The 70,319-nt window shown below is 49.3% G+C and overlaps 1 protein-coding gene and 1 long non-coding RNA gene across 2 annotated transcripts; both read left to right on the top strand.

Moving 5' to 3' along the window:
- Positions 1-20,512: 20,512 nt before the first annotated feature.
- Positions 20,513-44,624, top strand: TRIM29 (tripartite motif containing 29). The gene is made up of 9 exons (XM_039722189.1): positions 20,513-21,400; positions 28,498-28,593; positions 29,778-30,011; positions 31,121-31,319; positions 34,241-34,324; positions 37,912-37,971; positions 38,953-39,054; positions 40,050-40,129; positions 42,495-44,624. Exons 1-9 carry the CDS (start codon positions 20,546-20,548, stop codon positions 42,555-42,557), a joined length of 1,773 nt encoding a protein of 590 aa, XP_039578123.1. The 5' UTR covers positions 20,513-20,545; the 3' UTR covers positions 42,558-44,624.
- A 4,132-nt stretch (positions 44,625-48,756) lies between these two features.
- Positions 48,757-51,389, top strand: LOC120508303. The gene is made up of 3 exons (XR_005628965.1): positions 48,757-48,811; positions 50,888-51,006; positions 51,292-51,389. It is a non-coding gene; the product is annotated as an uncharacterized LOC120508303 (long non-coding RNA).
- Positions 51,390-70,319: the final 18,930 nt, after the last annotated feature.

The raw sequence follows: 70,319 nt of genomic DNA, 5'->3' as shown, positions 1-70,319 counted from the left end.
AAAGGGAATTGCTGCAGCTAAAGCTGACGAGGCTGGCAGGGGAGCCCTGCTGGCAGCTGAGAGGGGCCAGCTCCTGTCACAGGGGGAGAGGAGGGCTCGGAAAGGGGGGCCCGGCTCAAAGAGCAGCTCCAGAGAGCCCTGGAGTGTTCCCCTGGAGCAGAGCATGGCAGGCAGCATTCCCAGATCACTGCTGCAGAGCTGCAGGGCAGGGCAGGACAGAGAGAAGGGCAGGACAGAGAACGGGGGAGCAGTGAAGATGGATGGATGACAGAGGTGTGGAAATGTACGGATGAAAGCCCCGCTCCCATTGCCATGGAGATGCTCATTCAAGCCGAGTTCAAAGGGAATTGCTGCAGCTAAAGCTGACGAGGCTGGCAGGGGAGCCCTGCTGGCAGCTGAGAGGGGCCAGCTCCTGTCAAAGGGGGAGAGGAGGGCTCGGAAAGGGGGGCCCGGCTCAAAGAGCAGCTCCAGAGAGCCCTGGAGTGTTCCCCTGGAGCAGAGCATGGCAGGCAGCATTCCCAGATCACTGCTGCAGAGCTGCAGGGCAGGGCAGGACAGAGAGAAGGGCAGGACAGAGAATGCAGGATGGAGAATGCAGGATGGAGACTGCAGGACAGAGAATGCAGGATGGAGAATGCAGGATGGAGAATGCAGGACAGAGAGAAGGGCAGGACAGGGAAAAGGGCAGGACAAGAATGCAGGACACAGAATGCAGGACAGAGAGCAGAACAGAGAATGCAGGCACGGAATGCAGGACAAAGAGCAGGACAGGGAGAAGGGCAGGACAAAGAATGCAGGATGGAGAATGCAGGACAGAACAGGGCAGGACAGGGAATGCAGGACAGAGAATGCAGGACAGAGGATGCAGGACAAAGAGCAGGACTGGGCGAAGGGCAGGACAGAGAATGCAGGACAGAACAGGGCAGGACAGAGAAGGCAGCACAGGGAAAAGGGCAGCACAGGGAAAAGGGCAGCACAGCCCTCCCTTGGCACTGCAGCCACCCGGGGCTCCATGGAAGTGTTGTGCTTGGTGTAATGATTAATCCTGGCAGGGCAGGCTGCTCTCAAAGGTTGGGTTTTGTCTGCCCTGCTGTTTCAGGGCTGCTTTGTCTCTCGGACAGTGCCAGCCCCTCAGAGGATGGTGGCAAGGTCCCTGTGGAGCCCCTGGAGGGAAGGCAGGGGTGCTGTGCCCACAGAGCCCCCAGGAGCTGCAGGGAGGGCAGAGCTGCCAGGGCAGAGAGCAGCTCTGAAAGGACCATGAAGCAGCAGCTGCCAACCCCTTCCCCTGCCCTGCAGGAGCGCTTTGAACACCTCCCCTGAGCCAGAGCAGGAGCAGACCTGCTCAGTGCAGGATCTGGGGAGCTGTGAGCAGCACGGCTCAGTGCTGGAGACGGGAACTGGGGCTGTAAATAAAGAACAAAAACCCCAGAGTTGGGACAGGCTCTTCCAGCTGAGACAGGAGATCTTCCATCTGCTGCTGCAGTGCCAGGAGAACTGGGCTGGGGTGGAACGGGGCAGTGAGAGGAGCTTTCATCTGCAGCAGGCAGGGCTGGAGGCAGCCCTGGCTGGCAAAGAGTGACCCCGAGGGAGTCCTGGTGTCACAGACATTTTATGAAAAATCCTTTTGCCAGGCTCTTTTCTCCTGAGAAGCTGGGAAGCTTCAGCTTCTCCATGTTTTGCTGCTTTGGGATGTGATTTGGAGAATTGTTTACCCAACATGTGAAATTGTTTTTACTTGATGACCAATGACAGCCACCTGTGTCGAGGCTGTGAGCAGTCACAAGATTTTGTAATTTCCTTTCCTTTCCTTTCCTTTCCTTTCCTTTCCTTTCCTTTCCTTTCCTTTCCTTTCCTTTCCTTTCCTTTCCTTTCCTTTCCTTTCCTTTCCTTTCCTTTCCTTTCCTTTCCTTTCCTTTCCTTTCCTTTCCTTTCCTTTCCTTTCCTTTCCTTTCCTTTCCTTTCCTTTCCTTTCCTTTCCTTTCCTTTCCTTTCCTTTCCTTTCCTTTCCTTTCCTTTCCTTTCCTTTCCTTTCCTTTCCTTTCCTTTCCTTTCCTTTCCTTTCCTTTCCTTTCCTTTCCATGGATCCTTTGTTTCTATTCTTTTTAGTATAGTTTTAGCATAGCAATATAATATAATATAATATAATATAATATAATATAATATAATATAATATCATAATATAATAAATCAGCCTGCTGAAGCATGGAATCAAGATTCTCATCTCTTCCCTGGTCCCGGGACCCTGGAACACAGCCACACCTGGGCAGTGTGTGCCCACTGAGGTGCCCGTGGGCAGCACAGCTCCCTGTTTTCCTGCCTCCCATCCCATCCCTGCCTCCCTGCAGCCCTCCCGGCTGTGCAGGCTCGGATGAGCTGCCAGGGCAGCGCTGGGAGCAGCAGAAGGTGCTGACAGCCCGGGCACTCTGCAGCTCCCCCATCCCACATCCCTGCCTGAGCAGGGCCTGGGCCCTCTCCCACCTCTTCCTTGGCTTTCATCCTCCCCAGCTTCCAGGCTGTAGCTCGAGGCTGCAGGAAAAGAAAAAAAAAAAAGAAAAAAAAAAAAAAAGGGGATTTTTGCTACTGCACAACCCACAAATTGGAGGAAAAAAAGTTTTTTCTCTGTCCTTAACTTTTTCCTCCCCTTCTTCCCCCTTTTCCTGCTGCCTCTCCCAGAGTCACCCCCTTGCCAGCTGGCTCCTCTCCCCCTGAAGTTCAGGGGCTCCCTCCTGCAGCAGCCCCGACTTTTGGCCTCCTCAGCGACGTGCCCGAGCAGGAGCAGAGGAAAGTAAGGAAAAGGGGAAGGGCAGGCTCGGGTTTCTCCTCTCTGCTGTGTGCAGGGAAGCAGAGCAGACCTGGATTTGCTGCTTGGGAACAACAGCAGGGATCTCTCTGTAATCTCAGAGCTCACTCACGGCCACGTGGAAGGAGGACACAGCAGCAGGGCTGGGATCTGCTGGAGTCATCTCAGGATAAATCATATCACAGCTGCTTTCCTCAAAACAGAGATGTTTTTCCTTCCCCCTCCAAGGCTCTATCTACAAGTGAAATTATTTCAGAAAACAACCTAGGCAGCCACAATTAAATTTGTTTTCCATTTATCTGTAATCCCAGCTCTTCTCCCCTGAAATATTTGCTCACAGAGCAGCTGGGGCTGGCCCTGGATCCCTGGAAGTGTCCAAGGCCAGGGTCGATCACCCTGGGGTAGTGGAAGGTGTTCCTGCCATGGCAGGGGGTGGAGTGAGATGGTTTTTAAGGTTCCTTCCACCCCAAACCACTCCAGGATTCTGTGACACCCTGCTGGGGAGTGAAGCAGCAGTTCTGTATACATCTACAGTCATTTCTCCCAGCTTCATCCCCTTTCTTAGCTGCAGGTCCTGAATCAGGTGCTGACCCTGTGACGTGCTGAGATGCTGAAAACCCTGCAGGAGGCCCCGCGGTTCCCCTACTCTTCAGCACCACAGGGAAGGATTTTCCCCCAAATCCTCCTCCCCAGAGAGCGAGCTCTGAGCTTTGCCTCCACCAGGAACTTGGCAATTTCCCTCTGGGACCTCTGCCTGCACTTGCCCCACACTCAGCCCTTTCCCAGTGATGGCTGAACATTTCTGAGGCAATGCTGAACCCATCCCTACCCTTCCTGATTGCAAAACCTCCCATTCTCCCCTCCTGTTGCCCTTTCTGTTCTGCACCAGAGGAGCTCTGGGTTAATTTAACACCTCTCTGGAGGTTCCTCAGCCTGGCTTTTGACAGCTGATCCCTCCACACCCCAACCTCTGCTCTCCCTGCTGCTCTGGCCTGGCTTTCCATCCCTTGCAGGCATCCTGGTGACTCTCAGCATCCTTTTGAGGTGGTTATTCATCCGGCTGGAACTGGAAAACTCCTTTGGAAGGTGTCCTCTCAAACGGTTTGAACTCTGCTTGCTTTTTTCTTCTCTTTTTTTTGGTTTTTTTAAAAGAAAAATTGCAGTTGCTCCTCTGAGCTCCTGAGCCCAATATTAATTCCTGTGGATTTCTCTCCACCAACGAGGACTGGCCTGTTTGAAATCGAGGATCTCGTTTGCAGGCTTTGTTTGCTTTTCCATTTCGTTTTCATTGAATCAGCAGTTAATCTCTGAATCCCAGGCTGCTTTCTTAGCACGGTGCCCTCATTGCTGATCAAAGCCCAGGACAGGGCAATGCCTTTCCTCCCTGGTTCAGTGAACACTGCTGAGGAAATTCATCTCTATCCCGTGCCAGAATCCATTCCCTGCTGTTATTAATGCCATTGATTTCCAGGATAAGTAAGAGCCTCTCTTCCTGAGAGCACATTTTCTGTTTCAGGTGAATAATTCTGCAGAATTCTCTTTCCACGTCCCAGTTTGACCCTGGGAATGCACAGAACCCCCCTGACAGTGCCAGGACCAGCTCATCTTTCTTTCCCCACTGATCTTAAGCCTTGTAGATTATTTTTACAGCATGCCAGGACTTGGAGGATTCTCACTCTAAAGCTCTGCATTGCCCCTTTTATTGTACATCCCTTGGGGGAATTGTAATTATTTCAGATCTGGCCTGAGTGCTCCTGCACCTCATCAGAGAGGTGTAACCATCCTCAGGGAGCAGGGCAGGCTGCAGATGGAGAGGAGATGCAGTTCCCTGAAGCAGGGAGCTGCTGAAGCCAGGATTCAGCCCAGAATGGACAAGGCTTTACCTTTTCTCTCACTTCGAATCTCTCCAGCTTCAAAAAAAAAAAAAAAAAAAAAAAAACAACAAAAAAAAACCCCACAAAAAACCCCCCAGAAAAAACAAAAAAAACAAAAAAAAACAAAAAAACAAAAAAAAACAAAAAAACAAAAAAAAACAAAAAAACAAAAAAAAACAAAAAAACAAAAAAAAACAAAAAAACAAAAAAAAAAAAACCAGAGTTAAACCCCAAGAGTGCAGTTAAATATTCCTCTCAGTCACCATTCAGCAGCTGCTGGATAAATGCAAAGAGCTGGTGTGTGCTAAGTAAGAATGTGGTATGGACTCTAAGAAGGTTTGTTTTTATAGTTGTTCTTTTAATAGGAAGGAATTTTTTTATAGATAGTTTTGATATATTTTACTTGATTGGTTCATTAATAAAAATATTTTTTTTCATAAACGATCTTGTGAAAATTCTCTTGAGTTTAGTGAAGGATTTATATGGGATGTTTTTGCATCTTTTTAGGGTTGAGCCCCCAGGAGTGGGGGTGCTAGTTTAGGTTTTGTTGTTGTGGTTTGGTGAGGTAGGAACAGCAATGTTGAGAGCTTTTTTTGCTCTGCTAAAGGTGTGGACACAGGACAAGAGTGCAGAGCATCCTGAGCCCCAGCACCTCGTTTTAATGTGTGCCAGGGCTTGTGGAGTGCTACAAAAATTATCTCCAGCACCGTCACATCCCTGCAAGAAACCAAAGCAAGCGATGCACGACACCCAGGGGGATTTTCTCCCACCTTACATTTGAGTTCCCGTCTAAAACTCTTCCCTTTCTCCTGCTGATGCTTCTCCCTGAGCTGGAAGGGTTTTCCCCAGGCTGCTGGGGGTGCTGCCAGGATGGTTTGGGGCCAAATGCGGTGTTATTTACAAGGAGAAAGAAAGGGAAAATGTATTTCTGTGAAATAGGAACTGAGCAGATTCCCCAGGAGGAGTCAGCAGAGCTGGGGCAGGAGGGGAGGGCTGCAGCACAGCCTGGTGCTGGAGCAGGGCTTGGACAGGCTCCTGGAATCGCTGCCACCAGCTGGGAGACTAATTTAGTTTCTGTTCTCTGCCCCTTTCTCCCCATCCTCGCTCTCTCTGTGTCTCAGGACGGGAGGAAGGCGGCCAAGGGCTCTGCTCCAGCCGGGCTGGGTCGTCCAGAGGAGGAGGAAGCAGCAGGGAAAGCTGGAAGGGCTTCCCCAGGCTGAGCTGAGGATGAAGAGCACTTGGAATCCCTGCCAGGATGGCTCCAGCATTACCTGGGGTGGGCTGGAGCAGCCCAGGGACTGCTCCAAATCCCACAGCAGGACAGGGGATGGAGGAAAGAAGAAAGAAGCAGGGGCTAAGGACACTGAGTGCTCTGTCACCTCCTCGTCTGCTCTGTCACTGCTGAGCAAGAAGTGGCACAGACTCAGCAGCAGGCTGCTTCGCACAGCAGCAGCTTTGATAGGAAAGTTCTCTTCTTTTATAGCTGGGTTCGACACATTCTGCTTGATTGGCTCATTAACAGCAACATCTTTCTCACGAACAGTCCTTGAGAAGAGCAGGAACACAGGGTAGGAAAACACCACCTGCAGATCGTTTATGATAGCAAGTTATCATCGTTTCTCTACAATTCCCTAAAAAGCCTCACAAGTCCATTGTGAGAAAAAGAATCCCGTTTTCTCGCTTTCTGACCAGGCTGTCACATCCACTCAGCTCCACAATTTTGTGATCCCAGCGTTAAAAAGGAGAGCAGGCTCCTGGTGCTGAAGTGATTTCAGCATTTATTGTAATAAAACAAAGGCCTAAAGCATGAGGGCCTGCAGGCCGGGCAGGAGCGATCCCGCTGCCATGTCCCCATGGCCCAGATGGAGCAGCACAGACTCAGTGGGTCAGAAACCCCTTTTTATCCTGGTTTTTGTCCCTCTGGATTGGTTTCTTTGTGGATCCTTCATTTGCATGAGGGTTTAAGGTGCTCACTCGGCCCATGGCAGCTCTGTCCAGGCTGGCTCGTGGTGCACTTTCCTGAGGTGTGTCCTGGTACATTGAGTACCTTATTTCTTATAACTACCCTTTTAACCCCTTTTACAATATAATAACCAAACTAACAGTACATGCTTAACGATTTATCAACTATTTTACAGCAGTTTTTAACCTATTTTGAACAGCAGCACAAGCAACCCCTTTCCCACTCTGCCCTGGCACTCCTGGTGGGAGCTGCTGTGCCACTGGAGGTGCCATCCTCTGGAACAAGACATCAGCCTGACAGCCTGGAGTGTAAAAAAACCCTCCCTTGGCAGCTCCTGCCCGCCTTATCTCCCTCCCTCAGCCAAATTCCAGGTGAGGAGCTGCACAAAGCAGCCCTGATGAGCTGCCAGGATTTTAATGAGCTTTTCCCACAGACACCTTCCTGGGATGGAACAGGTGCGCGGAGAGCTCCCAGAAAAAGGAGCTCTGTTTGCTCCTGCCTTGTTCAAACAGCAGCAGGTACAGAGATCCTCCCTCTCAAGCATCACTCGAGCCTGGAAGTGGCTTTGTTGGGTGAGGAAATTGTCGTGGAGAGCGGTTTGCTGCGGGATGTTTACACGGTGCTCCTGAGGGGATAAGGGGTGTGCTGATAAGATAAGGCAGCAGCCGGGGATTTCAGCCGGGAGCTGCCGGGTTGTGGCTGATTTCTCCTGGGGAAAGCAGTGAGAAAGAGAAAAAAACCCATTTTTATCTCTATTTACTACTATTTACAACTACTACCTATTGTTTAGCACACCTAGAATGTGTTATAGAGATTGTTTACCGAAAGGGATTTCTTAATTAGACACTGGTAATGGTTCTTTTAGATTTTTTGACCTCCCAATTAGGTCAAAGCTGTGTCATGACTGTTTAAAAGGGTCATGGGTTTTTCTTTAGTATAATATAGTTTAGTATGTAGTGTAATATAATATAGCTTAATAAAACAATTGTTCAGCCTCTAAATCATAAAGTCAATACACACTAATCCCCAACTAGAAATTACCTCAATGCAATGTGGGCTGTTTGGGAAATACCCTCCTGCACCCTGCAGAGGCAGCGCCACTCCCTCCCGACCCTTCCCCCGGGCTGTTTAGGGACAGAAAAACAGAACTGGGAGAGCTGGGATTCCCAGGGATGGGATCAGGGGGTTCACCTACTGTATTTGCTGGGAGTGTCCTGAAGAAGGCAGGAATGATGCATCTGACTCCATGCTCTCAGAAGGTTAATTTATTACTTTATAATACTATATTATATTAAAGAATACTATACTAAAGAATACAGAAAGGATACTTAATTAATGCTAAAAAGATAATAATGAAAACTTGTGGCTCTTTTTAGAGTCTAGACACAGCTTGGCCCTGATTGGCCAGAGAGTCAAAACAACTCACACCAGAACCCAATGAAATGATCACCTTTGGGTTAAACAATCTTCAAATTGTTTCACTTGTAAACCCAATTTTTTCAATTGTAAACCGAATTGTTTCAATTGTAAACAATGCTCCACGTGTGAGCACAACACAGGAGAAGCCAATGAGATAAGAATTGTTTTCCTTTTCTCTGAGGTTTCTCAGCTTCCCAGGAGAAAAACCCTGGGCCAAGGGATTTTTCCAGAGAATGTGAATGCCACATTCACCCTGCTGTAAACCCAAGGGATCCTTCCCAGCTTGCAGCGGGGAGAGAGGAAAGGGAATGATCAGAGGAGCCCTGCATGGGCAGGGAGCAGCACTCGGAGAGCCTGGTCCAGCCCAGGCTCCCCAGGGCAGGCTGCACCACGATCCCAGCGGATTTCCCCCTTTCCCAAAGCAAGGAAAAGCCTGGAGGATTACACCCAGTGTAACACAGCAGGGATGGAGCCATCCCTGCAGGTCTGGGCATCCACCTTCCCCCCAAAGCCGTGGAATTGTGGTCACACCCCCTGCCCTGCTCGGCTCCAGGGCGCAGGGGGACTGACCTGCCGGGCTCTGCAGGCATTTCCAGCACGCCCAGATGTTTGGGGCCCCTGACACCCGTGTGTGGGCCACCGAGGACACCTAGTGGCTGGCACCCGAGCGGGGTGTCCTGCCCCACAGCACCTCCTCTGCTGGCACAGCTCCCCAGCCTCTCCCCTCGGCATCCTCGTCTCCTCCCTCCATGTCTTTTTCTGTTCTCCATCTCCCCTTTCCATCCTCATCTTCCCTCTCTGTGCCTTTCCTCCATCTCCATTTCCTCTCTCCATCCTCACCTCCCCTCTCCATCTCCATTTCTCCATCTCTTCCTTCATCCTCATCTCTCCTCTCTCCATCCCACCACCTCCATTTCCCCTTTCCATCCTCATCTCCCCTCTCCATGTCCTTGCTCCATCTCCCCTCTCCGTGCCCTTCCTCCTCCTCCATCTCCCCTCTTCCATCTCATCTCCACCTCCGTCATTGCTCCATCTCCATTTCCCCTCTCCATCCTCATCTGGCATCTCCATCTCCCCTCCCCTTTCTCCATTTCCATCTCCTCCTCCATCTCCCCTCTCCATGTCCATCTCCATCATTTCTCCCTCTCCATCCCCATGCTCACACAGACCCCAGATCCCAGGATATCCCCCAGGCAGGGATGAAGGCTGTTCTGTTCCACAGCTGACCAGCCCCCGTGGCACCCTCCCAGGCAAGGCCTGGCCCCAGCAGGACGTGTGGGGGACCCCTGGAACGCTCTGTGGGGTGGGAACAGGGATGCAGACAGTCAGCAAGGAGGAGTGAGCACCTCCTGTGCTCCCAAGCACAGGGATGGGCAGCATGAGGGCAGCTGGGATGGGCCTGCAGAGGTGGTGGAGGGATTTGGGAGGTCAGCAAGGCTGCACAACCAGCCTGGGGGGCCTGGGTGGATGCTCAGAGGGTCCTGCTCCAGAAAAAAAAAAAAAAACAAAAACATTAAAAGTGCTCTGGGAGGGACATCTCCACTTGTGGTTCATTTTCCCTCGCTGCACGGGCAGGATTGAGCACTGAGGGCAGGAGAATCCAAGCACCAAAGCCTCAGGAGAGAAAAGTGGGACCCAGCATGTCCCCAGTGGGACCCAGCATGTCCCCAGTGGGTCCCCAACAAACATTAAAAGTGCTCTGGGAGGGACATCTCCACTTGTGGTTCATTTTCCCTCGCTGCACGGGCAGGATTGAGCACTGAGGGCAGGAGAATCCGAGCCCCAAAGCCTCAGGAGAGAAAAATGAGACTCAGCATGTCCCCAGTGTGTCCCCAGTGTGTCCCCAATGTGTCCCCCTGCCAGGGGACTGCCCCAGGCAGCCCTGGAATGCGGGGCCAGGCCATTCCCTGCTCCAAGAGGGAGCTGCAGCTTCCTCTCCCAACCTTCCTCCAGCCCTTGGCTCCCCTCCCTGGGCGCCAGCCAGCCCCAGGACGCCACAGCAGGCTGAGCTGGGACTTGATGGAGCCTCCAAGCTGAGTGCAATTAATGTAATGAAGGCTGGGCAGCAGAGCAGGCCGGGCTCCCTGCCTTGCCCAAGCTCCAGGTGCTCCCTGCCCCTGCACAACAAGCAGCATCCGTCCCTTCATCCCTGCCTGCTGGAACCCAGGGAATGTTTCTGTGCCTGTCCCGAGATGTCCTGACCCCCAGGAGAACGCTGCTTTTAACCTCTGTCCATGGAGACTTCCAAGACTTTGGGATGAATTGGAACCTGCGAGTGTGTGAAATAGAATAGTAGAGTTTATCACAGGGTGAAAAAATGAGTTTTGGGATTTTAGGATGGAGGTGGAGAGGCGACAAGATGGAGGATTTTGGGTGTTGTCTGAGCTCCTTCTTGTTCTTCATCTGCTCCATTTTTGCACTGTTGGTGGCACAGGGTGATTGGTTCAAAAGGGCCACAATACAGATATTGTGTGGACAGAAAAATAATTATTGGTAGAAAGGTAGAAATAAAATTAATTCTAATAATTAATTGGACAAAATAGCTTTAAAAGACCTTGAACCTGTGTGTCTGGTGACTTTTGGTGCCTTCTCTTTATACGCTAAGTCTGAGATGTAGAAGGCGTGCAGAACTTCTGATAAGAGAAAAATAAACAACCTAAAGACCAAAAAAACAAGAGTCCTGTCCATATCTCATCATAACACAAAACTTTTTAGGGGTGTCCCCATCAGGGGGAGCCACAAGGGAGATTTCTACACCTGCCCTGCTCCCTGGCCCGTGATTTTCCCCTTCCACACCCACGAGGAGCTGGGATCCTGCTGGAGGAGCAGGCTCTGCACGCTGAGAGGCAGCAATGCAGCAGTTCCTGCGCCCTCTGGGCACCTCCCATGCAGCTTCACGGGAGTTCTGCAGCCTCGGTGGCCACCCTGGTGACAGGGTGACAGTGGTGACAGGTCTTGGGCTGTGCCCTCGCTGCTGCTGGGCACGTTATTTTGGGCTCTTCACTCCCCACACAGAGCTGCTGCAGTGACAGAGCCCAGAGAGAGCTGGAACACAGCAAGTCCTGCCCTGGAGGGCTTGGGGAGGGATGGACAGCAGGGACAGACAGGGATGGACAGGGATGGACAGCAGGGATGGACAGGGATGGACAGACAGGGAGGGACAGGGATGGACAGGAGGGATGGACAGGGATGGACAGACAGGGATGGACAGCAGGGGTGAATAGGCAGGGATGGACAGGGATGGATGGATGGATGGACAGGGATAACAGGGATGGACAAGGATGGACAGACAGGGATGGACAGACAGGAGTGGACAGCAGGGGTGGACAGGGATGGACAGACAGGGGTGGACAGACAGGGGTGGACAGGGATGGACAGACAGGGGTGGACAGACAGGGATGGACAGACAGGGATGGACAGACAGGGGTGGACAGGGATGGACAGACAGGGGTGAACAGGCAGGGATGGACAGGGATGGACAAGGGTGGACAGCAGAGATGGACAGACGGGGTGGACAGCAGGGATGGACAGTAGGGATGGACAGGATGAGGTGAGGGCCCTGCCATCCCAGTGGGGCTGCAAGAGGCACAAACAGGTGCTGAAGGAAGGCCCATGAGCTCAGTGGCACTGACGTCAGAGCCGCCCTGCTCAGCTCCTTTCCAAGGCAAACATCAGACATTTTCCATCCAACGCCGCTTCCCAGAGGATGCCAAATTTCCCTCCCTTTCCTGCAAGCCAGGGCTGGTGTCCACACGCTCCTGCTGGATTGCAGATCCCTTCCCAAGCCTCCCCCACCGAGCCCTGGCAGGGCAGATAAGGGAGCTGGGAAGAGGAGCTGTGTCAAGCACTACCTGATCCCATTTCCATCTCAATTCCAGCCAGCAAAACCCTCTGTGTGCTGCTGCCTGCAGGAAAGCAGCCTCGCTGGGCTGGCCTGCTGATCCTGCTGGATTTTGCTGGAAAAGGGGATGGCATCACACACTCAGAGTTGTTTCCCAGGCAGCTGCCACCACCCTAAAGCCAGAGGGTGGGATTGGGCTGCAGAGGGATAATGCTGACCCAGGATTGCAAGCCCAGACAAGGCAGCTCAGCGCTGCTGCTGCTGAGTAAGAGTGGTGGATGCAAAACCCTCCCCCAGGTCTGCTCCTGACCCTCCACCTGCCTCAGCTCCTGTCACGTTACCCTCAATTTATTGCCATGAGTAAGGCAGCTTCAGGCCCCGAGTTCAGGCTCTTATCTCGATGTTGTATTTATATTTGTATTTATCTCTGATTTTTTTCAGTCATTTTGCCAGTGTTTTCCCATTTCCTGCTCTCTCCCCCCTCTCCCCTGCCTCATATTTCTCTTGCTGTCCTATTTTTTCATTCTGTATTTACAGTGGGAAGGCAGAGGGGAGTAAATCAAGAGCCACACGTGCAGGCACACACATGGGCTGGATATTTGTCTTGCTCAGTCACAGGGTGAATAAGTGTCCTTGTTCCAACACGTTTTCCCATTTCACTTCCCAGGGGCTTTGCAGAGCCAGAATTCCTCTGCACAGCCACACAGCAGGGCTGAGCTCACTCTCCTTTGCTGGTGGCCTCACTCCTCAGGATTTTCCCCTCCTTTTCCTGATTTCCAGGCACCCAAAGCCCACCAAGAGCCTCCCTGTGGGGCAGCTGGAGCTCCCTGGGTGCTGAGCTGGCCCCAAAGCCACTGCTGGAGGTTTCTGTGCAGGATGAGAGCAGGATTTTCTCTGCTGGGATTGCCCAGCCCTGCCTCCCACCCCTCTGAGCCTTCTCAGCAGTCAGATCCCACTGGAAGCTTCTCCAAGAGGTGAAGGGACATTTGGGGACACCGAATGTGCTCTGAGCAGTGAAGACACTGGCCAAAACCCCAAAATCCACAATGCTGCCAACATCCAACATCCCCAGCTCCTCTCAGGTGTCTGCTCAGCATAAAACCAGCTCCAAATCTGGGATCATCCTAATACTAAACTTCAGTATTAATAAACTAACCTAATCTGTTTGTGGTAATCTCACCTCGTAGCTCTTGAATGGCCTTGTTTTCCAAGGGGCAATTCCTCTTGTCTCATGGCACGCACCAGGAAAAAAGATCCTTAGTGAAGATCCCAATCTGTCCAATTTCAGGAGAAGATTGCTTCTATCCTGATCAGGTCTTTCCCTGTCATCCTCTTTTCCATTTATGACCTTTCAAAGTTCCTTGCTCCCATTCTGGGCTGGAAAAGGAGCACTGGGGATTTCTTGCCATCTGCTTTGGCTTCTCTGGCCTGTGCTCACTGGCACTTTTCAGGCTCTGGAGATTTCATGGATGGCATTTCAAGTTCTCCCACTGGAACTTGGGAGCACGGGGAGGAAGCACTGCCCCTCACTGCCCCTTCCTCACCCTCACCTGTGCTCTGTCCCTGCCCTGCCAGGCTGCCCGGTGACCCTGGGGAGGGACAGAGCCCAGTTTCTGTCCCCAGGGCAGGGAGTGCTCCCTGCACGGCTCTCTTGCTGGACACGGCCTGCAGGGATGCTTGGCTTGGGATTGCCAAACCCTGAGGATTTCACAGGGTTTCACAGGAGGCTCTGCTAACACCTGGCTGCCCTTTTCCCTGGCTGCACTCCCTGACCTCAGCAGGGAGCTGGGCTTGGGATTTAGGGACTTGGGGAGCAGCAGAGACGCTGTGAGAGGCACACAGGGAACCCTGAAGGGAAGGGAGAACCTTCACAGAATCACAGTATTCACAAAATCACAGAATCCCCAGGTTGGAAGAGACCCTAAAGATCAAGTCCTGCCCAGCTCCAGCAGCTCAACTGAACTCTGGCACCCAGTGCCACATCCAGGCTTTGTTAAACACCCCCAGGGATGGTGACTGCACCGCATCCCCGGGCAGAACATTCCAGAACTTTTATCACCTTTCTGGGAAAAACTTCTTCCTGATCTCCAGCCTGTGTTTCCCTTGGTGCAGCTGCAGGCTGTGTGCTCTGGTTGTGTCAGTGCCTGCAGACAGAGCCCAGCCCCAGCTGAGCACAGGCACCTTTCAGGAGCTGTGCAGAGTGAGGAGGGCACCCCTGAGTCTCCTTTTCTCCAGGTGAGCACCCCCAGCTCCCTCAGTTCCTCTCAGGGTTTGTGTTCCCAGCCCCTCTCCAGCCTCGTTCCCTTCCTCTTTAGAAAGATATTAAGAGGAGCAGGTGCTGATGTTCCCTCTAACACCCTCTTATCACCCAGAGCTTTTCCCAGCTCCATCATCACCCAGCTCCTGGGTGTCTGGGCTTGTCTCATCCCTCCCATCACCGAGTGGTGCCCTCAGCCCTTGCCCAGCCTGGGCTCCATCCCACAGCCCCTCTGTCCCAGTCTAGGCCCAGCAGGACAAGCTGGAGCAGCACAGCTCCTCAGAGGGAGCAAAGCTGGCCCTGGGAGCCTTTCCCTTCTGCTGACACTGCTCAGAACTTCAGGGTACCTCACAGACCAGGAAAAGAAGCTCCAGGGGGAAAACCAAGTTTTTAAGCAGCGGGACAGGGACAAAAAGGTCTCTGTGTGGGGATTTCCAGTCTCTGGTTTTCTGGGAAGGCAAAGTTTCCCAGCTTTGGCAGGCTGCAGTTTCCTGAGGCACACAATGGAGATGGCATTCCTTGGCTTTGCAGCGTTGGACAAAGATTTTCTTGCTGGGATGCAAATCCAGAGAGAACTAAACTAACAGAGGGATTCCTGCTGCTGGGGGGCAACAGCAAATTATGCTGAAAGTTATAATTTCAGATGAAAAACAGCATCCTCAGAGGAGATCCTGGGGCCACAGACATTTGATAGCAGCTACACCTCAGGACCAGAGCTTTCTGTGGAAATAAAACCTCTTGCAGCCAGATCTCAATCAGCCAGTTCTGCCAGCTGCAGGATAAATAAAGGACAAATAAACAATAAAAAGAGCAGAATGTTTTGTCAGATTTCTACAGCCCTCCGAAAGCAGGAGATTCTATAAATGATGAATTTGACACAGATTATCTCTCTCTCTTGCAGCTTGCTTTGTTCCCAAAGATCCCAGAGCATTTCAGACAGGCTGGAGCAGAGCAGTCTCATCTCCCAAGTTCCAGTGGGAGAAATGAAATCCATGCAACCCCAGCTCCAGACTCAGAGCCTGAAAACTGCCACTGACCACAGGCCCAAGAAGCCAAAGCAGATGACAAGAAATCTCCAGTGCTCCTTTTCCAGCCCAGATTTGGAGCTGGTTTTAGTGCTGAGCAGACACTGAGAGCTGCAGCCAGCTCCACCCAGCCTCCCCCTCTGCACCAGGCCAATCTCCAGTGAAATGGAGGTGGGAACGAAAACAAAAACTCAAAACCCAACGACACAGAAACTAAATTAATCATCAAAGTGTGGGGGGGATCCTTCCTGGCCTCAGCAGACAGCCAGCAGAAGGCTTGAAAAGCAGCTTTAATTAATTAATTATAAACAAGGTGAGCGTGGTGCAACAAGCCCTGTGAGCACGTGGAAGGCATGCAGGATCCCTGCACAGTTATGCAACGTGTTGATGGCTGCAGAAGCCTGGGTTCTGGGGTCCAAGGCTGCTCCAAAGCCTGGCCTCTGCCCCTGTGGTGCTCCCCTAATTCCCAGGCTGTGTTTTTAATGAGCAAATTCACAATTTTTGATCTGGCGTTGGCCTTTAACTCAGACTCCCCTCTGTGTGTCCTCTAATTTCATGCTGAGCTGTGGTTTTGCCCTTTTCCAGACTCAGCAGAAGCCCTGGGAAGGGGTTGTCCCCCAGGCTGCACAAATCCTGGGTGCTGTCACGCCCCTGTCACTGCTGCCCTGCCTCACCCAGTATCGCTCTTACACAACAGGGCACTCGTGTCCTGCTGCAGCTTCTGCCAATAATTAACATTCCCCGTGGTCCTGCTCATAGCCTGCAGGCCTGGTTTAAGCCCTGCCAGGGTGTTTGGCCTCTGTGGTACCCTGGAAGAGCTCCTTGGATGCTCACAGCCCCCTAAAAGTGTGAATCTTGGTGCAGGAAGCCAAATCCTGAGCAGGACTTGACCAGAACTGAACCAAATTCATCCCTCAAATTACTGAATCCTGTTGGTTCAGCTTTCCTTCCCTTCATCCCCCAGTCTGAAACACACAGCTGGTGGTCAAATCATCACAAACATCTGAGCTTCGCTTTGTGCCCTACACATTGAGTTCATCTCATCTAAACTGAGTCTGTCTCATCTAAGTTGAGTCTATCTCATCTAAACTGAGTCCATCTCATCTAAACTGAGTCCATCTCATCTAAACTGAGTCCATCTTGTCTAAGCTGAGTCCATCTCACACAAACTCTGCATGAAGGCTCCAGGAACACCTCCCTGGGGCTTTCCAGTGTTAAGGGGGTTTATAAAAAGTGCAGAGAGGGACTTTTTAGATGGGTAGATAACAACCGGACAGGGATTTTGCATTAAATAAAGGAGGGCAGGGCTGGAACAGATGTTTGGAATAAATTCTTTACTCAGAGGGTGCAGAGGCCGTGGCACAGGGTGCCCAGAGAAGCTGTGGCTGCCCGTGGAAGTGTCCAAGGCCAGGCTGGGATAGTGGAAGGCGTCCTGAACATGGCAGGGCTGGAAGGAGATGGGATTTAAGCCATGAAATCCCAGCCCAGGGATTTCTCTGTGCAGAGCTGCCCTGTCTCCCAGCAGAGCCCAGCTGGATGTGCTGCTGCTGGATGTGATCCCCGTGAGAGCAGCAGGGAGCCCTGAACTCGTTCTGCCAGCTCTGCTGCCACCCTGGGAGCTGCTTTCCTGCCCTCCATTGCCCAACGCTGCCCAGCTGGGAGCTGGGCTGATCTCTGAGCTCTGCAGCAGCCTCGGCGTCACATCTTCTGGGATTTATTTCACACAAAGGTGGAAGAAATGAGAAAGGGCTGGAAATATGCAGGATGTGCAGGGCTCTGTGGATGAGTGGGCAGGGCACGGGGCAGGCAATCACCAGGCAGGTTCCCCGCTCCTGCCTGGCTCCAGTTGTTGTGAGAAGCAGGGCCAGTGAATCATGGGCTGCTTGAGCTAATTCTCCCTGACTCCCCATGACTTCATCACTCGCTGCTGTTTGAAAACCTGCTCTGGAGCCTGTCTAAAGGAGTGCCCCGGGGTTGGCTTAACTGTTTCTGTTCTATTCAGTTTGAAGTGGACTCAGTTTCTTTCACTTTTTCATCCTGGGGAGATTGGTTTTCCGACACCAGCCGTGTGCAGCGATGTTGCAGAGTGGAAATGTTTTAATAAAACACCCCAACTTTCTGCTAAGTTCTGCTTTTCCAACAAAATGAAATTCTAAACAACCAACAGCAGAATCATGAGGTATTAATAAAAAAGAGCAAGGATTTAGAGGGGTCACAATCATGAAAAATAAGAGGATGCAAAAATGAAAAGTAAGAGAATAAAAAGGTAAAAAATCAGAGAAAGCCAAAAGGCTGGACAGAGATTTCAGGGGGAAAAACTTTCATTTTGCTGAAAAATTTGCCAGCTCCCCAGTGCATGCCTCAGTTTCCCTAATTGCTACGTGGGGTTACCAGCCCAGACCTATTTTGCAAAGGTGTTGTCAGGTTTAATTTGCGAACCTTTGAAAAGCTCTGCCGAGTCCTGGAGATGAAAGGCCCTGCAGATGCCACTCATGGGTGTGTGCTCTGAGTCACAGGCACAGCCAGGGACCTGCCAGGGGACACTCGTCCTGTGCAGGGACCAGAGCAAAAATCCCAAGGGATGCTCCTGCAAAAATGAACTCATGCTGGAGGCAGCAGGAGCCACCTCTGGGAGGGGCAGAGATAAGGAGATGTCCAGGCTGGGCTGTGTTTGGGCTCCTAAATTGCCTGGAAAATGTGTGTGTGCCCAAACTGGCACCTGGAATTTGAGGTCCCTGACACAAGGAGGACATGGAAGTGTTGGAGCAGGTTCAGAGTGAAGAATTTCTTCCAAATATCTGTTCCAGCCCTGTCCTGTTGTTGTCTACCCATCTAAAAAATCCCTCTCTGCACTTTTTATAAACCCCCTTAACACTGGAAAGCCACGGGGAGGGGTCCCTGGAGCCTTCATGCGGAGTTGGTGTGAGATGGTTGATGAAGGGGCTGGAGACAGGCTGAGAGGTGGGAATGTTGAGGCTGGAGAAGAGGAGGTTGTGTGGAGACCTCAGAGCACCTCCCAGGATCTGCAGGGGAAGCTGGAGAGGGGCTCTGGATCAGGAACTGGAAAAGGGGAAATGGATTCAAACTGCAAGAGGGGAAATTTGGGCAGGAATTGTTCCCTGGGGGGGTGGGCAGGCCCTGGCACAGGGTGCCCCTGGATCCCTGGGATGCCCAAGGCCAGGCTGGACAGGGCTTGGAGCAGCCTGGGACAGTGGAAGGTCCCTGCCATGGCACTGGATGGGCTTCAAGGTCCCTTCCAACCCATGCCGTGATTCTGGGATTTATCTGCATTTACATCAGTAAAACCAAGCTCTAAAAACTCAATCCTTGACCTTTTATCTGCCTTAGGCACCCCAAAATCTTATCAAAGCATCAGGAAAGCAAACCAAGGCCACCTTTGTCCAAGGCAGACCTCTTCCTTGGGATGTTTTTTGCTCCTCAAGGATGAACCTTGGCTGGAACAGCTCTGCTGAGTCTCCTCAGTACACGTGAGAACAGGAGCCTCCACCCTGCAGAATTTTTAATTACTTGGAGACTTACAGGACTGTTGATGTTCTAAAAAACAGCTCAGCCCAGCAAGCCAGGGGGAAAGAAATGCATTGATGTCAGTCAAATTTTTCCTTTATGAAATCTGCTCTTAAAAAACGGCATTGCCCTTTCCTGTGCTGGGGAATGAATTCTGACTCATGAAAGGCTGTGGGCCTATTAATAAAAAATTATTAATGAAAGAAATGCCCTTTCCCAACAACTACTACCCAGAAAAATGCAGAATGCCGAGGCATTTTTCATAAAGAGAGAGTTCTGAACACATGCAGGCAGCGAGAGGGGCTGGATCTATGAGCCAGGGGCCCAGAAAAAGAATTTCACTTTCTTTTTCCCTCATTCTGCACAGACAAGACCTTTAAAAATTACATTTTTAAGACGGGTTCTTTTCTTCTCCTATCAGATCCAGAATTTATGCTGTTCCTGCTTTGCCTCTGTTTCTTCCATATCTCAAAAAAGCTGGAAAATGCAGAGCTGGATTTTTACTCAAATCCCTTCCATCAGGGGGTTTCTGGTGGATGTTTAAGGAGATTTTTTACAGGTAAAAATCACCTTCTCCAGCAGCGCCACCGGGGTGTTCTGAGAAAACTCAATTAAGCACAAATCTCTGGCGTGCTTAATTTGCACCCTGGGCATTCATCTCAGAGAAATCTCACTGAAATTCCGAGTATAATCTGAAGGGATGTGAAAGGAAGATCAGCCTCATCCTTTAGAAGTCACTGGAATCCACCAGTGCTCATAAAGAGCTTTATTTCCTCCTGAAATCGTCTGTGATTCCAACAAGTGAACATTTCCCAGGGATTCAGCTGCTGGAGACAGATTGTTTTTAAAACTTTTTCACTTTTTTTTTCCCTGGGAAGAGACATTTTGACCATCTAAGCTGCACAGTGGTTCCTCTTCCAGGTGTGTTCCAGGCGTGTTCCAGTTCGGAGGCCAATTATGGGAAGAGCTACGTAGGATACACCTGAACCTTTATCTCAGAGCACACAATGGGGGATTTATTTCACCACTCATCTTTTGGAGATTGCCTGGCCTGTGGGAAAAGCAGGGCCAGCCAATTTTTACCTGTTCTGATCCGTGGCTGGGTTATTTCCAGGTCTAGATGGACAGACCTTGCACAAACCCAAAATAAAATCAAAATAAAGGTAATAGGGCCGTTTAAACCCAGTATTAACCATGAATTTCTCCTCCATCCTGAATGCAGCAAGCCCCGGGGGGAGCCTGCTTGAAGAATGCTTTATTCTAGGCGTTCATTTTAATTACAACCCTAATTATTTAGGTGCATGGCTATGACCCAGTTAACAAACCCACCCTGGGCATCTCGTGGTCTCCCCGACCCTGCCCATCTCTGCAAGGAGGGAACCTCAGCTGCTGGCCAAATTATTTTTGAAACAAGCAGTGGAACTGGTTGCTACATCTTAATGAAAATGAATTTTTTTTCTTTTCTTTTTTTTTTTTTAAGGAGACATTTCTATGTATATAAACAGCCCTTCCTCCCCAACCTGGTTAGACAAGAATGTTCCTGGGTGTGGACTGCCTTGTATAATTAAGTGCACAGCTGGAGCTTCTGATCCCTCCACGTCTGCTCCTTCCTTTCCTCCTTTCTTTCCCCCTGCATCCACCTGGGCGCGATCCGGGCGCGCTGCTCCTCCTCAGGAGCTCGGGGTGCGTCACTGGGGCAGGAAGGCTCCCTGCGTTCTGCATTCCAGAGCCATTCCTCGCTGAGACCAGCGCCAGGCAGAGCCTGCCTGCCTTGGAGGGGGGCTGAGAGACGGGAGCTGGAGCAGAGAGCGAGCAGAGAAACCTCAGACCCTGTTTAGGCCATGGAAACGGGGAGCGCAGCCAGGACGAACGGCACCGCCAGCAAGCCCGAGGACGTGAAGAGCCCAACTGCTCCCAAAAAAGAAGAAGAAGCCAAGAAGGCCACGAGCCCTGGCGGAGGTGAGAAAGAAGCTATAAAAGGCACGGGCGGTGCTGCGTTGGAGACAGGGCAAATCAAGAGCTCCCTCTTCTCTGGGAGTGACTGGAAGAGGCCCATCATTCAGTTTGTGGAGTCATCCGACGAGAAGAGGTCAACCTACTTCAGCATGGACTCGGCAGACTCCAAGAAGATGCAGTTTGCCAGCGGCCAGATCGGAGACATGAGGAGACCAGCCCTGAACTTCCCGGAGAAGGGCGACCTCAGGAAGTCCCTCTTCTCCTTGGATTCCAAAAAGAGCTTCCTGCCCGCTGACGGGGAAGGGAGGAAGTCCCTGTTCTCTGCAGGGCAGATGGGGGAGCTGAAGAAGTCTTCCCTGCCTCTGGTGGAGACGGGGGACCTGAGAAGACCCTTCAACAAGGCCGACAGAGCGGCGGGCTCGCGGCCCCGCGTGAAGCTGGAGGACGTTCTCTGCGACTCCTGCATCGACAACAAGCAGAAGGCTGTGAAGTCCTGCCTGGTGTGCCAGGCTTCCTTCTGCGAGCTGCACCTCAAGCCCCACCTGGAGGGAGCGGCCTTCCGGGACCACCAGCTCCTGGACCCCATCAGGGACTTCGAAGCCAGGAAATGCCCTGTGCATGGCAAGACCATGGAGCTGTTCTGCCAGACAGACCAGATGTGCATCTGCTACCTCTGCATGTTCCAGGAGCACAAGAACCACAGCACGGTGACAGTGGAGATCGAGAAGGCGGGCAAAGAGGTAATTTTATTCTACTTTTTTTCTGTTTTTAGTCCTCTTTTCATTCCTTATGTTCCCAGCAGCCTGCAGATGCCCATGTCACGCCGCAGCCTTTGCTCCCCAGCCTGCAATCCCTGCTCAGGTGATGCCTGGGGTGGAATCCTGGATGCAGTAGGTGGGGAAGTGTTTAGTGGAGAGTTGATATTGCCTGGCTGCTGTTTCCATGGGCTTGGTGTTCTCCTGATCCTGGCTGCAGCAGCAAGAAGTGGAGTTGGGCTGCAGGCTGCATTTAAGGATGGAGAACCTGGCTGCCAGCACACCTGACTTCCAGCAGAAGCTGAATCAAAGCCCTAAATTACAAATTTATAAAATTTTTCTTGAGTTTTGGCAGTATTTGTGTGGTGTTGCCCACAGAAAGGGGGCACTGCTCAGGGTCAGCACTTCCAGAATACAAATTGTCAAATCAGTGGCTGCTGAAGTTACTCATGGGCACTAATAACTATTGAAAATTGCTATCTCAGCTCCTGAGAGTGAGATTAGGTTTGTTTTTTTCTTTTCAGTTGAGCCACACCTATAGAAAAATGTCTTTTGAAGTTTAGATGGGAAAAAAAAAAAAAAAAAAAACCAAACCTTGGTGCAAGCACAAAACCTGATCATTTCCCCTGAAGTGTTACTACAACAGGTCCTGAGGATGGACATCCAGGGAGATTTCACTGGTGAAATGTCTTTCACCTTTGTTTGCTCAAAGACTCCTGTTGTTTGCTTTCTGGGTGGATGAGGAGCATTTCACTTATTCTAGCAAAAAATCAGGGTCTCACCACATTTGTTGCTACACATTCCCACGGTAAAAGCAAGAAACTTTCTAAGCAGACAAGCAGGAGAGATGCCAATAAAGAGACCTGTAAAACAATAATTACATAAAACAATGTGCCTGGAGTCACACACTCAGAACCTGGAAGGGCACTAAGATCTCCTAAACCCCAAACCAGTCCTGTGATGTGGTGACCAGGCAGGCACAGGTACCCGAGTTCCCTTAATGGGAAGAACAATTTTACTCTTTCCAAGGAGCTGGGAAGATTTATCTCATCAGGCTGAAGGAGCATCTTGTGTAGAGCTTATCTCTGGCTTCTCTGGTCTTTTCTTGCCATGCCATCTCCAGCTGGCAGCCTTGCTGAAACCAGACAAAGCCTTTTCCACGTCTCAGACAGCCTTTCCCAACTTCCTGCAGGGCTTTCCAGCCTGCTGTTTGTTCCATAATTGCCTGTCCTGGTGGTTTTGATGTCAGCCCTGAATGCTGCAGAGCTCTGACATAAAGCTGTGCCTGGTGTCTGCCAAGGTGTACAATTCCTGCCTGGAACGAGGTGAGCAGCTGCTTCCTGAGGAAGCAAAGCTGCTCAGATCCTTCCTCTTGTGGCTGGAGACACCTCCAGCACCTTAATTTTAAAGGCACAGCCATGGATGAGCAGAGAATGGGATTTAAATGCTGCTTGATTCCTGTCTCTGAGTCCTTGTGCCACCTTTAGCTCCTGCACTGGCTCTGCTGTTACTCAGCCTAAAGGATTTAGGATTTATCACCATGAATCATGCCCATGTGTGAGTTTCTCCTGACAGAGTTTGATCATGTTGTAACTGGAGCGAGCATTCACTCAGACAAAAACAATTAGCAGCAAAGCTGTTGCCTACAAATGTTTGTTCCCACCCCTGATTTATTCACCAGAGGTGGAGCCTCAGCAGGAGCCACAAAGAGCAATGAATATTTCCAAGCCCCTGGTGTGTAACACCTCTCCTTATCAAATCAGCCCAGCTGGAATGTGTGACCACAGACTGGGAGGGTGGCTGGGGCTGCTGCCCTTTTGGGAGGGAGAAGCAACAACCTCACACCAGGTCATCCCCATCCCTGCCCTGTTCTCCCAGCCTGGCATCCCAGCAGCTCCAGAGGAGCTTTAAAACCTCCAGATCCATCCTGACAGAGCCTTGCACACCTTGCTGGGTGTCCAGGATTTATCTGCAAGGATTTCCTCATCCCTGGCTGCTGAACTGGAGAAGATTCCAGAACTGGGGTTTGTTTTGCTGCACTGCCAGCCTGGGAGCTCAGTGATTTGGTGGCACAAAAGTGTCACAGAATAAGCTTGGTTTAGGTGCATCTGCCCTTCAGGTGCAGATTTCAGCCTGTCTTTGCTGTGGGCCTGTAGGGAGGAGAGGGGCTGTGAAAAGGAATTAGGAAACCCTGCTTGTCTCAAAGAGCAGACAGAGAAGAGGAATGCAAACAAGCCAGAACATAGACACCTATAGTTAGGGCAGTGCAAAGCCTGATATCTCTGTCCCAGACAGAGAACACAGCAGCATCTTCCACTTTTCAGGAGCCTGGGGTGAGAGACACTCACCCCCTGTTCCTGCTGAGCAGACACAAGTGAAAGGCACAGGGACTCAGACATTTGTCCTGACTTCCCACCCAGTGCTATTTGCCTATTTTACCCAGCAAACCTTTAATGCTCTCCCCAGATCCACTTTGCATTCATTTCCTGCTGCAGCTTTAAAGGAAAAGTAACAGTTTGCACCAGAACCAGTACAAAAACACAGCCAGGAAAAGGTCTGTGAGGCTGGGGAATAACAACTCACACTTGAAAAGTGAGAATGCTCCGCAGCAGCTTGTACAGCCCAATAAAACCCTGATTTATCAGCACAGCCCCCCCTTGGAGCCAGCATCCTTCATTCTGAAAGGGGCTCCTTCATCCCAAACCTGTTTTACAGGGCTGCTCTCCAAAGGAGACAATTTCACCTCTGCCTGCCAGTCCCAGAGCTGGAAAGAACCTGGCATTACCTTCCAGCACCAGCCTTGGTGCTCAGCATGCCAGGTCACCTCTGCTGAAAAACACTTTGATCTGAGGTTTTTTTTCTGTAATTCTTTATCTTTTAAAGCAAAGTTCGCTGTGGGTACAGGAAGGGGAGCTGGGTGTTCCTCCTTCCCACAGAGCTGCTTTGAAAAGGGGAGGTTTGAACAAAGGCTGAGCCAGGCTTTGAAGAAAACCATCCACAGAGATGGATCCAGAGGAGTTTCCATCCCTGCATCACCTTCACTGAACAGAGAGGAAACAAAATTAAACCTTGGAAGGGCTTGGGGGCCTTTCACTGCTGCAGTGTGGCTGTGAGATTTTACCAACACCAGCTGTGGCTTCTCTGTGGACACAGCTCAAAATAGATGTTCTTGTCCCCAGAGTTTGCTGCAGGAAGGATATTCTTCTCAGCTGGAAATTGGAGTGAATTTGTCTGTTTGCCCAAATTCTGCATTAATCCTCTACACTGAGGACAGAATCCAGGGAAAATCCACTTGTTGGAGCAAGGAATTCTCTCCAAGATGTGCAGACTCAGCTTTTCCAGTGGCATTTTATGGGATGCTGGCAGAGTCTCCAGGGCTTTCAGCCCTCTGACACCCAGCCCTGCTTCACAGAAACCGAGATGGGAAAATGCAGTTGTGCACCCAGCAGAAATCATGTCCCAAACACCCCCCTGGCTTTTCAGCCACTGCACTGGGACGACGAGTTGGAACAGCACTTCTGCTTTTTTGGTTAATTAGCAGAGCTCTCCCAGGCTGGGGACACAGGGCTGTTCCCAGAGCGTTCAGGGCATGATGCTGCTTGTGCTGCTGCTGCCTCCTTGCACAAAGCACTTGCATCATCGTGCAGGGCTCGTAATCTCCCATCTGCAGCTCCTCCACAGCACCAGGGCTGGGTTCAGCTCTTTGGATGTACACTCTGAACTTTCACTGAAGCCTCTTAACTGCCCTAATTAACTGAGGCTCTAATAGGGGAGCCAGTCTTAGCTTGAAGGTTCTCAGTGCCTTCATTTCTCAGCCTGCGGTGCTAAAAAATTTGTCTAAATCTGGATTTCCTGGCATTTTCCCCCACTGTTCCTGTTGTTTCTGCTCTGGAGGGACCCCACAATGGGGGTATGTTGCTGTGTTATCTCTCATTAGGACCTTCTGAACCCCAAATCCTCCAATGGATTTGTTCTAGAGGGTCCATCAAGGATTTCTGACCCTGGAAAATCTGAGAAATATGAAGACAGATAAGAGTTTTCTCTTGGGCAGTGAAGCTGAGGCACAGTGTGTCCCTAACCCCTGTGGCCCCCATACTGTGACTGTGTTTCTGTCATATACATGGGCAGCCAAAACAACCTTCCAGACAAAAAAAAAAAGCTCTTAAAACCATCAGGAAATCATGTCCTGAACCCTTGATGTTGTGCTCCACCTCCAGAGCTCCCTTGCTGAGCCCTTCTGCCCATGCCACCAGTTTTTCCACTACTCCAGGGTCTCCCTGCACCTCTCTTTAACATTTTTTTCCTATGTTTAGATTGGTTTTTTTGTAGTATTTATTTAATTTCATGCAGTATCCCACAATCACGCCTCCCTTCACCTCCCCTGCCCCTGCTGCACTCTGTGCTGGCGTTTCCCCTTTGCCAAATCTGGCTGAGTGTGGGATTTGCATCCTGGCCATTGGGACCATCTCTGTAATTTCCATTTGCAAGTCATAAACCTGCTCCAAATTGTTGCGTGCCTCTGCTCTTAAATGGCTGCTACATCCCACAGCACCTTTCTGGGAGATGTTTGAACTGCTGGGAGTCACGATCACTTTTACAAATAATAGTTCCTAAAATTCCTTGGAGACCCATCTTAATTAAAAAGGACCACAAAAGCATAATATTGTCATCACCACCTTCCAGACATCACCTGATTTTTTTTCCTGTCATTTTCTCTGAATGTCTACATGGCTGTGAAAGTTCTGCTCTTCCCCAAAAATTCCTCCCATTCAATAAAATTCCAATGAAACCTAGAAAACCTTCTCTGTAGGATTTTCCTCCCATTCTTATAAGGATGTCCTGATTTTTGGGGATGAGGAGGGAACTCATTGCTCTGTAAATGAGCTTTTTATTTCACAAGCAATCAATGCCAACTAGATGCAGCTCCGTGGCTCAAGGAAACAACTGGAATTTGGGTGTAATTTCTCACATTGGTTAATGCGGTGGATAAATGGATCTAAAACATTTTCATCTCATTGCATTTCCCTGCTGTGCAGAGTCTTGATGGGCAGGACATCTCCCACTGCACGTGGGAATGGAAACCAGCAGGAATTCCTCCAAGTCACCGTCTTGAAAATGTGAAAATGATGGGATCAAACTCCTGTCTTTGTTCTTTTGATCAGTAGCAGAGCAAATTTTCTCATCTGGAAGCCAGTGTGGGTTCCCTGGTGAAGCTGTGCCACAAAATCCTTCCCTGTGTGCCCTGAACCCCTGGAAAGGGTGAAAATCAGCTCATGGCAGCATTCAGGCCACTACTGAGGGTGTGTAGATAATATTTAGAAAGCCAGTGCTCTCCTAACTCTTAAAAACAATGTGAGGACGCAACATTTGAGGCACTGAGATGCCTCTGAGCACACTTCCCTTTTTCCTGCCCACTTTTCCTGTGTTTTATAGGGCAACAAAACCACCATCCAACCATTGTCCCTCCATAAACAGAGATTTTCTGAGTTGGAACAGCTGGGGTTGTTGGCTCTCAGAGCTGCTGTGCTGGATTCCAGCTCCAGAGGCTGTTCAGACACTTGCCTGGCATCAGGACAAGAGCTCCTGTCTGGGCTGGTCCACAGCTTCTTTCCTGCTCTTCATTTGGAGTGGAGAACTGAAAACCTTCAACCTCTGATCAATAAAGACCCAGATTTCCACGTTCCAGTACGTTCCTGGATGGACAGCTGGAAAGTGAGAGTGGATTTCTCCATCCATGCCTGTAATTGTTGGCCTGAATTTCAGTGGTTTGGGTTCATCTAATGATTTTGCAGAAGATCCCACACGAACAGCAGGTTCTCAGGACTCTCCTAACATGACAGAACATGGAATTTCTGCCAACTCTGAAATTCCTCAACAGCTCTGGGCTGGGTGTCCCACAGCCAGATTGCCTCCAGCCATGGCTGAGACCAACCTGCACACACATGAAATGCAGAAATGCCCCAAAAAAGGCTGGGGCAGGATCTGTGGGGCAGGGATGGAGAATGGGAACGGCCCAGGGAGGCATTGCTGGAGTTAACGGGGCAAGGCTTTGCCAACATCCAGGTCCAGGGCTGATCCAGGGAAAAAATGATCCAGGGAAACAGTGCATGGTCTCCACTGCCACAAATTCCTGTGCAGGTCTCAGCTCTGAGCTTCTCTGGGAAGCCACTGCACAACGAAATGCAAATGAATCCCAGCGAAGTTGCTGATCTCAGCCGAGCAGGTTGACTACACCTCTTCCCTCCTCCTTTTGTGGCTTTTCATTTTTCCTTTTCAATTTTTTTTTTCCAAGCATTCCCCAGCTCCATCGCTACATGAAAGCTCTCAATTCAGAGCAAATTAATCCACAATCCTGTCTAAACAGAATTCCTGCCGGAGGCATCATCCTCTTGTTGCAACACTCGTCAAACGTCATTCCGTAATTGCATGAAAACTGTTATTGCTGCACAGGCACACCCTGGGCTGGGCCCTGCTCTGCACACACAGCTGAATTTTGAAACAGCTCCCTTCCCCTGAAGCTCATGACTCCCATGTGATTAAAAGCAGCGCCCTGACAGCCTGGGAGGTGGGTGCTGCTGCTTTGCTGAGGGAGCTGAATCTGCTGGGACGGTGCCCGCTGGCAGCACGTGATGCCCGGCTCAGCCTGGACCTCCCTGCTCTCTGCTCAGCACAGCAGTGTGGACAGAGAGAGAGAAACAGCAAGTGTTTCTCACGGGGGCTTGTGAGAACTTTTAGGGAGTTGTAAGGATGTGGTAACTTGTTAAGTAGGAGTCTGCAGGTGGTGGTGTTCTTCTGCTTTGTCTTTGTGTTCTTCTCAAGGAGCGTGAGGAAGGTGTTTTTGTTAAGTAACCAATCAAATAGAATGTATCATATCACTCCATATAAACCACGTGGTTCTCTTGAATAAAGCCTTCTTTTGCTCTTTCTACAAAACTGGAGAAGATCTGCAAGGCAGACCTGGCCTGTCCCTGTGTCATTCTTGGCGGAGGAGCGACACAGCAGGGCAGGCTCGGGGCTAGTGGAAGGGGCCACGCTCAGCCCCAGCTCACCAGGCTCCCTCCCCTCTCCTCTCCTCCCCACAGACCGAGCTGTCGCTGCAGAAGGAGCAGCTGCAGCTGAAGATCATCGAGGTGGAAGATGAGGTGGACAAGTGGCAGAAGGAGAGGGACCGCATCAAGGTGCGTTTGAGGTGTCCAGTTCACCCCTCCCTCCTGTAAGCGCCAATTCCTGCTCCCCTCCCCTCCCACATCCCTCTCCTTCCCTCCAGCTCTTCCTCACTGCATCCCTTCCCCAGCCTTTATCTCATCCCCAGCCCAAACTCCAAGCCAAATCTTGGAAACAACAACTCCCACTGAAGTCATCTTGCGACATTCCCTGCGGGGAGATCGAGCCCTGATAGAAAACCAAGGCACCTCCCTGCTCTGGCTCCTTTTTTAGGTCCTTTATGGCCCTTCCATCACCAGTAGCCAGGCAGATTTAGAAACAAAACCCACAAATAACCTGCAGAAGGGCTCTGGGTTGCCCAAACTGAGATAAGACAGCAGCAGCATATGAATTTACCCCAACAAATATCTTATTTATGGTGGAACAGCTTATTTCCATGCTGAGAGAGGGCTCCTTTGTAATTCTTGCACCGTGGTAAGGGTTGGAACAGAGTCATGGTATTATTTTTTTCATTTATAGCCTAACTGAATAAAGCAGTGAAAGCACAAGTTGGAGACACCCCAGAAAATTTGCATAATATTAACAGGCAAAGCCATTCTTCTCCCTTTTATGTGGTGCTAGCACATTGGCTCACCAGCCCTGCTTTTCATCTGCTTTATTATTACTATTATTATTACTATTATTATTATTATTATTATTATTATTATTATTGGAAATCTGACCTAGAAATTTTGACTCTCAATATAGTTACATCCCCAGTCCTTCTGAGGAATATTTCAGAGGCACCTTGAGGTCAGGCTTGTAAAAAGTGTTTCAGCACCTTTCATCCTTTGAAATGGTGGGAATTTGGTCCTCAAATAATCCAGGAGCCAGAGCACTGATTTAGAAGGTTACAGAGTGTTTTTAAATGTCACCTGTGAGTGCATGAATTGAAATTGGAGATGTGCTCTTACCGCTGGGAAGGCAGTGGCCCTGTTGGATTGCATCCATGTGAATATTGCAGGAGCAGGTATTGCTTCTCTTGGCACAACTTTCCTGCAGCTGAGACTTGCCTAGCTGGAGTTTCCATACTCTAAATGCTGAATCCTTGGATTTATCCCCCTCTGTGTCTCTCTGTTAGCAAAGAACTCAGTGAAATTTTAACATTTTCTTGCTCCTCTTTCCCGCTGCCTCCCCTCTCTGCCCCTTCCCCACCCAGAATTACACCACCAACGAGAAAGCCACGGTGGACCAGCACTTCAAGGAGCTGATCCGTGACCTGGAGAGGCAGAGGGATGAGGTGAAGGCTGCCCTGGATCAGAGGGAAAAGATCGCCTCAGAGAACGTGAAGGAGATCGTGGATGAGCTGGAGGAGAGGGCGAAGCTGCTGCGGGAGGACAAGGAGAACAGGGAGCAGATCCACCAGATCAGCGACTCCGTGCTCTTCCTGCAGGTGAGAGACACCTCATTGCCCTTTCCTTTGTCCCCGTGAGGACTTTGGGATTTGTCCCCGTGAGGACTTTGGGATTTGTCCCAAAGACAAGCCCAAAGAAGTGCGAGATGTGTGAAACTCTCATGGTGAGATGGTGAGAGATCGTGGATGAGCTGGAGGAGAGGGCGAAGCTGCTGCGGGAGGACAAGGAGAACAGGGAGCAGATCCACCAGATCAGCGACTCCGTGCTCTTCCTGCAGGTGAGAGACACCTCATTGCCCTTTCCTTTGTCCCCGTGAGGACTTTGGGATTTGTCCCCGTGAGGACTTTGGGATTTGTCCCAAAGACAAGCCCAAAGAAGTGCGAGATGTGTGAAACTCTCATGGTGAGATGGTGAGAGAGATGGGGAGACTGAGTGGTGATCAGAATCCAAATTTACTGTGGCCTACATGTGCTTATATACTATTCTTATAGATTTCATTTCCCTTCCCTTTGTCCTTGTGAGGATGGGATTTGTCCCAAAGTCAATCCCAAAGAAGTGCGAGATGTGCAAATTATCATCAGTGGTGAGAGACTGAGTGGTGGTCAGAATCCAAATTTTTTGTGGACTATATATTCTTATATATTATTCTAGGAAGGCTAGTCATGTTTTACTATAGTGATTGGGTTCATCATCACATAAACTTCTACACTCTGCAACATCTCTTGATGGCAGAAGTTGATTCTTCTTTTCCTGTCAGCCAGTCTTGATTCGGCCTTCAGCTGGTCTTGATTGGATCCTCAAAGCTCTGCTTGTTCTTGCCAAGGCATGCTAATTATCAGGTCTCATATGCTAATCAGGTCCAAAGCACTCTGTCTTGTGTGCCCCAATGTGAACCTTCCCCAGTTCCCTGCACATCCAGGACAGGAATTCATGGGGACATTTGGAGCTGTGTCTGCTCTTGTGGGTGAGGAATGGACTTGGACATGCCTTTGGTTTGTATGGATGGCTGCAAACCGTGGACAGAACATCTCCCTGCCCACCTTCCCTGCTTTCCTTTCCCCTTCTGGATTCTAACACCAACCAGCTCCCTCCTATTCAGCCTCCACACTTTTATGCTCCTCATTAATGCAACCCCTTTCTTTGGCAGGAATTTGGGGCTCTGATGAGGAATTATGTGCCCCCTCCATCCCTGCCAACCTACAGCGTGCTGCTGGAAGGGGAGAGCATGAGCCCATCCATGGGGCTGCTCAGGGATGACCTCCTCAACGTCTGCATGAGGCACGTGGAGAAGATCTGCAAGGCAGACCTGGGCCGCAACTTCATCGAGAGGAACCACATGGAGAACGGTAAAACATCCCAAATATTCCCCTCCTGCTTCCCTGGAGGGGGTGATGAGGATGGTGAGCACTCCTGGTGAGGGAGAAAGTAAGCAAATACCTGAGGAGAAAGTGGGAGTAGCGACTCACGTAGCTGGAATTCATTCTGGAAGATGAGAGTTATTAGAATGTGAATTCTGGAATATCGGAGTTATTCAACCTCTCCTATGTGGGGATGGAATCAGTTGAACTGCCAGGGATGGGGGTATCTCATACAGGACACCAAACTGGCCCCACTTCCCTGATTTATGGTTCATTTTAGGGTTTCATATTTAGGATTTAATGGGTTCAGCCACCTCCTGTGTGGAGTCAAGAGCAGCCACCCTTCCCTCCTGCCATGTGCCAGGCTCCAGCAAGCCCCTGGAAGTTTAGCAGGACATTTTCCAGGATGGAAAACTCCACAGATCTGCTGAGGCAGCTCAGTGAAGGGTGAATTCACAAAGTGAATGTGGGATGGCAAGTTTGAAATCCTATTTGTACCACTCAATTAGCACCTGTAGGGTGCTGGTGTGACATCAAATATTACAAGTGCAGGGTTTCAGCACTGAAATACCCTGCAAGCACCTGTCAGTGAGAAAGAAATGTTTGAAAATCTAATTTTCCAAGTAAAAAATGGCTCAGTTTGGGTGTTTAGCTACAACTGGAGCTGGAATGACTCTGATCATACTCCCTCTTCCACTTGGGAGAGATTTCCTGCCTGCCCTGACCCAGGTGTTCCCCACATTCCGTGATGCTTAAGGTAATCTTTAAGGTGAACAGAGAGGTCACAGCCACCACCACAGCAGCAAAATTAATCTTTTAAGTTTATAACCCACTTCCTCACAATTAGCTGTGAATAAAGCACTTGTCTTGCATCAGGCTCACACCGGAGCTTGGGACAGGGCACCACAACGGGGCTGTGTTGTCTGCACTCCCCAGCCCTCCCTCAGGCTGCCTTTGCAACCCTGGGCATGTTGCCCAACCCCAGGGATGACCTCTTGCAGCAGGGATGGCAATGAGTGCTTATCTCACCTGGATGTAATCTCTCAGCCACTGGGGAAGCCCAATACCAGGCCAGCAGTGGGTGATGTGAGGATAAATGGCACCCTGCTCTTCCAGGAGGATGTGGGAGGCCAAAAGGTGCAGGAGTAACCTCAAGGACAGCTCATGCAACACAGGAGATGAGGAATTCTGCTGCAGATCTGCAAAATCGCTGATAATTCACTCAAATTCACAGTATTTACTGGGCACCCCTCCTGAGTTAATAATTAAACTGTCCAGAGCCATCATCCTCCATCAGACATGAATTAAATGGACCAGATCCTTCTGGACCAACCTTTCAGGAAGGTCAGGGATCCCAGAGTGCTCAGGATGCACAGATAGATGAAGATTTTAAAACTCTCCCTGCCTTAATTGAACATTACTTATCTTTCATCACTGCAACATTCCTGTTTAAATTCCCAACACTCCACATGCTCCAGGATTACCGAGAAATTTGACAATAACTCAATATCAATAGATGACAAACAGATGCAAAAATCACTTCTGTGCATTTTTCTTTCTTTGTTCACCTGAAGCTGTGCAGAATTTCCATCTGCTGGGCTGGGTTTTGCTATTCCTGCAGCATTTTCCTTGGGAATTTTTAAAACCCAACAAGGTTCTGCAGCTACTCAGTCCTGGTAGCTCAGGATAAAGCCTGATTACCTCTTGATTATTTTAATTGGGGTCTCCTCCATGTTATTGATGCCAGAAGCCCTGTTTTTATTTGAAATCCATGGAATCCAAGTGCCAAAACCATTTTTATCTGCTGCCAAAAACCTGGGTGCTTCCAGGATTGCTTTACCAGGGACTCAGCTTGGATTCTGCCCTAATGAAAAGTTGGGAACAGGTGGGAAATGTTATTTATGGCGAGTCCCAGGAGCTTCAGAGCTCTCCCTTCTCCAAGCCATGGTTACAGATGAAAGAGGGCAGCACTCTGCATCCAGTGGCTGCCAGGGAATTAAATCCATTAAGGCACTGTGGAGTTATTAACACAGACTCCCCCTGAGTCACTGCAACAAATTCATTTGCAGCTGGCTTGATCTTCCACTGTAAAAAACTTCCCAGGAAGAAATATTATATTAATGGAATGAAAGCTGCTTAATAGCAGACTCCAAAGGGAATCCATGTCCTTTTAGTTGTCATAACAGGTACCTATGTGGTGAGGAGACAAATAATCAGGGAGCTTAAATAGCACTGAAATAAATGGGAGAAATGAAAGAAAAGTTTGTTCAGTGGCTTGAGAATCAAAGAATGGAGCTATTTAAACATGAAAACCGAATTTACTTCCTTGCAGAGAACAATAGGTTTATAGAGGCTTCCAAAGAATGTTTTTATGAGCAAGTGTAGTGATAAAGCCTCATTTCCTATGAATCAGTGTCAGAAACACAAACTCAGGCTGTGTAGGAGTAAGTTTGATCTATGAAACCTGAACCAACCCCTGTCCAAGAGTTCAGAGCTGTTTGCAGCTCAGCTTTAGCATCTCTCTCTGAAAACTGGAGAAGCCAACCCATTTGACCCTCCCAGAAGTGATTTCTGGAGCTTTAAAGAGTGGCAGTTCTCCATCAGCCAGCCCTGTGCTCAGGCTGAACACACAAAAGGAGCCAAACTCAAACTTCTGGAGTCATTTTAAGCCACACAACATCATTTTGGTAAGAAAATGCCTCAGCCCTCAGGTCTCCCTATGGATTTTAGAAGAACCTGTGTCTGCTGCGAGGTTGAATGCTTCAGCTGGGCTCTTCCTCTGAAGGAATCTTTTATTTTAGACCCTGGCCAGCTCCAGAACTGCTTTATCTCCCAGGCAAAGATCCCCCAGGGGGATTAAAGGCCCCCAAAGTGCATCCCCGAGCTCATGCCCTGCTCTGCCTCTCCAGGGGACCACCGGTTCATGATGAACAACTACGAGTGGAACCAGCCCGACAACCTGAAGAGATTCTCCATGTTCCTGTCTCCCAAAGGTAAGGATGTCATCCCACCGCTGGGCAGGCTCCCTTCCAGCTCAGGAAAGGGGCTGCACTGATGATCCAGCCCAAAATTTGCTCTCTTCCACATCTCAGATCCATCCCTCTGCACATTTTCTCTCCAGCTCACAGAGCTTTGTCAAGGTTTTGCCTCAAAGCAGGCAGAAAAATGTCTCAGTTTTATGGGGAAGAGCTGGAGTGGCTGAACTTTGTGAGACAGTGAATATAGGGGAGTTTTTACCTGGGTTTCCAGGATAAAATCAGTGTTTTTCTCCACCCAAAGCTTATCTCTCTGTGCTATCAAGTGAAAGAAGCATTAAGATTTTACTTTCACCACCAAACACAATTTTTCCTTAAAGGGAAAGGACAGAAGAAGTGAGGAACGTGTCCTAAAAAAAAACTGGAGCTCTTCTGTGAGCTCTCACAAGAGCCCTGGTGATTTGTTTCTATCCCACTTGTTGTGTGGCCACTTCAGGATGAATTTTTGGAGTGAACCAATGTTTCCAACACATCCAGCTCTAAAATCACAGTTGGCATTTCTAAACTGGCATCCAGAGCAATGAGCTGAGAGTGCTGAAAGCCCAGACAAGGCGAGGAACAAAAGAACAGGAAGGGTGGCAGGACACAAGTGACCAAATTTCAGCCCTGCCCCGGTTTGCCAGGTGTTTCCAGCTGCTGCTCTGCAGCAGAGGGTGGGCAGGGACAGGCAGCAGGGACACTCCCTGAGGGCACATTCCTGCCCTGTGCTGGTGTTTCCTGAGGATAACCCAGACCCAACACTGATCCCTTTGTCTGGATTGTCACTTTGCCCTTCTGTGCCCTCAGCCCACCCTGGCAGCTCCCTGAGGGTCTTTGGGACAGGGCTGGCATTCCCATTTCAGTGCCAGCAGGGCTCTTCCCAAGTTCAGGGGCAGGGCGGCATATTTGAGAGTTGGGTTTGTTTTTCTGCTCTCCTTCCTCAGGGTTTGCAGGCCCTGTGCTGTCAGGGAAGTTCTGCTGAGATCACAGACTCAGCCCTGCACCCAAAACTTTCCAACCCTGAGGGAGATTTGAAAATCAGCACAAGCTGAGCTTATCTCTACCCAAAATGTGGAGCTTTCAGGTGGAAACAGCCCCAAAGGCATTAAAGGGTGTGGCAGGGAGGAACACCGGGCAGTGTCATCCCCTGGGATGGGGACACTGGCAAAAAGAAGGGGAAAAAGAAGGAAAAAGCCATTTTGGCAGTGGCACAGCACGAGTGCCTGAGCTTCCCACACCTGGGAGAAGATGCTCCAGCTGGGATCCAGCATTCCAGCTTGCTGAAGATCCAGGAGGAGGGATCCCCAGGCCCTGCCAGATCCGTGGTGATTTGTGTCCAGAGCAGAGTGAGGGCTGCACAGCCATGCCCTCCTCCTGCTGACTGTCCAAAGCTGGGTGATGGTTTATCCCACCTCCACATCCATGTTTTCCTGGAAACACTGACAATGCTGCCTTCCCAATCACTCACTCTGTGTTTTCTACCAACAAAGTGACTCTGGCCAAAACAAGCCAGGCCATGAGTGCACAGAGAGCCTGTGCTGGATGGGGATCAAGCAGGGCCAGGGCTCAGGAGGATCCATGATTGCACAGAGAGGCTCTGCTGAACAGGGATTGAGCAGGGCCCAGCAGGGCCCAGCAAAGCTCAGGGAGGATCCAGTTGATCCAAGATTGCACACAGAGCCTGTGCTGGATGGGAACTGAGCAGGGCCAAGGCTCAGGAGGATCCATGATTGCACACTGAGCTGTGCTGAACGGGGATTGAGCAGGGCCCAGCAGGGCTCAGCAAGGCTCAGGGAGGATCCAGTTGATCCAAGATTGCACACAGAGCTGTGCTGGATGGGAATTGAGCAGAACCAGGGCTCAGGGAGGATCCACACAGAGCTTGTGTTGAACAGGGATTGAGCAGAGCCAAGGCTCTAGGAGGATCCATAATTGCACACAGAGCTGTGCTGGATGGGGATTGAGCAGAACCAGGGCCATGGAGGATCCAGCTGGTCCATGATTGCACAGGAATTGAGCAGGGCCCAGCAGGGCCAGGAAGGATCCAGCTGATCCATGACTGCACACAGAGCTTGTGTTGAACAGGGATTGAGCAGAGCCAGGGCTCAGGCAGGATCCAGCTGCTGGAACCACGCTGGGGGACATTTGGGGAGCAGGATGAATCAGTAGGCAAAGCAGGAGACATGACCCACTTGGCTTGCAGGCTGGCTAGCCAAGGATCACCCCATGAATAATGCACCATCCCCATCATCATTTAACTCTGCTGAGCTCTCTGTGTCCTGTCGCTGTGGCATCAAAGTCCAGCAGTGCAGCTGATTGCATCTTTGTTCAAGAATCCCAAAAACAGGAGGGAAAAATGGGGACCACCCTCTGCATTGTGTAACGCCCTTGGAATCCTTCAATATCTCATGGCAGCTTTGCTACACACCCTGTTTTCAGGCTGGGTCACTGCAGATTCTGCCCCAGGCCACAGTGGAAAGTCTGTTTGCTGGATTGAGGAATGCTCTGTGCTAATTACAGCAGCCCAGACTGGGGAACTGCTTGGATTCCAGCTGAACCTATTGGGTTTAAGCCCTGCTTAAATTCAAGACTTCCACTGCTCTTGAGTTTCATAATAAATGGCTTCAAACTGAGAGAAGGTTTATATGGGATATTAGGAAGAAATTCTTCCTGTGAGGGTGGTGAGGCCCTGGCACAGAGCAGCTGTGGCTGTCCCTGGATCCCTGGAAGTGTCCAAGGCCAGGTTGGATGGGGCTTTGAGCAACCAGATGTCCCTGCCCATGGCAGGGGCTGGAATGAGATGATTTTTAAGGTCCCTTCCAACCCAAACTGTTCTGTGATCCAGTATTTGCTTGCAGGGATGGCAGGATGAGGCGGAGGGGCATAAAACACTTCAAACACTGTCTCAAAGACAGAGGAACAATCTGTCCAACTGCTCCACGCTCCTTTCTGTCCTCTCCCACTAAACTTTCTTCTCCTAATGTGTCAAACAGTTTGGCCAACGCCAGGAGGAGATTGGAAAAATCATCTTGAAAGTCTTTGAATGAAGAGTAGAAGGGACTCAGGCACACAGAGAGAGAATTGTGTAAACAGAAACACTTCTTAAACAGAGAAGCAGCCCACAGGATGGCAGCAGAGCAGCTCCAAGGATCCATCTTTTTGCTTTCCTGGGAGCCCAGTGCCCCCCCAGAGGGCTGCAGCAGCACCAGTCTGTGTCCTGGTGGGAGCCTGGGGCACACACCTGGCCCAGGGCTGGGAAATGTTCCTGCCCTGGTGTCTGTGGAGCTCTGAACCCAAAGCTCTGCCTGCAGAGCTCTCATGTTGAGTACCCAAACCTGAGCTGGCAATTTCCTGCAGCTCTGTGGCACTGGGAACTCTGCTCACTGCAGAAGCCTGTTCCCCCTTCCCCAAGACCCAGAGATAAAACCCAACTTCTCCTCTGCTGCCTGGGTCCAGATTTCTGTTCTGGGGCTGCTCCCAGCTCGGTGGGGACCTTTTCCTAGAGCAGTGCCAGGCACAGGCCTCATCAGGAGCCGACTGCTGAACTGGATGCTCTTGTTTTACAGCCAATTTCAACCCACGGTCATGGGAATTTTCCTCCTTCCAAGCGACCGAGGAAACACTTGGTACGGGTAATTCTGCCTTCAGTTTGAGAGGATCTAACCCCCCGTGCCACAGCTTTCTGCCTGACTAACCCACCTCTCCTGCTGCCCCTCTCAGCTGCCCTGGCACCTGAAAATCCCAGAGCCAGCCCCTGCTGGGCTGTCAGCACTGTCTGCACACAGCCCAGCCCGGGCTCTCTGCTCAGAGCAGGGAAAGGCACCCCTGGTTCTGCTTGAGCACAGAGAAAGGAGGTGCAGAACACAGGAGGCAGCTTGCAAAGATCCCCAGACCCCGAACATCCAGAGCACCCTGAGGAGGTTGTGGCAGAAGCAGGAGGAGACTCCAAGTACTCCCAGCCAGTCTCAGAAGCACAAGGTGCTTCTTTCTATCACACCTTTTATTATTAAGTTCTCAAAGACACAGCCTGGCCCACGTTCATGCCTTTTCTTCCCAGACCCCCATCTTCTTTTCCCAACATTTTTCTCCTCTGCTTTGTTCCTACAAGGTCCAGCCTTTCCCATGGTGCTGGCAGGAGCCAGGGCCACCCTGCCTGGGGAGCTCTGGTGACTCAGAGCCACACCTCAGCCCCTCCTGCCTTCCACAGGCAGGGCTGTGCCCCTCTCGTCTCCCTGCTCTCACATTCCTTCTGGCAGCCAGGGCCTGACCCCGAGGAGGCCAGGAGGGGAAGCTTTAATGGTTTGAGTGAAGCCTGGGAGGAAGGGCAGTGCTGGAGTCATCCCTCCTGCCTCGGGAGGTGCAGGGAGCTGCTCCACACCTGCACTCTGGGGCTCTCAGGAGAAAGGCTGGTCCCTGCCTGGAGCTCTGGCATCACCTCACACCCACACACTGCTGCCTGCCCTCTTGTTTTAAGGAGAAAAGGGACAAAAGGGACAAAAGGGACAAGGGACTGGTGCCCCCCCAGCCAGGCGAAGGCAGCGTCGCAGGGGGGTTTGGAACTGCCCCCCTGCAGCCCCGTGGAATAACACAACCTCTTTATCTTCCAGTAGGCAATGGCACTAAGCTGCCTTTTCAGTTCTCCTCGGTGGGACAGAATCCGCCCGGTGACTTCAGCAAACAGTCTGACGGGAGCCTCTTCACTAAGACCGGTACTAGGAACTGACTGTTCCCCTTCCTCCCGCCCCTCTGAGGTGCCAAACCCCCCAGTCCTGCTCTGCCTTCCTGCCCCTTTGAGGTGCCAAACCCCCAAATCCTGCTCTGCCTCCTGGAGCAGTCCTACACCTTGGCCTGACTGCCAATCTCTGAGGCACCTGCACAGGAGCCACTCTGCTGAAGCAGGGCAGCAAGGATTGTTCAAAAATATTAAAGTTTTATCTAGGGAGCAGGTGGCGGGATTTTAAATTTTGTTTGTAGTGGGTAGGGATAAATTTTAGATGATTCTTGCGGAAGGCACCGTTTGCCCCTCTGGTTTCATCCCTGAAAAATAACACAAACAGCACAACCTTAAAAAAAACCAAAACAACAAAACATGCAGGAGCTGCCTGTCCTTCACCAGAACCAAACCCTCATTCACCATCTCATCACCCTGCTGTCACGTCCCACCAGAGGTGGGATCCAGGAGCACCAGAACCTGCCAAGCAGAGTCAGGTGTGATTAATTAGAGATGCAGGGCCATGGTGACATTGGCTGTGACACTGCAGGGCTGGGCAGCCCTGGGGCACAGCAGGCCTGGGGGGCTGGAGGGGGTCAGGCCTTATCAAGCTGCCAGAGGAGCTGCAGGAACCCCAGGCTCAGCTCTTTGCACTAATTAAACAGCCTGCAGTGCTCTCTGCAAGAGCCAGAATGCTGACTTTGGGACTCGGCCTGAATTTAATTGGTCTGATTGCATTCCACCTCTCTGCATTCCTCAGACATTTTAATTAGCCAGACCTTCTTTCCTGCCTTTTCCTGCCTGATTGGGTGGTGGCAGAGGCATCTGTCTGCCGGCTGTCTGTGTGTCCCACCCCGGGGATGGCTGCATTTCCATGTTGAGCAATGCAATACTAATGAGGTGGCACTTCCAGTCCTGCTGCTGCTCCTGGGGACACCGGGGTGGCAGTGGCAGGGGCTGCTGTGTGACTGGCTGTGTTTTGTGTTGTCACAGCCTACCCTTCCATAGTGAGGCACCAGTCTGCAAAGGTGACACCACAGACGTGGAAATCCTCCTCCAAGCAGTCTGTATTGGTAAGAAAAAGAATAATTTTTTCTTGGGAGAGCTTCAGTTTGTTCCAGGGGAGCTACAGGAATAAGGATGGGTCCTTTGGGAGCATGGAAATAAAAGCTTCAACCCCACTGCTCCTGTTCAGGATGCAGATTAACCCCCCAGCTTCCACAGCTCTGATCAATGCTGCAAAAAATGATGTTTTGATCTAAAATATGATGCAGAAGATAGGGACGGTGCAAATCCTGTAAAATGACACTGATAGCACTTTTCCTTGTCACCCACTCTGTGTCACTCCGTGGCATCCACAGGGTGTCAGTGACAACCACATCCAAGTGCCTCGCTGGTCCTGTCCTGCAGTGGGGCAGGATCCCAGGTGAGGGGTCAGGCTGTGCTCAGGAATCACCACAGCATCTCCAGGCCCCTGCTTTCACACTGATCATGATTAGAGACACAGGGCAGAGGTCTTTTAGGGCTTGTAATCTCAAATACACAACCAGTCAATGCACTGCCTCAGGAGCACCCAGTTAATCTGGTTTTATTCACGCTGTGCTGCATTAAGGCCTTGCATGATCTGAATTAAGATTGTCGAGCCTTTGCCACCACAAATGAAACATTGTGTTTATTTTTATTTTATTTTTAATTTTTTTGTCATTTCTGACTGCACATTTGTGAGAGATGATTTAGTGTTTGGTGGAAGTGAGACCTCAGCATTCCCACACTGAGGGAAACACACAGCAGGTAGAAATTGCCTGCCTGAGGACTGCAGCTGGATCTGCCCCATTTTCACAGCTCCCCAGGAGGTGAATTCCTCTGGAAGGGATGTTCCTTGGCAGATTCTTCCAGGAAATCCAGCCTCGAGCCTTTGAAGGTGCTGCAGCAAACCAACAAAACCCTGCCATCCTTTCTGCCTTGGGTTTGACCTCTAAAACATCATCACCCACATCCATTGCGTTCCCAGGGATTTTTCTTTAATCCCCACAGAGAAAACCTGGGTAACTTCTGCCACCATCCCTTCCCTGTGTCCCTTCCTCTCCCGTGCACACATCTGTAATGACCTTTTCCTTTTTGTAGCCAATATTCACCACACAGCCCTGAGCCCAACAACTGAGCTGATAAATATAAGCATTTAAAAGCACCAAAATAGAAATACATACTGCAGGCTGCAGTATCTCTGCAGGAGCTTTTATGGTCTATTGGGCCAATAATCTGGCTTTTAAACCAGCCTTAAATGTGTATTTAAGTAATATACATTCTAAAAGGTCTGTAAATATGAATTTTCACAACGCACTGTGCTGTTTGAGGAGGAAGGTCTTTTTCACACCCAGGGAGCCGTTTTAAATGAAGCCCCCCTCTTTCAAATCTTAATTCTGTTGGAAATTAAAGCCATAAAATGCAAAGAATCTCGACAAAAGGGGAACATTGAGCAGGGAGATGGGCTGGGCTTGCTCTGCCCTTGTTTCCTGCTGTTCAATAGGGCTGCACCAAAAGGGGCTGTGGGGTTTCTCCCACCTTCTGCACGTGAGAACAAACCCAAGGCAGACTGGGCTTTAAAACCCGCTTTTTTTTACTGAATTCCCTGATTATTCCTTAAGTGGTGGGGGGTTATTAAAACCCCAATTTTTTTCCTGAATTTTGTAATTATTCCTCCAGTGGTGGGGGAATATTCCTAACTGGGCTTTAAAACCCCATTTTTTCCCCTGAATTCCGTGGTTATTCCTCCAGTGGTGGGGGAATATTCCTAACTGGGCTTTAAAACCCCATTTTTTCCCCTGAATTCTGTGGTTATTCCTTCAGTGGTGGAAGGATATTCCCAGCCAGGCTGGAGATTGTGCAGCCAGGGATCCCAGCAGAGAAATTGGCTGCTGCTCCTGCAAGGGGAGGCTGCACGACACAACTTTGCCAGGTGTTGCTGCTTGGATAAAGAACTATTTATATGTTATAACATAATTAAAAAGTATAGTATAATATACATATATTTAAAATATTTTAAATGAAGTTAAAACATAAATATTTTATTAACAGTATTTTATTAATTAATAAATATTTTAAAGTATGATAATTAAAAGTGTATAAGTAAATTAATATAATTTAATTAATAATTTAATTTAAATTAATTTAGATTAATTTTGATTTTTTAAAATTATATTATTAAAATATATATGATAGATATAAAAATATATTATAAAATATAATATTAAAATATACTTTTTTTTTTTTTAACTTACATAAAAATTTTAAAAAAACCCCAAACCACATCATCAAAAACAATTCAAAAATCCAATTCCTCGCGGTGCTGAGGCCAGGATTGGTGAGATGAGGGTGGATGGAGGGTGGGGGTCAGGGAAGGAGGGGTCAGACTGACGTGCCCCAAATTCTGCCTTGCAGTCCCATTACCGCCCCTTCTACGTCAGCAAAGGCAACGGAGCCACCTCCAACGAGGCGCCCTGAGCTGCTGAGGACGAGAGGAGAGCCAAGCTCAGCTGAGGATTGTCACACATGTCCCTGCTCCCACCACCCCTCCTGCTCCAGGGGCCACCCCTGCCCTCAGCACAGCAGGACTTTTCCCTCTGCTGTCCCCTCCTTGTCCCCTCCTTGTCCCCTCCCTGTCCCCCCAGCTGCTCTGCCCTTCCTGGGAATTGTGGATGCTTGGGTGGCACCCCCTGCTAGGCAGCTGTCCCCTTGTCCCCAGAGCTGTCACACCCCGCTGGATGCCCCAGAGCTCATCCCAAGCTCCAGCTTTTCCTCTCCACCCTGGGGACACTCAGCTCCCGCTGGGGTCACATCTCCTGGTGGCATCACAGGGTCCCCATTAGCTCAGCTCTGCTCCTCACCTGCCCAAAAAATGAGCAGGGTTTTTCCAGAGCTGGGAAGTGTGGCACCCCCTGCTAGGCAGCTGTCCCCTTGTCCCCAGAGCTGTCACACCCCGCTGGATGCCCCAGAGCTCATCCCAAGCTCCAGCTTTTCCTCTCCACCCTGGGGACACATCCCCTGGTGGCATCCCATGTCCCCAGGGTCCTCCATCAGCTCAGCTCTGCCCAAAAAGCCCAGCAGGGTTTTCCCAGAGCTGCTGGAGGAGGACAGGGAGGCTTTCCTAGCCCATTCAAGTGCCCCTCCAGCCACATTTTTGAATTAAGAAATAAAAAGCAAATCCATCCTAGTAATACAAGATTGATTAGATGCCATAGGTGCTGGGTGCTTTTCTAGTTTGTGGTGGTTTTTCTTAATTCCCTTAAACCAAAATTGATTTATACGCTGTAGTTCATGTATTTTATATTTTTTTCCCCTGCAGTGGGCAATGAGAATTACTGCCACAGCTTTTTTATTTTGCTCAGGATAATATTTTTGTATTTGTCCCCTGGACAGATGAATCACATCCAGGGCTGGAGAACCATCCCATGATCTCCCTGAGGTGATTTTCCCTCTCCATGGACAAGCCAAGGGGTTCATTCCATGCAGTGCAGGGGGAGAAATGGGAATAAGAGCCCTCAAATGCTGAAAACCAAGACCTAACAGCTCCTTTTCATGGTTTGCTCTATTCAAGCAGTTTTGGAATGGCTTCCCCCCACTTTTTCCTGCTTGCAGCACCTTGCTGAGGGAGGTCCCACTTGAAAATCCTTCCTGGCTCATCCCTTTGCAAAGATACTCATGGCTTTTTAACCCAACACCTCACCCAAAACTCCTGGGGCTGAATGTTGGTCACCCCAGAGCACTTGAAATGTCACTTTATGATGATTTTTAATTTTTTTTTCCCTATAAAGACCAGAGGGGGAAGGGGCTGGCGTGGTAGGGCAGGACGTGACAAAAGGGATGTGAAAAAAAGGGATGGAATTGCTGGGAAAAGCACTGAGGGGTTTGAGGATGTGTGTGAAGGGACAAAACCAGCCCCCTCCAGGTCTCACTGTTTTGCCCTTGAGCAGGTCCAGTAAAACCTTGCACCACCTCCTTTTTATGCTCCAAAACATGTAAATGTTTTTCCTTTTCCTCCTCCTCCTCCTCCTCAGCTTGGATGTTAACCCCTCCCATCCCTGATCAAGGCTGTGTGGTGCCAGCGGGACCCTGCCCAAGGCCACCACTGTCCCTTTCCTCCTGCTGTCCCCTCTGTGCCCCCACAGCCTCTTTGCTCCCCAAGGGCCTCCCCAGCCCTGCACACCCAAATTCCCACAAGGAATGGAGCTGCTCCCCCTTTGCCTCAGCCCTGGGGACGCCAGGACCCTGCTGGGGTCCCCCTTTTCCCCCTGGGATGGGGCACGGGGGGTTCTGGAACCCCCCCTGTGCTTCCTGGGGGGGTTCCAGCCGGGCTTTGGGGTGTGCAGGAGCTCTTTGGATCATGTCTTGGTCAGCAAAGCCTGAGGGATGATGATGATGATGATGATGATGATGATGATGATGATGATGATGATGATGATGATGACGATGATGATTCCTCCTCAGACAGGGCAGGGGGGCTCTGCTGGTGATGTAAAGGAGGCCCCTCACTGTGCACCACACTGCAGAAATAAAGGAGAAAGCTCCATGTCTGACCAAACCCAACGGGCTTTGCTCTGTCTTTGGTGTTTCTGTGCTCTCACTGGGGCTGAGTCTCTCCAAATTATGGGGCAGCAGGCCTGCAGAAGCCATTCTGTCAGCTCTCTGAGGCTGTTTGGCTGCTTTTTTGGATATTTAAGGTCAGAGGAAATTCCCACATCGTCGAGAGTCAAAAGCTGATGTACATTTCTAGTCCCACACCCCAAAAATACCCGGTTAGGTCAGTTGCCAAGCACTGGTGCCACAAAAGTCCTTCCCTGCAAGGGCATTTCTGAAAAACCCCTCAGCCTGGGCCAGAGTTCAACTGGAGGGAAATGCTCGTTCCTTTATAAGATTATTTTGGCCCAGCCTGGACCTGGATCTCCCCAGGAGGTTGATTCTGGGACCCTCCACCCTCTCGAGCCCTTCTGGGGACCTCTGGTTCTGCTCAGCTCAAAGCTCTCGTGTCCATCGCAGCTTCTCCTTCCCCTGTGGAGAGATAAAACCCCTGTGGGGTGCTGAAGATGCAGATTCGAGGCCAAAACCAAGTAGATGTAGCACTTAGAGCTGCTTAAAGGAGCAATTGTACATCCCTCTGTATGGACAAGGGGTTTTTTTACAGATTTCCAGAGGATTCCTGGCATATTTCTACTCCCAGGCATTAAATACCAGCTCCTTTTCCCCAGCCATCACCACCACTCATCCTGAAGGGCGAGGATCCCACCAATTCACTGGAGGAACTGGCAAATCCTTTTTGTTTACCCCACAAGGGAGCCAGCAGAGGAGAGAGCTCAGCTCTTTCCCATCAATTCCACTCGTTGCCTCCGTTACTGTTATTACTGTGATTAAAAAGCAATCAAAGAGAAATCTTCTTCCTGTCCTGGAACTGCTGCAGAACGTCTCGGTTCCACCACTGGAGCAGGAGAAGGGAAAATTTCCAGCACCCCCTGAGCTCCTGGGCTCAATGACAGCAGGAAATTGTGATGGAGCTCCTGGCCTGGGCAAGGAGCAGGGCTGGAATGGAGTAATGAACATTTTTAATGCAGGGAGTTGGATTAAATGAGCTTTTTTGGGGTCACTTCTCACCCAAATTACTCCATGGTCCCCTAAGGAATAGGGGTGATGGGTTTCACCAGCCCAGCCAGCAGCTGGGGGGGACACTGGGACACCCAAAGGGGCCGTCAGAGCAGGGCTCAGTGACACCCACAGGGTGACTTGGGTGAAACCAGCAGCTGTGACAGCCCTTTGGGGGTCTGGGTCAGGGAATCACAGCATGGTTTGGGCTGGAATGGACCTTAAAGGTCACCCCATTCCAAACCCTGTGGACAGCAGGTGGCTTTGGGGCTGGTCCTGGGGCAGGAGGTGGCTCCAGGATTGGTCCTGGGGCAGGAGGTGGCTCTGTGGACAATTCCAGGATGGATCCTGGGGCAGGAGGTGGCTCCAGGATTGGTCCTGGGGCAGGAGGTGGCTCCGTGGACAGTTCCAGGGTGGATCCCAGGGGCAGGTGGCAGCTCTGGGGTCATTCCTGGGTCCAGTCCAGAGGAGGAGGTGGCTCCATGGACAGTCCCAGAATTAATCCTGGGGACAGGAGGTGGCTCAGATGGGCCAGTTCTGGGGACAGGAGGTGGCTCAGATGGGTCAGTGCTGGGGACAGGAGGTGGCTCAGATGGGTCAGTGCTGGGCACAGGAGGATCTCGGGGTTGATCCCAGTGTGGATCCCGGGCAGGAGCCAGCTCGGCACCGCTGGCAGGGACAATGCCGGGGGGATGTGCTGGGGCCCTGGACAATCCCGGGGACAATCCCGGGGACAGGAGGTGGCCCTGCCGGTGCCAGGTCGCTGCTGCCGGCAGGTGTCAGCGCTCCGCCGCTCTCCATCAGGAACCCCGGCTGCCCGCAGCGCTTCCATCGCTTTTCAGCTCAAACCCAAAGCCGGGCTGTGACACCCAGCACTGCGAGCCCGTGCTCCGTCCTGCTCCCGTGTCCATCGCCCCAGGCTTCCTCGTGGGGACGGTGCCAAGGAAAATGTCACTACCCGGGCACAGAGCCTGTGCTCGGGGTGAATTCCCTGGAATATCCAGCTGAGGATCAAGGCAGCCACTTCCAAACCGTTTTTGTCTCCTAATCCATTTAGCTCACTCAACCACTTGACTTCAGGCACCAGAGCAACGCAGGCCACTGTTTTATCTTCGTACATATTAACTATAAAGTTTTAAAATGAACAATCCTTCTGAGGCGTAAACAAGAATTACAAAATCTAATTGCCTGCGAACCTTTAAATTCTCGCAATATTTTATAATGCCATAAATTTGCCACTCTCTTGCACAAAGATAACACAGAGATAAAGTGTTTGAATTTGCTAATTAGCAAACATAAAATGCAGGGACGAGGTCTTAATGAAACTATTGGGATGTTCAATCAAAGGCTATGATAGCTCTTGAATTTTCATTGCCAGGACTCAGGTCTTTGGGCTTTTAGCTCTTCAGGCTACAGACCTGGATAGAGCTTCCTACAGGTTAATATTTCCTTCAACCTGGAAAAAACAGCCCAGCATTTAAGCCAGCTAAAGCACGCATGAATAGTTATGGTAATTAATTTGCACATTTTAGTGCTTTTAAAGGAATAATCTTACACCCTGCCTTCAGCCACCTATCTAGACCTGGAGTAGTAAAGCTTCTTATATATGAGAGCAATGAAGGATGAATATTTTGTCCTTTCTGTTTGTTATTACCAGGTCTTCAGGTATTTTGTAAATAAGTTTTAACGCTGTTGTGAATGGGAGTTTTCAATGCCTTCCCTCTGAGAAACCAGGCAGCATCAGGACAGAGATGGACCCACAGGAGCAGCGTCCCTGGCACTGCTGATCCTGAACCCCGTGCTCTGGGATGTGTTTTGGGGAGGATTTACAGCAAATTCTGTCAAACTCTGCCTCAGAGTGTTTGTTTACCCTGATAGGACCTGATCCTATCAGTCTTCCCGTGGTTGGCACCCCAAACCTGGTTCAGGATGGCTTTGATGAGCTCCAGAAAGAGTTTGACAAGTCCTAGATGTCCCCAAACCCTGCTGAAGCTGGCCTCAATGGGCCAACACATCCCAAGGCTTCTTGGGTTGGCTTTGCTGCCATCAGGAGCTGCTCATCACCCCCTGCATCAGCCCACCATCAGCTCAGGGTGCTTTTATTCAATACCTCAGGGCCAGAGTTGGTTGTGGGGTCTCTGCAACTCAGGCACTGCAGCACAGCTGGCTGGGTTTGCAGGGACACTCACAGAAGGGGTTTTTCTGGGATCCTTGGCCCCAAACCCCAGCAGGAGCTCCAGCCCTGCAGACCAGCCCTGCCTCTCCTTGCTCCAGCAGCCTGCCCAACCCCATAACCTTTTCCCTGTCTTTGGCTGTCACCGTCATATTTTCTGAAAAATCCCTTCTCCAGGATTCTTCTGGGAAGCTGAGAAGCCTCTGACAAAAAGGAAAACAATAATTATCTCATTTGCTTCTCCTGTGTTTTGCTGCTTTGGAATATGGTTGGACATTGTTTAGCAACTGGTGATTCTTTCATTGGTTTCATGTGAATTATTTTACTTATTGGGCAGTCAGGGTAGAGCTGTGTCAGGACCCTGGAGAGAGAGTCATGAGTTTCATTATTATATTTTTAGCCTTCTGTCTGTATCCTTTCAGTATTCTTTAGTATAGTTTAGTTTAATATTCTTTAACATAATATAATATCTTAAAATAAGCAATTAGCCTTCTGAGAACATGGAGTCAGATCCATCATTGTCTGGGAACCCCACAAATACAATAGTAAGAAGTTAGTTAGAAGTTAGAAGTAAGCATGATGTAGTATAGTATAATAAAGTAATTAATTAGCCTTCTGATATCATAGAGACAGATGTCAATCATCATTTCCTCCATCAGGGCATCACCTGATTTTACTGCAGGACCCAGCCCTGCCTCTCCCTGCTCCAGCAGTCTGACCAACCCCATCACCTTTTCCCTGCCTTTGGCTCTGTCAGCAGCAGGAAATCTCCTTGACAGGGGCACCTTTAAAGGCCACAGCCCGCCCATGTGTGCTCTGTACGTGGAGCTTCCTACAAAGGCAAGATTTACTTCCTACAAAGGCAAGATTTACTTCCATCTTCTCCTCCTGCTCGGGTCCTCCAGGGGACGACAGCTCCACAGCCGTGCTCTGCCTCCTGCTTATGGATTCTGTGAGTACTTTGCCATTGCAAATCCTGCAGGATTTAATATCCACTCTGTAATCTACTGGCACCACCAGGCATTATCTAACTAAACCTTAAATTGAAAATGCTCATCTGCTCATTCTCCCCAAGCCATGCTGAGCAGGACGGGCTCGCCGAGTCCCCTGGCATTGAATCTCACTCTAATTAAAATCCAGCAGCTCTGCCCGCTGTGACACTCAGCTGCCTGGTGCCACGAGTGTCACAGGCGTGTCAGGAGCCGTGTGGAGCTGGGACAGCAGTGCCAGCCTCCAGCCTGACTCTGCTTTACCAGACCTGCCCCTGTCCCACCTCCAGCGCAGCATCTCCTCAATTCTGGTCTTTATTTTCCTCTGCTCAGCCAATTTTGGTTCTGTTTGGGCCAGTTTGTCACTGAGAGTCCAACTCCTTGTCCCAAGCCATTACCAGAATTTAGTGATCATGGCCATCCTGTTTGGGCCAGTTTGTCACTGAGGGTGTCCAGCTCCTTGTCCCAAGCCATTACCAGAATTTAGGGATCAGGGCCATCCTGTTTGGGCCAGTTTGTCACTGAGGGTCCAGCTCCTTGTCCCAAACCATTACCAGAATTTAGGGATCAGGGCCATTCTGTTTGGGCCAGTTTGTCACTGAGGGGGTCCAGCTCCTTGTCCCAAGCCATTACCAGACTTCAGTGATCAGCGAGGAAATTTTTCAGAGTCTGGCACTTGGAAGACAAGAAATTACAGAGGACAATTTGGGCTAAGAACTGCTCTGACCCTCTTAAATCAGTTCTTCAGAGCCTCCCCTGAGGGCCCACAGCAATTTCCTTCAGCTTTACTCAAAGGCCAGGCTCTCCTCCAGGCTTTTCCACAGGTAGTTCTGCAGATCTGAGATGGCAATTGCATTTCCAGCAAGCCCAGTTCCTTTCTTTCTGCCACACCACAAGCTCTGTTTCCTGCCACAGAGCTCCAATTCCTGGCTGTGGCTTCAGCAGCTCTCAAAGCCCTGGGTCCCACATGAACCTGATGCAGTGTCCAGATCCCCACACAGAAGGGACATTTATCCCTTGCTCCATTTCCTGCAGGCAGCTCTCACTGAACTCTCCTTGCCAGGTGTTTCTAATTCTACTTATTTAAAAAACCACCAAAAAAGTGCAGTTTGTCCCAGTGCTTGATTCCTTCAGCGTGGATTCTTGGTGGATCTAGCCACACTTCACACCTCTCAGACATTTCCCAGTCACTCCACGCTGATATCCAGGTGCTCAGAGCATCTCTGACACCTTTTTGTCATTCCTCCTTCACACTCCTCTTAATTGAGTGACGCTCACCTGCCCTCCCCCTTTGCAGCACATTTGAAATACAAATCCACTGCTTTGATTTGCTTGGCGTTTTTCTCCCCCTTTCCTAAGAGATGAAGGAGATAAACCTCCCAGTCCCTGCAGCAAATCCAGAAATCCTGCAGTACAAATAACTGAAAATATTTTTTACAATAGTCATCCTGGTATTTACATATTTGCTCCCAGTCTCCCCATCTAATTAGGGCTCTGAATCTCATACTCACTTTTGCTGGCAGAGAGCTCCATTGTTTCCCTGGTTTGGGGCTGTGGCTGACTGGAAGGCTGTGGAATAATCCCATTTATGCCTTCGGTGGAGGATGAGGCAAAAAACTGAATGCTCCAGTGAGATTTTTGTAAAAGCAGAGGATGGCCCAGGTGATTTTAATTCTGTTTATACCACAGAGCATCCATGGGTTCAAATAGGGGCAAAGACCAAGCTCCTGGGTGAAAGAATTTTTGAATTCAATATCTTTGTTTGAAAATCTTTTGTAAAAGAGCCAGGAAATTGCAATGGTACACGCGGAGAAATTCTTGGGTGCTGAAATCAAACCCACCACTGGCAAAAATCTGGGGATGGAGGGGGAAAACACCAGAAAAATGACAACAACAGAGGCAGGAGGAGCTTTTCCAGCAGGTTCTGCAGAGACCTGGATTGTCCCCCAGTGGGAGCTGGAGTTTGCTGCTCTTCACGTGTGGGGCTGAGCCAAGGGCAGGAGGCTCAGCCCCTCCAGATCTCTCCTGAATTTGTGCAGCTTTTGGTGCCTGGGAGAAAGGATGGGCTGGCACAGGAGCCAGACCTGCCCAGGAGGAGCAGCCTTGGAATGCCCATCCCAGAATTGCTGCCAGGCTCAGGGCTGTGGCACCTTGACAGGTAAATGAATTCAAACCCTGTTTTTCCATTTAAATGATTTGGGTTTGACTAAGGGCAAAGGGGAAGGGGAGGGCAGAAGTTGTGAAAAGACAGCAGGAAAAGGAAACCATCTGAAAAGATGGGAATTGGGAATTTTATCCTCATTTCCTCTGTTTCCCTGACACGTGGAAGGAGGATAACATCTCCTGGTTCAGCAGGGTGTGCAAAATCCCTCTGCCAGTGTGGGATTAACTGAGCCTTTATCAGCTACTCTGCCACCCTCTGAAGTTCTCTTTTTACCCACAGCAGGGTGAAGAGCCACCGGTGGGGCCGAGATTTGTGCTGCTGGCACAGAGATCCCATCCTGGCATTTTGCTGTTCCAGAAATAAACTTCGGCTTAGGATTTATCTGCTCTTGGTTAATGCCTCAGGAAAGCAGCCAAGAAAGAGCCCTGATGTGCTGTGGACTGGCCCAAGGGGAGCTGGTAGCTAAAGACAGCTAAAAGCCAGAGAAATTCTGGCTCCTGAGCCCTGCCCTATTTCTTTTGTGACATTTGGAACCCAAATCACTTGGATTTTTCAGCTCCAGGGATGTGCATTGGCTCAAGAGCCCACAAAGCATTTCCACCTTGGAGTCGTGTGAAGTTTGGGCTGCACTGACCCTAAGATGGAATTTGGGGATCTCTGCCAAAAGAATTGCTCAGAAAACTCTCAGCACTGGGGAGATTGTGGTGGGCAGAGAAATGTGTCACTCTAGGACACAAAATAAAATGACACACATGCTGGAACCTCTAAGGTGAAAGAAGGGAAGTTTAATTCTGACTCTAACATTTATAGATTTTCAAAAGTGACAGTGGATTGGAGGGTGACAGTGCCACCTCTCCAATGACACTGGACAAACCAACAGTCCATCACATTTCTCCTCCTCCAGAGAAGAATATAAAACAATAAGTTATTTACATAAAGTGTGTGAGAAAGTTCGTTACAAAATGTAAACATCAGAAGGCTTAGAAGAACTTAAAAAAACCCCAAAACAACAGAAATCCTCTCTGGTCCTGCTTTTCCTACTGAGAATTCCCAGCTCCTCTCCCCTGATCCCCCTCATGTCCCTGCTCCATGGAACTCCTGCAGGAGGAGCCTGAGATGGGTCTCAGAGGGCAGAGGAGCCCTGGGAGCAGGAGTGACAGCCTGGAGGAGGCAGGAAAATGGCCTCAAAATCCCAGGTTTGTCAGCAGGAGAATCGTTTGGAAATCCACTCACTCGGATTTCTGGTGTTTCCCCACCTCACTGGGCTTGGGCTCTGCTGTTTGCTGGGGACAGACAGGGAGAAACTGATTTTGGGAGGGACTGAGCTGATTTTTGGGGCTCCAGACTAAAGGGGAAAAGCCCAAACAAAGATCTGCTGCTGTTCCTGGCTGTGCCATCATTGTTATAAATCACATACCCAAAACTTTATCCTGTCCTGAACTCCCTCCTCCCAATGGGCCTGTTTAAAATCATATTTTGCTGCTCTGATGCTGCTGCTGGCAATGCAAATTCAGAATATTTAGAGGAGAAAAGTGCCCTGCCCTAATTTCCAACACTCAACCTTTGAACCTTCCACTTCTCCCTAATTTTAGGGGATTTGTGATGAAAGAATCCAGCTTTTATTTTTTAAATCCAGCATTTTTTTGCTCATTGTGACTCCCTATCACAACTTGGGTTAAACTTTCCCCAATTCCTGCTCGTTAACATAATTTGGTGGATTTCTTCTGTGTCTCAGCTCTACCCCTGATTATTAATGGGATCACAACAACAACAACAACAAAAATGCCCCTCCCTTTGCCAATAATTCCTGATGCAGGTGGTTTGGGGGTGCAAAGTAGGTCATAAAACATCCTGACTGTGGGATAAACTGAATTAAAATTACCTGGGCCATCCTCTGCTTTTGTGCTCTACCATCAGATGTAACAAAATTCCAGGACTTGCACAGACTTGCTGCAAGTCCTTTATCTTTAATCTGTTTTCTTTCTGCTGATTAGAGCTTTCCTAATATTGGGGGTGTTAATTGATGCAGATTTATGCAGCCTGGCAGAATTTATGTGAGTGCACATCAGGAAGAAGAGGGGAAATTGTCAGAGATGTCCAGAGAGAGGGAAGCATTTGGAGGGGCTCTGCATCCAAGCTGAATTCCATAATTCTGGACATGAGGAACCATCTTAACCTCAACAGGGAGAAAATCAGGGAAACCTTGAATTGTGATAATTCCAAGAGGTTTTTGCTGCTCATATTCCATGGCAAGGGGAGAGGCAGCTCCTCCTGGGTGCTCAGCACACCCCAAAATCCCAAATTCCCACTGGATTTGGGGATGGTTGTCCCAGCAGTAACAGGGCCTGCAGAGCCTTTCCTGATTCCAAACTTTGATTTCTCCATGGAAACTCACTCTGTGTCCTCAGCAGCTCGTGGATTTTTTTTCTCCTTTGGGAAAAATAAGGATTCACATCTTGTTTGTCACTGTTGTCTCGTTCCTGCCGCTGACCCGGGGATAAGGATCTGGCACAGAACATTTTATCAGCTGTAGGAAATGTTCTTTCTTTATTAATTCCATCTGGGATCAATAATTAATGCTGCTGTCTCCTTTGCAATCCCCCTCAGTGGGAGAGGAGGTCGGGATTTCACTGCTTTGTGTTCCTTGGAGCCCTCAAAATCCCAAAATACACAAGGATTCCTATATTATGAAACTTTTTTTCTTTGTTTAGGAGTCAGCAAGATCCAAATTTATGGGGACAAGGTGGATAACTGGGACTAGAATTCCCAGCACAGAGAAAAGGCAGCAAAGATTGAGCAAGGATCATCCCATTCCTCCCTGGTCAGGGAGAAAAATAATTCAGAGAGACTTTTGGGGCAGAAAGTGAACTTTAAATTGGTAGGAAAAGCAGGAGCAAAGAGGATTTCTCTGCCCACCACAATCTCCCCAGTGCTGAGAGTTTTCTGAGCAATTCTTTTGGCAGAGATCCCCAAATTCCATCTTGGGGTCAGTGCAGCCCAAACTTCACATGACTCCAAGGTGGAAATGCTTTGTGGGCTCTTGAGCCAATGCACATCCCTGGAGCATGTGTGAGCTGAAAAATCCAAGTGATTTGGGTTCCAAACGTCACAAAACAAATAGGGCAGGGCTCAGGAGCCAGAATTTCTCTGGCTTTTAGCTGGAAATCCTGTGTTCCACAGCACTCAAGGAAAACATTCCCTTCCTCCAATCCTTCATGGGGATCCTGTGCCAGCTCCCAACTTTCTGAATCCCATTCCAGATAATTCCAAACTTTCCCATTTATTCCTGATCCCAGCCCATCAGATCTCCCAAAAACCGCCCACCCTACCTGTCCTTACTTCACTTTTCTCCTGGAGCTGCTCTTCCCTCCCTTCTCCAGCACAGAAACCGTGGAGAGCACCACTGGAGGGCCCACAAGTTGTTTGAAGGAGCCTATCCTATATTTGCCACCCCCTGGAGTTAAAATATAATGAGCTCTATAAATAATAAATAAATCAGCAATTCTTTTTCATGTCTTTGGAAAGGCTATTCTCTAAGGCTACCCAGCTTTTAGAATTTTTAATGGCACTGCAAGGCTGGGGGAGCCAGAGAGTTTTTCTTTTTGATTTTAAAGATAAACACATGATTCATGGAGGTGAAGTTTTAAGAAAAGCCCAAAAAAAAAAAAAAAGAAAAAGAAAAAAAAAAAAAAAAAGAAAAAAATCAAGGAAATCTGATGAAATCATCTTTTTTCAGTTCAGTGGAAAGACTGGGGAAAAGTGGACTAAGTTTTACTTGGAACCTCCTAAGAGAAAACATTTCCTCCCACCAGACAAACAGATCAAGCTTTTTTAATGCATCTACACATGGTATTTTGAACAGCTCCTCTACATGAACACGGTGCTTGAAAGGATGAGCTCAGTGTCTGACACATCCCCAAAAAGGGAGACACTAAATGGGGAATAGGAGATTGAGCTGTGCTTATTTATTTGGGATTTTTTTGTTGGTGTAGGGACAACAGTTCAGATTGTCTTTAGGGTATCGATAATAGAAATTCCCCAGATTTGGGGAATTTCTATTATTAATACCCCAAACTATCATAATACCCTAATATCCTATATTATCTTACCCATAATACCCTAAATATCATATATTAGGAAAATTAAACCCAAACATCCTCGGTGAAAATTATCACAGCTGAGATGTGGAAGAGAAAAAAAAAATTCAAGAAAGCCTTCCCCACCTGCTTGCTTCCTAATGAGGCATTTTCCAGCACTGAGGAGAGAATTCCCTGTGGAATGGGAGCACCAGGATGAGGATGTGCTGGAATTTACACCCAGCAGAGCTGCAGGGAAGGGGGCAAAGGGATGGGAATCAAAATAACTCACACAGACCTTGATATTTCCACTGTCTCTGCTTCCACCTCTGCCCCAGAGAAAATCCCAAACCCAAAACCTGGGAGGTTTGTGGTGGAAAACATCCCCAAACTCCTCAGCTACCCCTGGTCAAGCAGGGTTTTATTTTGCTTCTGTTTTCCCAAGAATCAGAGCAAAGCCTCCAGAGCAATATCAATGTAATCAATGTGAATAAACACCCACGGGAGGATGGCAGCACGGCCAAAGGGAGCCAGTGACGGAATAAAAGCAAGGGCAGGGGGTTATTTTGGGATTTGTTTTGTTCTTCTGTCATTCCCTATCCATTTCCCCCCAAGGAAAATAGAAGTGGAACAGAATTCTTGGGCATTGCCAAGGAAAAAACAGGTTTTAGTTGAGCCTAAAATAGCCTGGGTAAAATCTCTTTTCTTGAGGCAGTGGGAAACACATCCCAAAGTTATGACCCCAGGAAGGGGTGCCCAAATTTCCTGTCAGTCAGAGTTTGGCTGCTTAATTACCTGTCTAATTACCTGTCTAATTACCTGGACATTGCCTGTCTAATTAGCTGTACCACTCTGGCAAGAGAGCTGCTGCTGGGCTGGATGTGTGGGCAGCAATTTTGTTGTCCCAGGAAAAGCCTTTCCACGTGGAAATCACGGAGCAGAGGCTTCACCTGCACCTCTTTGCACCTGAGGAGGCTCAAAAGCACCACAGGACAAGCAGAGCACCCGAGACCTCCAAAACACTTCCCAAAAACCCTAATTAAGGGAGTTTTTTTTAGTTCTTTCTCATACCTGCCTGAGAAGTTGAATATTTCCCAGTCTGTATTTGTGGGATGAGTCATTTGCTGCCAATTTGGGAAAACCTGGGGTTCGCTTTGAAGGCGGGGAGGTTTTGTTTCCGTGGAGTTGGGAGCTGGCAGGGGGGGATTTGTCTCAAATCGAGCCGTGTCTGCATTTTGGGTTGCCAGGCAGGTTCTCCCAGAGTGATCAGCTGCAGAGCTGAGCAAACTTGGGGGAAAATCCCCTTTTTTTAGGGTCAGCACCTCCTACTCTGCACCAGCACCCCCTTGTCTCACTTTAAATCTCCCATTATTGTTCTAAAAGCTCCGAGATGGTCCCCAGAGGCCAGATGAGAAAATAGGAATTGAAGGAAGGTTAAAATGCTGATCTGGAGCTGCTAATGCCCCTCAGGAATTCCACAAACATCCACTTGGACCGGGGCCCATCTGGATAGCAGCAAGAATTGCTCAGGAGCAAACCCTGGAGGTTAGTGAGCACACCAGCCTCCTCTAGATCCTGGATTTTCTTTACTTTCACCCATTCCCTGCCCTGGAGACCACTTCAGATCTCTGGCAGTGGTCACAGGTGAGGGCAACCCTGGGTTTGGGATTTTATGAGCCAGGGATGGGGTGGGAGAGCTCTGGATGCTCTTGGTGCAGTCCCTCCCCTCCCTGAACCTGTCAGTGAAGGATGAAGGGAGCAATTCAGGGCCATCTTTAGGAAGGGCTGGACCAAAACCGTGCAGAAAGAGGCAGAGCTCATCAGGAGAACAGGAGAATTTGGCTTTCACCTTAAAAAACACCAAAAATGAAGGACAAGGTTGAGCTGGGATGCATTTATCCCGGCTGGGCCGTGCTCCCCAGCCCCTCTCTGGCACTGCACTCTTTGTTTCTGTTCCTTCAGCCCCCCTTTCAAGGAAAAGGGGGGCTGGGAACTGAAGAAAGCCTCGGATGCCTTGGCAACCTGTTTTATCTCCCCTTTGATCCCTCCCCGGCCTGTTGAAGCATCAATACCCACTTTGATCTCAGCATTTCTCGCCTCTGCCCATTATCTGTCCTTCCCTCTGCAGGAACACGCTGATTTCCCACTAATTCCACCTCCCCTCATCCTCCTGAATTTCCCCTTCTCTCCTCGGCCTGCCAGGCTCACCCTCCTCAGTGCCCACAGCACTTTTTTCTGTATTTTTGCATCAATCTTGGATAGTCTCAGTCATGGGGACACACAATCCTCAGCCTCCAAAATCTGGGTTTACACACAGCCTTGAGTTTAATCCAGAGAAGTTCTGGATCCCTAATAAATCTTCTCAGCTGTCCATTGCTGCCAAGAGCATCACCAACACTCCCAGCACCAGCAGTAGGTGTTGAAGGCTAAAAGTGGTATTTTATTCTTGGAAAACAGGACCAGGAGGGGAGATTTCCTGGGAGGAATCTTCTTCTTTTTCCCCTGAAGTGCCAACCCCAGTGAAATATTGAAATATTTCCTTTTTCTTCCCCCCTTCATGAGTGCAAATCCCAGTGAAATACTGAAATATTTCCCTTTTTTTGCCCCCTTCTCCCCACGGAGAGCTCAGCTGGGTGCCCAGGGAGCTGATTGATGCAATCAGCTGGGGTGTAATTAGTGCCCAAAGCGGCTGCTGCAGGCCCCTGAGATCTAATAACCACCCATGGATCAAATCCAGAATTTTCCCACCCCGTATTTATGGTCAAGAGCCACCAGTGATCCTCCAAGCTCAGTCTTGCTGCTCTCTGAGGCCTTTTGAGGGCACGCCAGGAGCTGATTGCTCTCTGCCCTGTTTGGGTCACAAAGGCCACAAAAAATGGAGCAACTGTTCCTCAAATCCACCCTGCAATTCCCACTCTTTTCATTTATCCCATTTGGCTTTATTTTTTTTCATGATGTGGACAAGAGTTTCATTTGCTGGTGCCATGAGAATCGATATATAATGATAAATTCTCTGTGGCTCAGCAGCTGATTCCCAATCTTTTATCTGAATTACTGCATTGATCCTTGGGAAAAAAATGAATTGCAAATAAAAATACAAGACAATTAAATGCTGGACAATTAGCACTAAGCCTCAAGGTAAAAATGACTTAAATATAAAGGGGAGAGTTCAGTAATCTGCTTTTATTCCTATTTTTTTTTTTGAGGATATCAGTCCTGATATTAGGGAGAATAAACAGACTCCTGCCTTGCAGAGAGAAGCTCAGGAAAGTTGCCCTGAAGACTCATTTTCATTCCAGAGGGACTTTTCCCTGTCCACAGCAGCTTTTTGATGTAAGGGAATGACCTGGAATAATTTCTTGCCTGGCCACAGTGGCACTGACAGCCTCAAACTGCAGCCCTGGGTTGTGGCACCCATCAGTGGCAATGTGCTGACAGAAACAGAGGGGAAAATGTCCTCAACTCTGCTCTGGAATGAAAAGATCCAGCCTTATAGCTTGGAGAACCCCTGCCAGAAGAAAAACAAAAAATAAAGATTATTTATAACCATTAAAGACCATTTAAAGCATTTTTACCTTCTTCAAGCTCAGGAGCAGCAAGAGCCAGCCTCAGATGGGGGTATCAGGTGAGCCAACCCCTACAAAAATGGGCAATTTTATTTCATAAAGTCCCAGAATGGTTTGAGGTGGGAGAAACCTTAAAGTTCATCCAGTTCCAACCTTTCCACAACTCCAGGCTGCTCCAACCTGGCCTTGGACACTTCCAGGGTGGAGCAGCCACAGCTCTCTGGGCACCCTGTGCCAGCCCCACCCCACTCTTATAATGAAATATTTCTTCCAGTGTCCCACCTAAATCTAATTTCTCCAGTGCTGTTTATTAGCAGAACAGGCTCCTTTTATGCTGGAAATTGTGTGTTCACATGGGGAGATAAATGCTGCTGAAAAGCCTCTGTGATCTCGACCAGAATTAAGCATGATTGGGATAAGTAACAAACAAATGGAGGCAATGAAAGAAAATGGATGAAAGCTCTCGAGATAAGAAGTGTCCAGAGGCTCTTCATGTTGGTTTGGGTTTCTTTGTAAAGAATCAAAGTAAATTGATTGCTTTAAAAAAAGTGTTTTTGACACTGTTTTAAGCAGAAAACCAAATCTGAGCTTGATAATCACAAAAGTTTACACAGGAAATGATTTATGCTCATCCAATCAGGGATTTAAAACATGCCACAGACAAGAATCAAAGCTGCTCCAAATACTCTTCCCAGACACCCAGAAGTGACAAGCTTTAGGCCAAGATTTATCAGGAGAAACTCTTTTTTGGAATCTGTTGTTGCCAACACACACACGTCTGAGAAAGTTGCAATCACAGAGTATTCACAGAAAGCAAAGTGTGTGAAACCGCCACTAAAAAATTCATTTCCAATCAAATGAATGAGCAGCTGAATGGGGCCTGTTTTCCATTTGAAAATGTCATTCATCCCCAAGCAAATTATGTTGTGAAATTGTGCTAATTTTGACCAGAGGGGGATAAAAGAATATTGACAATGATGAGGTGTTCTGCTTTGGCAGTTTTGGAATAATTTCCCTGCTGCGGCTTTGGGAGATGATTTAAATTGCAATTTATCATCTGAGAAGTTACAAACACCAACACTGAAGCAAACCTGTTCCCTTTTGAAAGCTGACCAAGTTTCACCTAAAAACAGTCAAGGGTTTGTTGGTTTTGGTTTTGGTTTTTTTTTTTATCTGCTCCTGTTAAATCGTCACTGCTTATAAAAACCTCCTCGTGTCTGAGCTAAATGTATGCATGAACCCATCTGCTGGGTCCTTTTTTAGCTGAAAGGAGCTGACATGGGCTGGGACCTGCAAAAAGTCATCTGCAGGATGAGCAGCACCCCAGCAGAGCTGGTTGCAGGGGAGAATCCATCCTGGAGAGGTTCTCAAAAGGATTTTACATCGAAAATCCAAATATTTTGGGACACATCTCCCTTCCTCCACTTTGAGACAGCGAGATGAAATTCAAGGGATGCTTTGTGTGTTTGTTTTGCTTGTGCTGAGCTGTTCCTCCTTTTCACAGCCTTTAACCTACAAAATGTGATATTTACACTAAAAAACATGCTATTTTTCCTGACCTAAATAGCCAGTGTGGCCAAATGCTTCAGTCAAATGGGAAGGGACTGACTTGGCTCAGTCTTTAGTATTAAATAACTGTGGTTTGGGAATTCCACTCTCCCATTTTTCCTTTTCCTCCCCCTTATTTCTGAGCTTCTCCTTCCCCTTCTGCAGCCCTGAGGATCCTCAGCCCCTTCAAAGGTACAGAGGGAGGTTTTGACAGAGGGAAAAAACCCCAAATGCTTGAAAAGTGCCCAAAATGCTGAGCAAAATAGGATGTGAAAAGGGCAGAGCTGGGGCAGAAGCAGCTCAGAGGAAATTCCCCCAGCAGAGCTTGGGGCTGGTCCCTCCCAGCTCTCCGAATTCATCCCCTGGGGCAGGGAGAAGGGAAAAGTCCCTGCCTGGTGACATTTCCCGTCTCTGGTGCCATCTGTGGCCACCCAAAATTCGTGTTGCCTGTCTGGGAGGTGTCACAGTGCCAGGAAATATTCCCAGGGGGGTTTGCCAGGCCATAAACTCCCAAAGGAAAAGCTCTGCTGCCATGAACATCCAAATTAAAAGGTGGAGGTGTGCAGAGATGTGTCCTGGATGTCCCTCCCTGTGTGACAACACCTTCAACCTTGCTGCGGGGATCAGAAAACAGGATCATTTTTAGGAAATGGAGTAGAAAATGTGGAATTGGGAGAACGAGGACAAAAAAAAAAAAAAAAAAAAGGAGCTGGATTTTCTACAAGTAAGGCAAAACTTTGGCATTTATTGAGCAAATTGTGTGTTGGGAAGGTGTTGAGTGCCTGGATGTCTGTGAGGGATCCTGGAGAGGGATTGGGATGGTTGGGACGCTCCAAGGCACAGCAAAGGGACAGCAGGAAGGAGCCCCACGAAGGTGTGAATTCAGCCCACACAGCCCCGCCAGTCCTGCTCATTCCCTCCCAAAATAGGCTCTAAACGCTCTGAATCACCCAATTCCCAATTTAATTCACAAAGTTATTCAAGGGAGGGAGAACAACAGAGGAACGTCTGTGCTGGTGAGATACAGCAGGCCCCAGATACTGAACGCGGGTTTCGAGCAAATTAAACTTTTTTCCCTTTCCTCCCTGACAAGGATCTCCAAACCACGGAGTGGCAGGAAATAAAAGCATTTAGCAACACCTCAGTGGTTGTTTTTTCCCAGCCAGCTGCTCGAGCAGGGTTTTGATCTGCCCAGAGGTTACAGCTGACTGGTTGTGCTAATGTCATCTCCAAAAAAAAAACCACCATCAAAGCAGCTCTTCTGGAAAACACAAACACACATTTATCCCCCTCCTGGTGTCAGGAATGGCCTGGCTTGGAAAAGACTTCAGAGATTTCCTTGTTCCTCGTTGAAGGGACGCCTTCCACTACCCCAGGCTGCTCCAAACCCTGTCCAACCTGGCCTTGGACGCTTCCAGGGATGGGGGAAATCCATCCTGGGGCCTCCCCAGCCTCACAGGGAAGGATTCCTCCCCACTATCCCACCTCAAAACCTCCAGTTTGGATGGTGGGGAGCAGAGGATGAGTGAGGGAAGGCTGGCTGCAGCCTTAGGATCCTCCTGGATCCCAATCCCACCCTGGCAGCTCCTCAGGACTGGGGCAAGGCCCTGCCTTGCTGCCAGCACAGCACAGCAGCATCTCTGTGCTAAAAAACGACTTTGTGGCAACCATGCCTTGACAAACTGGCTGCCAAAAGCCAGGATTCACACCCAGCAGCTGGATTTCCACAGGATTTCCCGGGATTTGACTCAGACAAAGTGCTGGGGAGGCCGCATGGACTTGCTGCTTCTCCGCATGGGCTCGTTAATTAAGGGCTCATCTGAAAGCATCCCACGGCTCTCTCCCGTGGTGCCTGGGCTGTTCAGAGCTGCTGCTGCTCCTCAGGGCTCTTCCTGAGCTCCCAGAGCCAGGAGCAGCTGCTCCAGACAGAGCTGGGGTGTGGGAGAGCGGCTCCGGCGCGCCCCAGCTCGCGGTGCTGCAGCAAATCTGCTTTTTTCATTGCCATCACTCCCCTCTGATTGATCAAACAGCAGCAGCTCTGAGCACTGCGGGGCTTTTTTGGGAATGTTTGGTTCATTCAGCAGCTGAGTCACGCTGGGGAGAGGCAGCTCTGCTGCTGGGGATGAAGGAGGTGGGGAGGAATAAGGGGGAGGCAGAAATATCCCCTTAAAAAGAGCATTTCAGGCCAAAAAAAGGGTAATTTTCCGTGATCGTGTTCCATTTAGGATTATATACTGAGGTAAAAATAAGTCCCTAAATACCAGGCTGGGGCATTTACAGCCTGGGTTTGGAGATACAGATCCCCAGAGCAAGGCAAATCTTCATCTGCCACAATTCCAAGCACAAAATCTGCACGCTCCTAGATTTTCCTCTCAGTGCTGCTCTTTTTTTCCAAGCCCTCTCACAAAAATCAGACTTTTAATCCAATTTTGGGGTAGTCCGGGATCTCTCCCTTCCCTCCTACTGCAGGGATGCATTTCTTTGCTGCTTTCCTCACATTTTCTGAAATAAAATTGGCTGCAAACCCAAAAGCAGCCGTGATGTCACCTGGGTGGGACTTTCAGGCATCAGGGGCTTGGACATTCCTGCTCTCAGCTTCCTTCCCTCCTGTCCTTAGCAAGAAATTTTCACTTATCCAGCATTTCCCACCTCTCTCCCCTCCAAACCTATCAGACAGATGCTGCTGGGAGTGAATTCCTAAAAAAAAAAAACCCCAACCCAGCTCCTCCATTTTCTGAAGCTTTGAGCTTAATTAGGCTCGTTCTGCACCTGTCTTGATGACACGTGAAGGAAATTAATGGGACCAGCAGCCATTCCAGACTTCCTGTGGCCTGTGGGAGCTTCCAATTACTTCCAGGATTGGGCTGTGTCAGGGAGAAGAAGAAAGGACTTTAATTATTGACCCTGCTGTGCTGGGGGATGGCAGGGAAATGGAGGTTTGGCTGCGTGACATGATCAGCACTTGGAGAGGGACACGGCAAAGGCAGTCAGGAGCAGAAAAATTCCGAGTGTGGAGCCTTCCAAAAAAATCACCGCTGGAAAATGAGCCAAAGATGAAGTTCAGGGGAAAGCTGGTGATGCAAAACCCAGCCGTAAAACAGAGCAGCCACACCTGTCCAGGTAAAATTCCTGAATTCCCTTGCCTTGGCTTCCATCCCACACCACTGCACTGACTGTGGTGGATGCACAACCTTGAGGGTGAGAGAGAAGAGGGATGATGTGCAAGAAAGAGCACAGAAGTCAATATTTTTTTCATCAAAGATGCTTTCCTCCAGTAAAACCCTTTTTCATCAACACAAGAAAAGAATGAGATGAAAAATAAAAGCAAGGGGTTTGTTACTCTGGATTTTTATGGGTGTCTGGAGAAGTTTGATGGGAAGTGTTTGGCTGCTGATGCAGCAAAGCCAGAGAAGAGGGGATTAGTCAGATCTCGGTGCTGGCAGGTCTGTGTTCCCAGCACACAGGTCCCTGGAGCTGCTCCCCTGCAGGGCAGGGCTCGGGGAGGGGGCCCTGGCTCTCTGTCGTGCCTCACATCCCCGGGGCTGTCACAGCTCCCAGCCAGGCTGCGTGGGCTGGCCCATATGGAGCCATCCAGGGAGGCACAAACAAACCCGGGGCTGCACTGAGCAGGACTCAGCCTTTTCCTTCCCCCTCCCTGCCCCAGCTGTTCTCCTGGGTCACCTCGTGGTGTCATATTGTATTTGCTGGGTGCCCACATGAAGGAATGATGAATCTGACTCCACGTTCTCAGAGGGCTAATTGATCATTTTATGATACTATAATATATTAAAGAATACTCTACTAAAGATTACTGAAAGGATAGACAGAAGGCAAAAAGATATTAAAGAAAAACTTGTGACTCTTTCTAGAGCCTCTGTTCATGGCAGAGAGGGGCAGCCTTGTATTTCCAGGGTTCCCAGACAAAGGGAGGAACGATGAATCTGACTCCATGTTCTCAGAAGGCTGATTTATTATTTTATGATACTATAATATATTAAAGAATGCTATGTTAAACTATGCTAAAGAATACAGAAAGGATACAGACAGAAGGCTAAAAAGGTAATAATGAAAACTTGTGACTCTCTCCAGAGCCTCGACACAGCTTGACCCTGACTGGCCAATAAGTCAAAACAGTTCACATGAATCCAATGAAACAATCACCAGTTGGATAAACAATGTCCAAACACATTCCACATGTGAGAAAAACACAGGAGAAGCAAATGAGATGAGAATTGTTTTCCTTTTCCTCTGAGGCTTCTCAGTTTCCCAGGAAAGAATCCTGGGTGAAGGGATTTTTCAGAAAATATGACTGTGACAGTGTCCCAGCCAGCTTTCCCCACTCTCTTGGAGTACAGGAGAGTTAAAACCAAGACAAAGACTAAAGCTCTGTGGTTATGAGCATCACCTGCACCAGGAAGACAACTTCATCCTGCACACCCAAAACTCCACAGGCCCAAGCTTTGCACATTTAATTAATTATTGTTATTATCTCCAAATGTGGCCATCAGCTTCTCTCAAAGCTCTGAAAAAAGGTGGAGATGAGACCATTTCCCATTTTCCTAAATCCCAGAATGGTTTGGCTTGGAGGGAACCTGGAAGTTCATCTCATTCCAACACCCCTGCCATGGTCAGGGACACCTAAACCAGGATTCCCCCCACCCTGTCCATGAACACTTCCATGGATGGGGCAGATTCCTCATTGCAGTAACAGGTCCCATTCTGCATGCCTCAGCTCCCAGGTTCCCTCCTGGAACAGATAGAAAATATCTCCATTTTTTGGGCTGGTTTTGGCTGGAATGGAGCTGATTTTCTCTCAGCATGTGGAGCTGGAGGAAGAAGGATAAGGAAAAGGAGGAGAAGAAGACAAAGAAGGAGAAGGAAGAGGAGGACAAGAAGAAGGAGAAAAAGAAGAAGGAAAATGAGAAGAAGAAGAGGAAGAAGAAGAAGGAGAAGACACAGGGGACTCTCCATTTTTTGGGCTGGTTTTGGCTGGAATGGAGCTGATTTTCTCTCAGCACATGGAGCTGGAGGGAGAAGAAGGAGAAGGAGAAGGAGGAGGAGAAGAAGGAAAAGGAAGAGAAGGAAAAGGAGGAGGAGATGAAGGAGAAGAAGAAGAAGGAAAAGGAGGAGAAGAAGACAAAGATGATGAAGAAGAGGAAGAAGAAGGAGAAGACATTGGGGATGTTCAGAGCCCATCCTGGGGATGGCTGAACACCTGACGATGGGAATGTGCAAAATTAATTCCTTGTTTTCCTTTGCTTTCCTGGCTTTTGCTTCACCTATGAAACCATCTCTAACTCATCCCACGAGTTTTCTCACCTCTCCTCCTCCACCTCATCCCACCCTGGGGGCCGAGCTGAGTTTCTGCCTGGGGTTAAACCACGATGTGTTTTTGGAGCCACACAAAAACAATGAAGGCTGGGGGGGTTGTAGGTGGATGTGACGTGTGAAGGACAATTTCACTCAATCCTCCAGCTGAATGATGGCTCTCTGGGTAATTAGCAGCAGATATTTTTAAACAGATTGGTCCCTCTGGCTGAGGGCAACTCTGAGGTTGAAATCAATTCCGTACAAGCATTATATTAATTTGCGAGATCTTTGTCTCTGTGGACAAAAGCTGCACTGTCTTCCTGTGAGCGTTGTGATGATGAGACCATTAATATTAGATAATTATGGCTTTGAAAGATTAAATGAAAAACGGTGGTGAGGAGGAAAAGGCATCATGTTAAATAAAACTGCTGCCCGTGTAGGCTGCTAACACTCCTCTGTTGACAGATTCAGAGTGAAACAATCAAAGCAAGGCAAAGGGAGAGGTGGCTTCTGGGTCTGTCCAAAGAGACAGAGGTGCAGCTCTGAGGCAGAGAAAACAGAGTTAATCACACAGAAAAGGCATTTCACTGATGCCCAGCAGAAATTCAGCCCCTTTTTCCACTGCTGCTCATCCTCAGAGCTTTTTGTCTTCACAGGGCGTGCTCAGGGTTTTGATTTGCACGAGACACAGAACCTTCCTCTGAAGGATCTTGGGGGAAATATCCCAGATATTCCATCTCCCTGAGATGGGAGGGACCCCCAGGGATCATCAATCCAGCTCCTGCTGGACACCCCAAAATCCCACCCTGTTCCTAGGAGTGGTGTCCAAACCCTCCTGGAGCTCTGGCAGCCTTGGGTTGTGACCATTCCCTGGGGAAAGAAACTTTTCCTGATGCCCAACCTGATGGCTCCATTCTCCTTCCAGCCCTGTCCCTGGGCATGCCTTGGAACCAGAGCCCAACACTGGATTTGAGACAAAGCACCTGGAATTCCAAACAAGAGCCAGGCCAATCCCCAAAGCCGAGGGGATGAAGGAAGGGAGGATGAGGAGGTGGCACTGGGTGAGGCTGAGGCAGGAAGGAGAATTTTCACAGCAAGGAGCAGGAGCACAGCCCTGCCCACAGCTCCTCTCCACACCCAGAGCCTGGCAAAGGGAGAGCAGAGCTTAATAAATAAATAAATAAACCCCCAGGAAGTGAATCCCAGATCATTCCAGGGGTGTCCCCCTTGCTTTAAGTATCCTACACCCCCTTTCTCTCCTGACCAAAGTGGCACTGCTCCTTGGATGGCTCCAAACCCCACAGTGAGGCCCCTGCACCCCAAATATCCCTGACATGGCCATGTTCCTTCCCTGCAATTCCAGATTTGCTCAGGATTGTTGCCTGGCTCTCCCTGGATATGCCCAAACTCGGCAGAAACCTCACTTCAAAGAGGCCCAGGCCAACCTGTCCACACCTGTGTCTTTTGCCAGCACAGGGCAGGATTTTAATTGCCAGCCCAGCCCCATTCCAGAGACAGGTTTTCCTTTTTCCTCCCTCTTTTTTTTTTTTTTTTTTTTTGGCTCTCTCTGACGGAATTTTATGAATATAAAAACCTTACCAGTGTGTAATAAGCAGAATCCTCTTAGAGCAAATCTGACAGGCACTGAAGGTGTCTTAATGGATGTATTATTTCAAATGCTGCCTTCTGTTTGAGGGCTGGCAAGCAGAGGGAAGCATAATTACAGAGTGCTGGGGACATTGTGCAGCTGCCCTTCCTTCCCACCTCTCCTATCCAGATTATTTCCCCTCTGTGACCTTTATAATCTTGCTCTGATCTGGATCTGAGGGAAAATTTGCGACCCTTTGATGAGCAAGGTAAAAGAGTTTGTGCGTGCTAAATTCATTTTCTTCTCCTTTAAAAAAAAAAAAAAGTTCTTAAATAAGGCTCAACCAAATCCTTTAAGCCAGTTGCTTTTATCTATTTTTATATGGAATTTAAGGATTTGTGTCTTTTTTTTCCCCACCTCCCTGTCGGTTCCTTTTTGATTGAATTACATCAGGAGCTGGGAGTTGCAGCATTCACTGGAGCTGGAGTAAAACTCCAAAATCACAGAAGCTGCAGCAATTCCAGTGGGTGAGGATGCAAAATCCTCCTTCACCCTCCTCATCATTAATATTTCAGTGCTCATTTGGCTTCCAGGCTGCTGAGAGGCTGCATTTTTCCAGCCAGGAATGCCCAGCCTACCCATGGTCAATCATTCCTTCACCCCTGGCTGGAGAAAATTCTGTTTGAAACAGATTTTGGAGCTTCATGAATTGGGCAAAGCTCCTCCCTTGAGGAACATTATGTCAACAGATTCTCATCAAGCTCCTAATTATAATAATTAGAGCAGGATGATTTGGAGTTAACAAGCATAGAGAAGCCACTTCCTTCTCCTCATCCCCCTCACCCTGCTCCAACCTCAGCAGATCCCTCTCCTCAAGAAAAAAAAAAGGAAAAATCTCAAAGCTAATAAAAAAAAAAAGCACCTTTTCTCCATTAAGCTTATTGATGGCCTCAGCAGACCAGAGCAAGATCAAAGAGAGAGAGGAAAAAGCTTCAGCTAATTAAAGAAATGACCGAAGATGAGACAAAAATCAGGAGAGAAGACAAAGCCTGACAGAGATGGGGACAAAGCCAAGCCCAGATCACGGAGGGCAAATCTTCAGCATCCAGGAGGCTGCAGGGAGCAAACACCACAAAATCTCAGCCTAAACCCTGTCCTAGGGTCAAGCTAAACCCTAGATCCTGAATCCTGCACCAGGAAAAGTGTGGATCTAGCAGGGAATGTGACAATTCCAGAGCCAAAGGCTGCTCCAGTGCTCACCAGTAATTACAGGTTCAGCCTCCCCTGCTCTCAGAGCTGCTTTATCCATCCCTGCTTTGGGCTCACACATTGCCAGGGAGGGTTGGGATGTGCCAGGAGAACGCCACTGTCACTGTTGTATTTTCTGGAAAAATCCCTTTGCCAGGATTTCCCTCCTGAGAAGCCTCAGAGGAAAAGGAAAACAATAATTATCTGATTTGCTTCTCCTGTGTTTTGCTGCTTTGGAATGTGGTTGGAGATTGTTTACCAACTGGTCATTGTTTCATTGGTTTCAAGTGAATTGTTTTCACTTAATGACCAATCACAGCCAAGCTGTGTCAGGACTCTGGAGGAGAGACTCAGGAGTTTTTAAATATAATATAATAATATTCTTCTAAGGACATGGAGTCAGATTCATCATTTTCCTCACCCTCCTCATGGAACCCTGCAAACACCACACATCACTGCAAGGAAATTGTGCTTTTAGGGCCGTTTGTTTAAGGTTTGATTCTTTCAGAGGTGCCAAACAGCTCCAGAAAAAAAGCAGGACAAGGAACATTGTGTCCCTGCAGTGCTCCGGGGGCTGTCTGAGGATCACCAGAACAAGATGAGGATGAGGGCACGGCTGTTGCAAGGTGTTTGTGACTCCTGGCTATTGGCAAACACTGGCACATCCCTCTTGAAATAAATCCATCTCCCACGCAGCTGCTCTCACACATGGATAAACCTGCACAAATGCTCAGATACATTCAAATTAGGGGAAAGGCTTTATTGACATGACAGGCACTACAAGCACTGCCAAAACACGAGAGGAGAAACCTGTCAGGGGGAGATAGGATTCAGCAGCCAGGCTGAACGTGCAGCCCTTCACCTGCCTTGGGAATGGGGGGAAAATGGCAGAAAAAAAGGGGGGAAATGGCAGAAAAAATGGGGAAAATGGCAGAAAGGGGGGGGAAATGGCAGAAAAGGGGGGGAAAATGGCAAAAAATGAGGGAAAATTGCAGAAAAGGTGGGGGGGAAGCAGAAAAAGTGGGGAAAAATGGCAGAAAAAATGGGGAAAATGGCAGAAAAGGGGGGGGGGATGGCAGAAAAAGTGGGAAAAGTAGTCCTGAGTCACCCGCTGTGCCAAGGTGAGCTGGGGCAGAGCCCTGCTCTCCTCATCCCTGGCACCCACTGGGTATCCCATGCCAAAAACACCTTTCCTTGTTCTGGAATGCTCTTTCATGCCTCCAGCACTTCCCTCCCTCCCCTGAGGTGTGTTTGCTCCTCAGCTATCACACATTCCTGTCACCTCTTCCTGCCTCTGCAGCCAGAACTCTCCAAACCTTGGCCAGAGCTTCTCCAAACCTTGGCCAGATCCTCTCCAAACCTTGGCCAGATCCTCCCCAAACCTTGGCCAGATCCTCCCCAAACCTTGGCAGAGCTGCCAAAGGGGCACCGGTGGGTTCTGCTCTCTCTGCAGGGTCTGCACCCAGCTGAGAGCAACATTTTGGGAGGATTGAGGTGCTCCAGGCTGTGGGTGGGAAGGGTCCAGCAGCTCAGGAGTGAATCACCCAGGAATGGGATGGAATTTCCCCCCGGGCTCGGAGGGTGCAGCTGAAGGAATCCTCCCCAAGGGACCTTGGCAAGGGAAAGGAGGACAAAGCCAGGAATTCAGGGAATGTGCTGCTGCTCACCTTCATAGAAATATTCCTCCAGAACAGTCCTCAGTCCTTACCAACACCAGGCTGGAGGAGACCCTGTGCTGCCTCTTGGCCTCCTGAGCTCCAGGAGATCCTGAGGGTGCCTTTGCTGACCCCTCCAGCTCCACATCAACATGAAAATTACTGGATTGGGTCAGGCTGGGAGCCCTCTGAGCCATTTTTTTGCATCCCAAAATGCCATCAAGCACCGTGAAACGCAATATGTAAACAATTATTCCATGGGTTGTGGAGAGCAGGGAGCAAAACGATGCCAAGAGTTTTCATTTTCTGCATCCCC

This window comes from Passer montanus, unplaced genomic scaffold, assembly GCF_014805655.1.
Source record: "Passer montanus isolate IOZ18808 unplaced genomic scaffold, ASM1480565v1 scaffold47, whole genome shotgun sequence".
NCBI lineage: Eukaryota > Metazoa > Chordata > Aves > Passeriformes > Passeridae > Passer > Passer montanus.
Note: the sequence above shows the minus strand (reverse complement) of the source record. Positions and strands in the feature narration are given on the sequence as shown.

What these genes read in the sequence shown, in the direction of transcription:
- TRIM29 (XM_039722189.1), top strand. Translation starts at nt 20,546, where the DNA reads ATGGAAACGGGGAGCGCAGCCAGGACGAACGGCACCGCCAGCAAGCCC. An exon ending in ACTCCGTGCTCTTCCTGCAG is followed by an intron (nt 30,012 to 31,120) that starts GTGAGAGACACC and finishes TTTCTTTGGCAG; the next exon opens with GAATTTGGGGCTCTGATGAG. An exon ending in AGCGACCGAGGAAACACTTG is followed by an intron (nt 37,972 to 38,952) that starts GTACGGGTAATT and finishes TTTATCTTCCAG; the next exon opens with TAGGCAATGGCACTAAGCTG.